The sequence below is a fragment of the Diospyros lotus genome, chromosome 13 (assembly GCF_014633365.1).
Source record: "Diospyros lotus cultivar Yz01 chromosome 13, ASM1463336v1, whole genome shotgun sequence".
Classification (NCBI taxonomy): domain Eukaryota; kingdom Viridiplantae; phylum Streptophyta; class Magnoliopsida; order Ericales; family Ebenaceae; genus Diospyros; species Diospyros lotus.
In genome coordinates this window covers 39216324-39286761 of record NC_068350.1, presented here as the reverse complement: position 1 = coordinate 39286761, position 70438 = coordinate 39216324, and the positions used below count along the sequence as shown (strand labels likewise).

Here is a 70438-nt window from a genome sequence, read left to right as displayed (position 1 = left end):
TGTATGCAATGTCTTTTATTGTAGGTGTCAACTGCACCCCTCATGCTACCTACCATTTTAGCAACCACCTCATTTGAAGCCGGGGTGTATGGGTGCACCCTTGGTAAAGCAGCGGTGCCAGTTCGCACTCCCTACGGCCTCAAATACGTGTGATCAATGATATCAACGTGCATTTATGCATTTCATAATCATGTCATGGATATAGTCTACGTGATGGGTACATTTCATAGTATGTCAATATGATGTAAGCATTCTCGAAGATAAACATTTATAACCGTACTAAGCTTGAAATGGTACACTTACAACTAAGTTGTCTCGAAAGGCGTGTTGGCCTCGAAAATCGTGTCAAGCGACTATTTCTCAAGTTTCTTGCCCTCAAGGACTCCTAAAACATTAAATTTATTTTAAAATATCATTTTACTATTTTTCATAATTTCTACAATTTTCCTTTTATTTCTAAGCCTTATCTCTTCAAAATTACAGAATAATTATCTAGACCTTCATATAATCTAATTTATCTTTACTAATATTCTTTAAATAATATTTCTAGTATTCTGGAATTTTTCAAATTAAATTCCTATTTTTTCTTATTTCCATAATAACATTTTTTTTAAATAAATGACTAATTTAGCATTTCCAGAATATTTTTCACAAAATAAGACATAAACTAAATTCTAGATTTAATTTTTTTTTCTTTTATTTTTATTTTTTCTTTATTTCTTTTCTTTTCTTATTTTCTTTTTATTTTCTGTCGGGCACGTGGAAGGCACGCACTTTCTTCCTACTCACGGGCGCGTGTAGCCACGCGCCCGACTGGTCTTCTTCTCTGGCGGCCTCTTCACCGCCGGCGACGTTGCCGATCTTCTAAGCTTCGAAAGAAGCTCCCTATCCCCCTATTTCCGACCTCCCGAACCCGATTATAGCCTTAAAATCAAGAAAAAATAACATGAAGTATTTCGATTTATGCGATGAAGTCTCGGGTCCGGCGAGGCATGATTTTTCCGACGAGTGCTCGGATCTCCTTCCTCGCTACTCCGTTGGCCACCAAATGCTCCAGAAACATTGCCCACGAAGTAAGGACTAAAACCCCACTCTTAAATCTCTCAAACACTACCCAAATCAAGTGATCTTTGAAGAAAATTTTTTGGATGAATGGCCTTGCGCGAATTCGGCTATTTATAGCCAAAGCTCAGCGTGACTTGTCCCATCACAAATGCCACGCATCCAGGAAGCCTCTCCGACGGCCACTCCTCATTAATTGCCCTCTTCTCCCTGATTGCTCGTTGCAGGACGGCCGTGCGCCTGCTTCGATTTTTTCTAGATTTCTGGATTTTTTTTTTATATATATACATATACATATACATTTGTACTTATTTACATTTACATTCTTATTTTTACATATTTATACATACTTATATTTACATACATATAACAATACATATTGTAATTTCTGGCATAAGCATATTTTAATTAAACTAAATAAATTAATTACATATCACTAAAATAAATTTAATAAACATTTTAAACTCTAATAATTTCTTTAGGGCAACATACCTTATATCATTAAATAAATTTCGCTACTAATTATACATACTCACTAAATCCAGATATTTACGGCATCCCAGGGTATTACAGGGTGTGTATTATAGCTAAAATCCATTTAACTTTAAGTGTGTGAGTGCCCATTATATATAATTATGTCTGGTTGAATAATTAAAATTGTGTGGTTTGTATTGCATCTTGTAGGCTATAAATAGCTCACTTGATTGCATTTGTAAGGGTGATTATTATTTTTGAATAAAAGTTTAGTTATTTTCTTAGAATTCTCTTTTTGAGAATTGCTTTTGTTCTCTCTTATTTTTTCTATTATTTTCTCTTGTGATCTTATTTTCTTTCTTTCTTCTCTTAAATTCTCATGTCATTTATTGTTACTTTATTATTCACCGCCTAAATGGCCGATTAATTTATGCCTTTAAATTTCTGCAATTTTAATTCATATCATTTAATTATTCACCGCCTAAATGGCCGGTTAATTTCTGCTATTTTAATTCCTGTCATTTAAATTCTGTTATTTAAATTACGCCATTTAAATTCCTGTCAATTAACTTTTAAATGGAGATGAGTAGCTAAATCCAATCTTGGGTTAAGGCAATGTCCAACGCCAATGATTCCCAAAGAAAGCTGCGCTTAAAATGAGTAACATTAATTTAAATTTCAGTATGAGTGTGCATTAATTATTGAGAAATCACTAGGTTTGAATTGGAGCGTAAGCCTAAGTTAGAGCTTTCATGTCATGTATGAGAGTTATCAGAATTGGAAACGCTATCATACCCAAACCCGGATGATTAATTTAGTTATTTTTTATATTAATTGCAATCGGATTTATGGTAGTTGCTTAAACTATAATCCCGTATATTATGTATGGGGATTGCTTAAATTAGAACTATCATTATCCCTAATTGCATTTAATAACAAACCCCCATATCTTAAATTAAATTAATGTTACTAATCTTTTCTACTAAAATTTGGGAATCAACGGGTTGGTGCTGAAATTGTCTTAACTCAAGTGTTATCCAATTTCATATCCTCACATTAAGCGTATATTTCAACTTCTGCCTTGCTTTATTTCCTAGTATCTATTATCTAAAAAAATCATAAAAAAAAATCTTGTTATCAATTCATCAAAATGCGTGTGTGTGTGACATTCTTTTTTTTTTTTGCCATAAATAAATCTCTCAGTGGACGATCTGGACTCATCCAGAAAATATAAATTTAAATTTGGACTACAATTGCACTCGTACACTGACGAGTATAAACTGCTCACCTAAATAAAAAAAAAATTATTGTGTTTTAATTACAGGGTGAGAGTTAGAGATGGAAAAATGGGCCCGGCCCGGGACCAGGCTAGGGCCAGCATTTTGCTGGCCCATTTAAGGTCGGGCTGGCCCGCTAATCGGCCACAAACCCCCCTCAGCCTCGCCCTCACCCTCACCCTCACCCTCTGCCTCGCCCTCACCCTATGTCGCCCTCGCCCTCGCCCTCTGTCTCACCCTCGCCCTCGCCCGCGCTCCTTGCCCTCGCCCTCACTCTCGCCCTCTGTCTCGCCCACGCCCCTCGCTCTCGCCCTCGCCCTCGCTCTCGCCCCTCGCCCTCGCTCTCGCCCTCTATCTCGCCCTCGCCCACGCCCCTTGCTTTCGCCCTCGCTCGCCGCCCTCGCCCCTCAGTCGCCCTCGCTCGCCCTCTATTGCCCGCGCCCCTCGCCCTCTCTCGCTCACGCCGCCTGCCTTTCAGCCAAAAATGGTATCAAAAAAAAAAATTGGGCGGGCCCGTTTGGCCCGCGAGCCTGTGTAGGGCCGGGCTAGGGCTAGCAATCTATAACACCCTATATTTTTGTGAAATTGCCACGTATTTTAAGTGAGTTAAAATACCGAAAATTATGTTTGAAATGGCAACAAGTGACCGAATCAGTCGCAGGGAGTGCCCTAGAGCTTAGATACCTAAGGACAAAGGTATAATTTTAACGAGCGTCTCGAGGTGAGACTTATTGCACTGAAAGAAATCAAATCAGAAATGGTTTTCGGTTAAGCTAAGTTATAACCTAAAAATACCGAATGATGGTAAGGGGCTTCCGAAAAATCGTACATATTGAGTAATTTTGAGTTAATAATTTTGGAATTTTAAATATCTCGATAAATTTGATGTTTGAGGGTATAATTCTAATTAGAGAAATTATGCAAATGAAAGAATGATGAAAGTATGAGCTTAGGTGGTGAAATGTTAAAGTTGAAAACTTGAAATATGGGCCAAAGTGTTATTTGAAAGAAGTTTAGGATTTTAGCTTGGATTTCAAAAGATGGATTAATTCTAGTTTTGGATTTCAAAAGCCACTCAATTATGGCTTTGAGTCTTTGGAGTCCATGGCTAAGATTGTGACAAGTGGCATAACACCATTGGTTGAAGGATTCTATAAATAGGCACCTTGAGTTGCTCTCAAACCATTCCAAACAAATTTGAGGAGTAAAGAACTCTAAGAGGAGGAGCTTACTCTAGAGAGAGAGAAGGAGGTTCGGCAAGAAGGCGGGAAGAAAGCGGCGAAGAAGCGGCGGAGAACGAGCCTCGTCGGAGTTGCGGGTCTTCGTCGGAATTCGCCAAAATCAGTCAGCAAAAAAGCGAGGTAAGTCCAATTTTTTTTTATAATCTTGTAGAGGGGGAAGAGAGGGTCGCGTAGGTTCAAACAGGGGTCGAATCGGAGTTAAAACAAGAGAGATATGGCCGAAATACCAAACCGACACGTTGCTGTTCGGAATCTGGTGCCTGCGCGTGAGTTACACGCGCCGGATAATGGCTGGACGTGGAGGCGCGTGGCCAGCCTTCTTGGGGCGCGTGATGGCGCGTTAGGGGTCCTTTTTACATGTAATTTTCCAGTTATGCCCCTACTTTAATACACTTCAACTCTATGTAAAAATATTTGAGGTTAGATTTACCAAAACACATATTTTCTGCAGAAACCTAGGCCGTTTGCTGTAAAATTATATCGTCGAAAAGATAACTCAGCAAGGTGAGACTCCGTGAGACTCCTATACTCCAAATCCTATTTTCTTTATTCTCTTATGAAAGACTTCTATTGCATGACTCGTATTTCGTGAAGTTCTTATACGTAAACTCTTATTATTCGCTTACGTGAAATCATGTTGCATTTATGAACTAAATTTTCCTAAAAATATATGTTGATGGCTTTTTAATTGTTGCATTTATAAATTCCGTGTGGTCATACTGTTGTACCTATTTATTGTTGGCCGAGGGCAAAAGTCGGAGATCTCCCGAGAGGCGCTATGCGTGAGCCATCGAGAAAGCTCTCGTGGGGAAAATCGTGAGTCTAAGGCACAACGGATGTGGTGCTTGCATGAGTTCTATGAAGTTGGGCCGAAGTGACATGATTAGGGACCTCCCGAGAAGTGCTATGCGTGCGCCATTGAGAAAGCTCTCATTGGAGGAGGCTGACATGTTCACGAGGCACTTCAGAGTAGTTCTCGTTGTTTTCTCATACATTTTATACCTGATCATGCATCGATATAAACTGTTTTTGGAGTTTCTCACTAGAAGATTCATCTTCTAATTGGACTATGTCCCTGTAATATTCAAACGTTCCAGGTTCGACGAGCGGCTCTAAGGGAAAGGAGGTAGCTGAAGAATAAGTTTAATTTGCTGTCTATAGCATGTTTGGAATATTTTCATTTATATGCGAACCTATGTATGTCTTGGATATGTTTAAGACGTTCAGTTATATCTTGCGAGAGATGATGTCCATGTAATTCATTTTGTAAACGTCTTGAACAATTTTATGATAAATAAAGTATTATGGTTGTGAACCATATCAGGTTCGATCTAGCTTCCGCATTCAAGATTTTAACGCCTGTCTTAGCTATTCGATTATTGGGTTTTGTTAAGCTGAGAAGGTGTAAATTTGGATTTTTGGGATATTGTGTGATGTATGACAGCTATTGTTATATGAAAAAATTTTATATTCCTGAAATCCCAAGTTATAACACGCTCAAGAAATTTGGGGTGTTACACAATCTGCTAGCCCGTTTTTAAGCGGGCCGATTTGGCCCGGCCCGCAGGCCACTTGGTTGCGGGCCAGGTTGGCTCGGCCCGGCCCGTTTGCCATCTCTATTGAGAGTGCAACCAGTTATACATCATCATTAACTATAAATGAGACTATACATCATCATTCCTCAAAATGTTCAGAATTCAAAATAGCAGAACTTAAATACATGTGCTACATAACATACATTCAGCTCATCATACAACTCACCATGTACTTTGATAAGTGTCATTTCATGCCTCATTCATCTTCATTTTTGCTACAATCTCTATCTGAAACGTTTGAATATTCCAGGGGCAAAGCCCAAGTTAGATGATGAATCATCTAAGTAAGGGAACAAAACATTTAATACCCATGTATGTATGCAATGCACATAACATCATAACTCTCATGTTTGGGTCAACTGCACCTTAAGATTATCCACCATTTTTTCAGTCTCCCTGCCAGACCGGGGTGTATGGGTGCACCCTTGGCGAAGCAACGGAGCCAGTACCTAGTTCCAAACCCATGCAACGTATGACCATGAATCTCATTATGCTCATATGTATGTTTCATAAATCAAACATGTAAATGCAATCTAAATAACATACTCACAACAAGGCATGACAACATGATAAGATCATAAAACTAAATCCAGTTGGAAAGTACCACTTACCTTCTCAAACTTATTGAGCTACATCGATATTCGCGCATTGTCTCGATTTGCATGCCAACCTTAAAATTCGCACAAGTCACTTCAACTTAAGCCTTAAAATATCCTAATCATCATATTTATTTAAATAAATATTAAAACCTATTTTTTCATAATTTCTTACATTTTCTTTATTTTTCTCTCTATTTCTTCCTATTTTTCCTCAATAAATTCAAACTAAATATTTCTCAATATTTTCTCAAATATTTCACTATAATAATTTATAAAATAACATTCTTGATTTTATGAAATTTTCTAGAAAATTTTACTCAGCTTGACTTAGCCTATCTGATTTTCTCGGTATGAATGCCCTGACCTCAAAATGCATGCCTGAACAGTTTTTTTCTCGCCATAATCTCGGAATATTAATACAAGACTATTTCCTATTTTTCAGAATTTTCAAGCATTTTTTCTTTTCCTTTTCTTTTCTTTTTCTTCTCATCTTTCCTTTATTTTTCTTCTTCCTTCCTCCTTTGCTCCCTGCTACGCCTGAATACCTGCAACACATGACTTGTGTGCTGCCTCCTCGCGGTCGCCATCCGCGGCCAGCGCTTCCCTTCCGGTCATCCTCAGTTGCCACCTGTAAGCACCCCCGCCCGGATATCCCCAACCATCCGGACTACCCGAACGGGAGCGCCTACGGGAGGAGAAATGAGATAAACACAAGACAAAGACCACCCCGGCATGCATACACAAAAATGAGAACAGCGGAAGCAAAGCTCAAGACATGCATGCACCATGGGTACCCCGCTAACACAGCGATCACAAGATAAATAAAAGAATACGAACTCCTGTGCCGACATACACAAAACTCGAGAAAACACCTGGCACAGTACGAAATAATAGAGCAAATTCTACTTAAACATCAGAGTGGATAGGGATTGAGGAGACTGCCTGTACACCACACCGACTCTGCCGTTAAAGCTGACTCCCTTGCCATAGCCCACGCCGCCACTACCTGGAATGATGGAAAGCAAGGTGAGTCGAGAGACTCAGCAAGCATAAGGACGAAAAGGCTGAAGGCTACACAAAACCAGAAATCTCACCCTAGAATAAACCCCCAGGTACACACAAGCCATGAGACGCTACAATATAACAGCTCAATAGCATAATAAAATAAAAGCACATACCGGTCCTTGGGGCCCACATAAGACACTTGGCACCCAAGTCCCATACCAACCTGCCGCTGCCCTGAAAGGCAACAAATATCTCCACAAACCTGTGCCCGCAATCCCGGGTCGGTACTCTCGTCACCCGTATCCGTCGGTACTCCCGACAACCGAGCCATAGGCTCCCTCGGAACGGTACTCCCGTCCGAGAACTAAATACTACTAGTATCCATGCAATGCACATAGAAATGCAATGGCGTAGTGAGCATCAACGTGATACAAGGCGCCCATACATCCAGGCATCAGGCCATGCTCCGCCCACATAGTAAACCACACGCCATGCATATGCCGCGCTGGATGCAACCTAACCAATCTAGAATGTCCGTGTCCAAGCATACCCAATAAATGAATATCCCAACATGCATCCCGTACCCATGTGCATATCAAATCATGAACAGTAATATAAGGTATTTAATCATGCAGTAAATCACATACCGGCAGAGCTAGTCAGCAGTGCCCGGCACCGGTCAACGGCCAGTGACTAGGGGTGTCCACCCGACGGTCCACTTCAGGGCCGTACAATAGTCTACCCCACCGTCACCAACAACCGACCCCTGCCCTACTGCTCGATAGCTCTAACCGAACCATAAATAAATCCGAGAAAAACTGTAAATAAGCTCGATAAAATCATAAATAAACTCGCCCGTCTAGGAACCTAGTTCCCAAGCTGGGTCTGGCATCATTCCCAAAAGGAGTGGGGGCGGTACAAACCCCCATAGGCTCACAACAAATAAAATGCTAGAAGTCTCGGATTTAATTTAAATTAAAACAAATGAATAATAATTCAACAGATAAGGCTAAGTGCCAAGACAAAGTAAGGGAGAAGATAAAATACAGGAAATCAATGGGTCTTTCACGGGAATTGAAGAACACGAAGAGAAGGTGAAGAGCTTGCCTTTACACGGCCGTTTCTTCTCTTTCTTGCACTCCCGCTGCGAAGTAAAACGTTTAATAGCGATTAATAAATCAATGGCTCGCATTAATTAAATCTAACCGCGTAATATACATAATTTAACAGCCTAAAATCCCACGTAGGCGCACCACAATTAAAATCCCAACGAGTCTCGCATTTATTTTAAATTAATTCACACTAATAAAATTCTCGAAGCCACCTTAATAAATTAAATTTAAATCAAACGACTCAAAATTCTATAATTAATAAACGAGCCGAAACAGACGAAGGGAGGTCAAATAATTTGACAACGAAAGTAACGATGAGGTGGGTGAAAAGAACTTGCCTTAACAGAGATATCCTTAGGCTCGTTTCGACTCAACACGGTAAAATTTATACAAACTGCAATATCCCAATTAATTGCCAAAATTAACAAAATTGGACGTAAAATGAAATTCTGACAGTACAAAATATTAATTACTAGCTGCTCTACATACCTGGGTAATTAAAACTTAAATTAAACTTGAATTAATCTGGATTTAAGCACCAAAATCATCCATTTTCACGTTCACGCGAGCACTGGAATTTCTGTAATTGCTCACTGTTCGAACCAGCATGAAAAACGCCCAATTTGGGCTTTAAAAAGAGGCAAAAAGCAACGGCTGAGGTGCGACCACGTGGCAGCGCGCGGGTGGCCGCTGGAGGCCACCGCCATAGACGAAACGGCGTCGTTTTTGGACACCTGGGCTGAATTAAAATCGGCCGAATTTCACTGCCTTGCGCGCATGCTCGCCCGCGGATTCGATTCCGCGCCTCGCCCACGGCTGCCCTCGCGCGCGACCGCTCGCGCCCGTGCCCGCCTTTACCCCTATGGGGCCCCCCATTAAATTTAAAGGGGTCTTCGGCCCCTTTTGCGGAAAATGCGCCAGCCCCCCTCCAACTTCCTTTAATTGCACTAACGCCCATTTAATTAATTACATTAACTCCCGAAATTTCTGAAAATCCCACTATTGAATTTATTTTAATTTTCCTGTAATTCCAGATATTCCTAATACAAATTAATTAATTATTTTAATTTCTTATTTCCTTAAAATCACATAATTAAATTTTATTAAATCACAACAAATTATTTTAATATTTTCTTTAATTTATATTATCACACTGCATCAATAATTAATTTAATTCTTAATCACGGGTCACTACACCACCAGCCGCCCATCTCTCACGCATGCACAACAGTGCGCTGCTGCCCTGCTCGAGCGCCTACTGTTGCAGCTTCCATGGCCGCATCTAGACGCTGCACGGCTGCTGGCTGCAGCCTCGCCTTGGCCTCCAACTGCTTCCGACAGTCATCGCACCTCCAGCAGCCTCGCACCTCGCTTTCAGCCATTCTCAACCATCAACGAGCTGCCATAGCTGCTTGGAGCTTGCGGCCATGGCTACTTGCGGTTGCTTCCCTCGGCCATTGCTCTCAAGCTCTCTCTCTCTCTCTCGATCTTGCCCTTTCTCCCTCCTAGCTCTCGGCCATTGCTCTCAAGCTCCCTCTCTCTCTCTCTACTTCTCTCACAGCTCTAGGCCCTCTGCCTCTTCACACCCACACGCACACAGAGAGCATATAAATGTGTGTATATATATATATATTTACATTTCTACATCACATAATCCGACAAACCTCCTCAAATCACTCCAAACTTTATTGCTAAATTAGCTCAATCTTGTTTGCAATTAGTTTTCCAGCTTGCAGCAACTTCGCAACTTTCGGCAACCTCGCTCACACACGCGCACAGCTGTATAATATATATATATCACTTTATATTATCCCATAATAATAAAAAAGTTACACATTTAAATATCAAGATTCATCTCTATTTCACTTAGATAATTCTCTAATTGCATTTATATCTTCAAATGTTAAATTAATTTGCATTACGATAACGAAAATCTAAAATTAATAATTTATAGCTTACTCAATAAGGACAATTTCGTCCTTGCACCCTTATAGACCTTTGTTTCGTCTCAAAACTATCACAGGGTTGATTGTTATGAAAAATCGAAGCCCTCTCAAGGTTTCGTTGACTTCCTGTGAGTCTTATACGACGATTTGATTTTTCAGCCTGAATCGAAGTTATATTTTAGTTATACCAAAAACCGTCTCAATTTCGATTTCTTTGAACACCATAAATCCTACTTCTTGACGCTCATCAAGACCATATCCTACTTCTTGTTTGGAGGCAGGCATGTGAAGAGTTCCCACATAGTTGTTTTGTTTATTTGTTTTTGCTTGTCTCGCTTGTTTGAAGTATTTTTTTTTATAGCATTATAGCTCTTTATTGTTTCCTGGTTAGCTTTATTTTTCGATTTGTGTAGTTTTCATATTTGTGGGGGTATGTGTGTGTTTTTTTTTGTAGATATTTTGCGTATTTTTGTTTTTAATGAATTTTATTTACACAAAAAAAAAAATTCAAGCATCACATGGGACAACAAATGGACTTATTATTAAGGGGTGAGCATTTGGTTAGTTCAGCTATCCAATTAACTGAATTGCTCAAATCAAATAGATTGATTTTTTTTTTTTTTTCAAAAATTGAATTGAACCAATTCAGATACTCAAATCAAACAAGTCAAAAAAATTGGAAAAAAAATTTGAATCAATCGAAAAAACAAGAAAAAAAATAAATATTTGGTAAAAAATGACATCGTTTTAATATTTCAGTTGATTCAGTTATTTTAGTTTTTTTCAATAATGGAGATCAAAATGAATCGAATTTAGCGAAACACTCAAAATTGAAAATCGAACTCCTAATTTTGGCCGATTCAATTTGGTTATTTCTATTTAATCAAGCTTACCCCAACTTATTCTAAGAGAATAAGTAGCAATTGTTTCCATTTAATTACTTACTAATTTTTGTAGGTATAAATTACAATTACTATTCCAGATATTTGCTCTAACTACAAAAGCTACCTCCCTATATTTTGGAGATAATAAAGACATCTTCATCGAAAATGTTAAAAAAAATGAAATAAAATGGTTTGACTTTCTCTCTATATCTCTTTTTATGTTTTCGTATCTTCTTTTATCTCTTTCTCCCTAGAACTAGATTAGAGGGTTCAACAAAAGTTAAGTTTAACCATTGTTGGACTCAACCGTCCACCTCTATTGTCAAACCCAACCATCAACCTCTAAATTTTAACAATAATTAAGTTAATCATAAAATTTACGTGATCAACCGAAGCAACAAACTCTTTTGTTTAGGCAAACCTAAAACTGTTCTCGAGATAGCCACGTGAAAGAGGACTCATGAATTGGTTGGATCATTTGAAGTTCCCTAATCTTTAGGTCACTTTTATCTCTAGGACTTCAACACTACTTATCTCTCCTTAGTTTAAACCGTAGCAGTGCCCCGCGTATGTTATTTTACTTTTTTACCCTTATTGGATTCATTCATTCCCACCAAAGGCAAGGGTATAAGGGTGTATTGGAGGGAGCAGGTGTTTCACACGCTCTGATTCATCGACTGGGAATCAAAATCAAACCATTTGTTGCTGCTATTACAATTAACGCACAAATCGTTTTCTTGCCTTCTCTCTCGAACGCGATCGCCATAGCCATAGCCATAGCCATAGCCATTGAGCTCTCTCTCTCTCTCTCTCTCTCTCTCTCCAGTTCCTCTCTTGACTCTCCATACCGCTCTGCGTCTCTCTCTCGCACTCAATGTCGAGAGAGAACTGCACAATCGAGACAAGCGATGGAGTCCACCTCGACGCTCGGGTGTACAAGCCGACCACAACAGCAACATCGAGCTGGGAGAGCAATTGCGCAATAGTGACCGTACATCCATATTCAATATTGGGAGGCTGTCAAGGATTGATGAGAGGCATTGCTCGTGGACTCGCCGACAGAGGTTTTCTAGCTCTCACCTTCGACATGAGAGGCGTCGGTAGATCCACCGGCCGCCCTTCGCTCACCGGATCTTCCGAAGTCCGCGACATCGTTTCCGTCTGCAAATTTGCTTCCCAAAATCTCTCTGTCAATCGCATTCTCTTGGTCGGTTCCTCTGCAGGTATTGTATTCTCGGATAGTGACCTTTCTCACTTGATCATATATGTATGTACGTATGCATAACTTGGAAGTAGACGTTGTCTGCCAATTGGATTTTACTGGTGTTGGTTCTAGTAATTTGGGATTATGTTTGTGGTTGATTTGATTTCAATTGACGATTCACGAATTCTATACACGTACTGTGATGCGCAAATTGGTGTCTGGATCTGTGGGTGTATAGATTCTGCAAGTTTGACAAGAAGAACTTTTCAACAAATGGAATTTTATTGGTGGTTTATTTTCAAGGGTGATTTACATTGTCATCATATTGTGCTTCAATTGACATTGATCGTTGATCCACAAAATCCACATGTAGAGATTAAATATGGGTGTATGTTGTACTATATCTAATGTGAATATACTCGCTACTCAGTACGTGCCACTGGATGTTATCTCACTTTCTTGTTTCTAGTTGCTGACCTTTGAAACTTACCTATATATTTAATCTGATTTGCCTAAAAGAACTTGTTTTCCCAATAGGCTTCTATTGGTGGATTATTGAACTTCTTTTTTTGAGGCTAATTTCCTTCTTTCCACGGTGTTAAGGAAGCTATTACCTATTTTAGTTTCTCCATAATTGTAGCATCAATAGGGTAGATTGGAGAAACTGTATCAACTAGCTGACCTAGCAAGGCAAAGGTTATTGTAGTTGACTTGATAAGTATTTGGGAGTGCTTTGTGATCATATTGATGGTTTAGTTCATTTTTTTTTTTTTTTTGTTGCTCATTGATAGCTTTGTTCATTTTGATTGATGGTACAAGAATTTTACACTCATAAACACGTGTGCTTGCCTATAGTATACATATGCCTGTGATGCAGATTTTGGTATGTGGAACTCACTACTGGATCTCTACCGGCAGGTTCTTATATATGCTGTTAATTTTTGAGTTAGATTGGGGAACACAGTAAGGATACGCCATTTTGCCTGGATTTGATTGATCACCATTGATTTATGGTCATATTGAAGCTATTGGGTCTTAAATTGATTGATGTGATTGGATACAATATATTGGACCTGGTTGATGTGATTTGTGTAATATGTTTGTATGCATTTGTTGGAACATTTGTATAGATATGATCTTCATGAAACTGCCTCTTTCTGGCTCAGTCATCCGCCAGTTGGATTACTAAATATTAGAAGACAAGCAAAAGACTGAAAACCTCTCATGCAGAATAAAGACTAAAGTAAATTAGAGGAGTTAGTGCTTGTATTGAAGGAAAATTGCTTGCCTGTGTTTGATTGTTGATACTTCCAACTAAGCTCCAAGTTGTTGTGACGTTGGAAGTAAATGTAACTTTTACCAGAAGCAAGGATTTTATTTTGTTTTATAATTTTGATAGGCAAGATATAGCCAACCTCACATAGTGGGATAAAGGTTTTCTATATTGTTGTTGTTGCATTTTGATAGGTAAGATATGAATCAAAAGTACCAGCATAAAGGAGCTAACCCTTTACAATCAAGCAAACTCACAACATCGAACTAAAACAACTCATCTAAAACATAAGCAAAAGATGAAGCAGAAAGGGGAACAGAACCAAAAAGGCAACAAAAACAAAGAGACCGAGAATAGAATCCACAAGGAAATGGATGTAATGCTTTTCCTTAGATTGCTCTATGACGCAACGTGTAGCATGAGTGTGAAGAAAACACACCAAAATAAGCCCTTGAAAGAACAAACTTCAATGACCGAAGCTTGACTTTCAAGAAGACACAAAAACAAGACTGTTTTGCTAAGAAAACCCAAATAGGTTGCTGAAATTGTATTGAGAAAAACTTGATTACAAACTCTAAATCCTAGGCATATTATAGTATTTGGCTAATCCAAATCCATCTAATATTTGTAAACAAAATCCAACTAAAATCCTAATTGAAATAAATTCTAAGTAAAAGTCAACTAAAATCCTAATAAAAATAAAACCCTAATCAAACATGAAGTAGAATCCTAAATTAAGTAGAAACATGAAGTAGAATCCTAAATTAAGCAGAATCATGAAGTAGAATTCTAAATCAAGTAGAAACATGAAGTAAAATCGTAAATCAAGTAGAATTCTAAAACCTAAGAAGTATTAAAATATTGTTTCGGCGCTACTATTCTGGTGATACTATTTCAGTTTGGTCGGGTCGGCCTTAGGCCAAGTCTTGATTGGTGACCGCATCACTCTACTATTCCCGTCTGACCTCAAATGTTACATTTATGAAAATGGAAGAAAAAACAAAATTGTCTCTGCTCCAACATTGGGAACCAGAGACCCAAGCAAACAAAACATCCATCACTGAAGCTGACATGAATCACTAAAAACCAAAAAGGTGAAAAGAAAAACTTTAAAACTCTTCAACCACTAAGCAGCGAAGCAAGAAATAATAAGAAGAAATAATAAGTTGACTGTACCTTGCTCATAAATCACCAGGCAGACCTTCAAAATAACTTGCCAATCCATCAAATATATACTTCTTTTTGCTGGTTAACAATAATCAAAATTGCTGTTTGAGCCGCCAGTCAAACAACAATTCAAAGGAAGCAACCTTTGGGGTGCCCTTGTCTCCAAATAGCTTTATCAGGGAGGGTTAACAGAGAACACCAGAAAATGAACTCCAAGAAATAGAACCTCTTCATTGAATGCCATCAATAATAATTGTCCTCAAAATTTACCAGACGAAGCATAATTATCAAGAAGACTCAAAACTGCTGTTAGAGACTCCAACTCCCATTTGTGAAAATTTCTCCTTAAAGGAGAGCAAACACAACCTAAAGGGGAATCCTGAAAGTAATCGCTTTCAAGAACATTCTCATCCTAACTAAGTGAAAAAGATTCAATAATATAGAACACAATTGTCTATCACCACACTAGTACTCCCACCTAAACCTGCTCCTTGTACCATTACCAACCTTAATGTAAACAAACCAATAAAAACCACCCAAATTGACACAATAGCTCTCCATACTCATCCCATGAGCCACCAAATGGCTTTTGACACCCACTCATCCCAGGAACAGGCAACTTATAAGCTACTGTGTTTCTCCACTATATAGTTACTTGCAAGAGCAAATCTGTAAAGCCGCTTTCCAAGAAGGGATTTGTGACGCCCGGAACTAAAATTGAGAATCAAACTTTCATAAACTTAAATAAAATTTCAAAACATGATTTATAGCATTCATATAAAATCTAGAGTTTATTATTGAAAAAAACTTGGATTGGTTTATCTAATAGACATCCTAAAAAAGCTGGAATTAAATTCTTGAAATCCCTTTGAAAATGCCACCACGTGCCATGTCCATGATCCAACCTCCTTATTCATAGCCACCTAAAGGGGGGAAAACATAAGGGGGGTGAGATAAATCTCAATAAGCACAAATGAATTATTAATCGTATTTAAACATGGGGTAACTTGAACTTGCAATATGAGGAGACACGATAGATTCTACCAACTTGTGGAGGTAAGAATCTTTGTGCGTAGCTATTAAACTCCAGTCCCGAAACTTGCTTGTAATCACGACATGAGGGACCATAAAACTTAATTTCATGAATTTTTAAACACGAAGATAGTTCATAATGCACTTACCTTCAACTTGATTGGAATAAAAAAAAAAAAAAAAGATCTTTAACTCTTTTCTCCTAATCAAAACCTTCACACCTTGTTGTCTTGCTTGTATAAGAAAGGAATAAGGGAGTAACAAAGAAAAGAGAGGGAGGGGTCGACCAACTATGGAGAGGGGAAGTGAAGAATTTTGAAGGGGGAAAGCCATATTTATAGTGCCAGAGTCTTGTTTTCCAAGAATTCTATTTAGTAAGGATCCTAATCAAATATCCTCCTTTCCATAAGATGAATTCAGATCTTACCTTATCTCTTATCAATTAAAAAGATTTTAAATCATATCATATCAATTTATTCATATCCATAAAATCAAAGAATTCCCAAGAATATTCTAAGGTGAATTCAAATCTTATCTTATCTCTTATCAATTAGAAATATTTTAAATCATATCATATCATATCAATTTATTCATATAAAATCAAAGAATTCCCAAGAATATTCTAGAAATTCGTGTGTCATGGTAGGGCTAAAATCTGGACTATCTAAACTTTTCATTTTGGTCCCCAAATTATAGAAAAAGTGACGTTTGGGTCCCTAAACTATTATAACTCAAATTTTTTTTTTTTGCCCCTATAATTATGTTTAACAATCACTAATGATGGTTTCAGGTATTACATGATTTGTTAAAGAATTTAAGTTCTTAATTCCTACTGTTAGAGTAGAAACACAATACTCTCTAGGACACTCACACTCACTAAGGATAGAGACTCACAACCACTCACGGCAACAAGAATTACAAAACAAAAAAGTAAAGAACATAAATTAGCATCAAGAACACCACAAGATTATCCTGGTTCAGTCTCAAATTGAGACCTACATCCAGATTGGCTTGGCCTTCACTTTTCCACTATCTTGTATAGGTTGATTACATGTGCCTTTGACAGAACTCTCTCATAGCCCATATATCCTGAAAACTATAGAGTTCCCAACCCAGAGTACCCATAGCAATACTCACCTCACTCTTAAGCACACAACCAAAACAAACCCACTCGCTCACAAGATAGATTTCCCGCATTAAGCACAAAATGAAGTACCGCACAACAGCCCCCTCCTGACTCCTATTTATAAGCCATAGGGCAGGAGTTACAATAACAGAAAATAACGCCCCCAACTGACCGTTACCCCTAACAATCGACTAGCTATCCTTTTAGAAACAATCATTCTAAAAGACTTTTCCTAACCAACTAAAATAGGACATAAACAACACTATTTTACATAAACTTTCTGATATCTATTCCACTAATCTAGTACAAATGTTCTAACAAAATCTCCACCCATTTGCACTAGATTAGGCCTTCCTCAGGATCCTGCACCCTTCACACTGACCTACATCTTCATTGTTCGAGCTGCAGTAGCTTTATATAGTGTTTCAATTTAGCTGTAGGTACAGGTTTTGTAAAAATGTCCGCTGCATTGTCTTCCCCTACCACTTTGGTTAGAATCACAGTTTTATTTTCAATAACTTGTTTGATAAAGTGGTGTCTTATGTCTATATGCTTAGTCCTTTCATGGTGTGCTTGGTTTTTAGACAAATGAATTGCACTTTGACTATCACACATCTAAGTGGTCTTAACCTCTACACCTAGAAGCTCACTCACTAATCCCTTTAGCCACATAGCCTCCTTAATAGCATTTGAAATTGCTATGTACTCAGCCTCAGTAGTTGATAATGCTACCACGTGTTGGAGACTTGATTTCTAACTAATAGTAGAGTTCCATAACCTAAAGACATAACCTGTTGTGGACCTACGTTTGTTAATCTCAGCAACATAATCAACATCCTAATATCCCTATGATTATAGGTTGATCTTCTAGATTTGCACCACTATAAGTCAAAGCATAATCTATAAAACCTTTCAAATATTTGCACATCCACTTAACTACCAACCTGTGAGGCTTACCTGGGTTGGCCTTAAATCGACTTATGACACTCATTCCATATGCCAAGTCGGGTTTGGTGCATACCATACCACACATTAGGCTGCTTACCGCACTTGAGTATGGTATATGGGCCATCTCTTTTCTCTCTTCCTCATCCTTAGGGGACTAATCTAAGGATAGTTTAAAGTGGGATGCAAAAGGCACATTAATTGCCTTTGCATTAGACATCCCAAATCTGGACAACAACTTAGCTAAGTATGATTTTTGTGAAAGGTAGATTTTTCTATGTTGCTTATCCCTAGAAATCTCCATTCCTAGAATTTTCTCTGTCTCACCTAATTCCTTCATCTCAAACTCAGCCTTCAACCTTTGTTTAAGAAGCTGAATTTCTCTAGTGGACTTTCTTGCAATGAGCATGTCATCCATGTATAATAATAGATAGATAGAAATATTAGGTGTGACATGTTTGAAATATATGCAACAGTCATAGGAACTCCTTAGGTATCCTTGTTTTATCATAACCGAATCAAATTTTCGGTACCACTCTCTTGGGGATTGTTTAAGTCCATACAATGACTTCTTAAGAAGACATACTTTCTCCACCTTTCTCTTAGCTTCAAAACCCTCTGGTTGATCCATAAAAATCCTCTCTTCAAGGTCCCCATTAAGGAAGGCAGTTGTGACATCCATTTACTCCAATTTTAAGTCTAATTGGGCAGTGATAGCTAATAAAATCCTTATAGAGAAAATACCTCGTTAATGTCTATGCCTGGCACTTGAGCGAACCCTCTAGCTACCAATCTAGCCTTGAACCTAGGTTTAACATTATTTCCAGCCCCTTCTTTAATCTTGAAGAGCCATTTGCAGCCTACTATTCGCTGCCCTCTTGGCCTTTGAACCAATTCCTAGGTATTCTTCTTCTTTAAGGGATGCTATTTCTGATCTCACGGCTTCCAACCATTTATCAACATCCTTAGAGGACACTGCTTCTTCATAGGTGAGGGGTTCTTCGCCTATGGTTTATGCTGCACTGGTTAGGGCATATGCAACTAGTCAGAATAACCGTATCTTTGTGGTGGCCTAAGGTTTCTAGGCTGCCGGTCTCGAGCTACATTATATCTGTTTGGATTAGGTTGATCCTCTAAGCTAGAGTCTACATCACTGTCATCCTCATCCCTTCAAATTGGGAGGATTCTATGCCCTGGTCTTCATCTTGCCTAGGTTTAGAGATATCATGTTCCACATCAAATGGATCTTGGGAGTTATAAGGCGTGATTCTAGTGATCTCCACCTAAACCAACTCTCTATTTTGTTCATTCTTATGCTGTGATTCATCATTTGCTAATTTTATGGTAGACTCCTCATCAAATGTCACATCTCTTGTGACTATGATTCTCGGTCCTTCTGGTTCTAAATTCCATAGTCTGTAGCCTTGACACCAGATGGGTAACCTATAAACAAGCATTTCTTGGCCCTATGCTCTAATTTGCCTTGTTTCACATGAGCGTAAGCAAGGCATCCGAACACTCTAAGGTGGTCTAGGCTTGGTTTATGCCTTGTCCACCTTTCATAAGGGGTTAGGAAGTTTATTGTTGTGGAGGGAGACCTATTTATTACATGGGCTGCTGTTGTAACTGCTTCCCCCCAAAAGGTTTTGGGCAAATGAGCATAGAACAACATGCATCTAACCCATTCTAAGAGGGTTCTATTCATCCTTTCTGCAACACCATTTTGCCTAGGATTTTTGAGTGCAATTAGGTGTCTCATAATCCCACCATCTTTACACATTTGGTTGAAATACTTATTACAAAATTTTAACCCGTTATCAGTTCTTATTGTCTTGATTTTCTTGCCTTTCTGGTTCTCTACCATAGTCTTCTATGCCCTAAAGGTTTCAAATGTGTTATCCTTAGACTTTAGGACATATACCCACAGCATTCTAGAGAAATCATCTATTATAGATAGAAAATATCGAGAGCCTCTATGAGATACAGTTTGGGCTGAATCCCATAAGTCTGAATGAATGTAGTCCAGAAGTTCTTTTGATGAGTGTATTGCTATTTTACTAAATTTTACCTTTGGTGCCTTACCATATATGCAAGATTCACACTTGCACCTATGGCTTGTCCTAAATCCAATATACCTTGTTTTGTGAGCTCCTTAAGGACCTGCTCACTAATATGTGACATTCTTAAATGCCACACAGTTACCTTAGATATAGCTGCAGCTTCACCACATAATGTGGTAGCCTGCAAAAGGTAAATACCATTTCTTAATACGGCTTTCATACACATTAATGACCCCTTAGATATTTTAACAACTCCACCCTCACCCTTAAACTTTAAGCTGTTTCTGTCCAGCTCCTCAAGAGAGATTAAATTCCTCTTTAATTCTGGAACATACCTTATGGTTGTGAGGGTTCTATAGGGGCCATCATGCAATTTTAGCCTAATGTCTCCTATCCCTTTTACCTCACATTCATGGTCATTTTCAAGCAAGGCCTTTCCTTCATTGATTTCCTTAAGATTTTGTAACCAATGTTTCTTTGGGGTCATGTGAAAGGAGCAGCTAGAGTTCAGGACCCACTCTTGGCTTTCTGCACTTTCACTAACAATTAAAACCTCAAAACTATCATAACCTGAATCACATAAATTTACCCCTCCTCCTGAATTATCCTTCTCAGCTAAGTCTTTCTTTCTTTTCGGACACTGCTGCTTAATGTGACATTTTTGTTGACAGTAATAGCATTTTATTAGGCCTTTTCCAGTCCTAGACTTAGACCTTGATTTACCCCCTATTCTTTTGATCTCTTTTAGAGCTTCTTGATCTTGCTATTAAAGCATCACCAGGAGTAGATTTATTGTCCATTTTAATTCTTAATTCTTTAGGGTTTAATGTCTCTATTATATCATCTAAGGAAAGCTTATCTCTACCATGCTGGAGAATATCTACAAAATTCTCATAGGACTTAGGTAATGAATAGAGAAGAACTAAGGCTTTGTCTTCATTCTTATATTTTACGTCTATATTTTCTAAATCTAAACATAGTTTGTTAAAGTCGTCTATATGATCATGAAGTTTTTGTTGTTCATGCATTTTAAAAATTAAAAAACCTGGCCTTGAGGAATAAACGGCTGGAAAGTGTCTTCTTAAGGCATAAGTCTTCCAATCTTTTCCTGATTTCTGCCACAGACTTCAACTTTGATACCTCCCTGAGTACTTTGTCTCCAAGACTCAAAATCAGAAGGCTGTAAGCCTTTTTCTTGATTTCTGCTTGAGTCTCCTTCTGTTCCGCCATTAAAACTGGTGTTTCTTTCTCGGTTGATGTCCCTATTGCCTTGTCCTCTTGTTCCAGCGCCCCTTCTAGGCCTTGACTACGGAGGAGAGCTTCCATCTTGATCCTCCATAGGCTGAAGTCATTGGTCCCATCGAATTTATCGATGTCAATACCTTGATGCAGTTGGCGCCATACCGATTTGAGACTCAGATTCTTTCTCCTTGAGTTTCTTGAAGAATCTTGAATGCCTTAGAGATTATAGGCTCTGATACCAAGTTGTTAGAGTAGAAACACAATACTCTCTAGGACACTCACACTCATTAAGTCAAGGATAGAGACTCACAACCACTCACGACAACAAGAATTACAAAACACAAAAGTAAAGAACAGAAATTAGCATCAAGAACACCACAAGATTATTCTGGTTCAGTTTCAAATTGAGACCTACGTCTAGATTGGCTTGGCCTTCACTTTTCCACTATCTTGTATAGGTTGATTACATGTGCTTTTGACAGAACTCTCTCATAGTCCATATATCCTGAAAACTATAGGGTTCCCAATCTCGAGTATACACAACAATACCCGCCTCACTCTTAAGCACACAGCCAAAACAAACCCACTTGCTTACAGGATAGAATTCCCGCATTAAGCACAAAATGAAGTACCGCACAACAGCCCCCTCCCGACTCCTATTTATAAGCCATAGGGCGGGAGTTACAATAACAGAAAATAACGCCCCCAACTGTCTGTTACCCCTAACAATCGGCCAGCTGTCCTTTTAGAAACAATCCTTCTAGAAGACTTTTCCTAACCAACTAAAACAGGACATAAACAACACTATTTTACATAAACTTTCTGATATCTATTCCACTAATCTAGTACAAATGTTCTAACACCTACTGTCCATCTTCTGAAGAAAGGCAAACTTTCTTAATTCCTGGCGACTAGGTTATATGCTAAAACACATCCTTTATCTCCACCTCCCCCTAAAAGAACCCTTTGAAGCATGTCTAGTTTGTTAGCATTGTTACCAGTTTTACAATCAAGAGACGCAACTAGAATATCCAAATTATCCATTTGGCCCATAGGAACAATTTCACTTTTGGCAAGATTTATCAGGAAGCCAATGCAGTCTCAAAGCAAAGAAGGCGCACCTTAACAATCTCAACTACCTAACTAGCACCACAGAAATATGGGCATTATCTACAAAAAGGAGAATAATGGAGGATAGACTCCTCTATCCCCAAATACAAGCCAAGAAGCAAGAGTTCGATCTCTCCGCTTCTAACTGTGGAATCATCAGATTTAGAGCCTCCATAAGAAGAATGAATAGGAAAGGACAAAGAGGATAACTCTCCCTTAGACCCCACAAGTTATCAACAAATCATTTGGAGCACCATTAACCAAAACTGAGAACTTAATAGAAGAAATACAGACATGAATCCTATTAAGCCACTTATGACTAAACACAATTAGCAGAAATTCCAACTTACATGGTCATAAGCTTTTTCTAAATAAAACTTACTTATCAAACCTGGCAGTGAATGATTAATCCTGAAGTACCGCAATCATAGCAATCAAGGCTGCATTCAAAATCATACAATCATGGAACACCAGAAAAAGCATTTAGGAGGTTGATGCTACACTACCAAAGACATCCTTAAATCTAAGTAGAAAGCTTTTGGATGATTATATATACCCTTCCGATCAAGTTAGCAGGCTGAAAATTTTAAATCTCAATTGGCCCTCCCAGGTTAGGGAAAGGTAATAGACAATTGGTTAAGATTTTTATCAAAACAACATGGCTCAAAAAAATCATTAATAGACTCCTAAACATCACCTCTAATCTCATTGTCACTCTTGAAAGACCCCCCCCCCCCCCCAAAAAAAAAAAAAAAAAAAAAAAAAAAAATTGACCCTAGCCCCAGGCTTTGTCACCCCTGAAGCTATTAACCATTTTCAAAACTCTGTTTGGATTTTTAGTGTTGGAAAATTTCATGACTAAAACTTGAGAATTGCCAAATCTTGTATATAAAGGTAAAAAGTATGTTGGAGCATGGGATTCAATGAAGAAAACTTCAGATTGAAGATCCAGTTTTCTATTGTGAGCTAATGCCTCAAAGGAATTTTAGCAGATTCAGAGATAGTTTGAATGCATATGTTCAGGATATTTGTATGGAGTCTAAGATATTGAGAGCTATTATTTTAGTTTGCTACAGGCCATTCAAATGCCTCTATAGCTTGTTCAAACAGTAGTCTAGAATTGAGAATTGCAAGTTCTATTTTGCATTGAAAAATAGGTGTTTAATCTCAATCCTCTCAAGATTCCTGAGACTATATAAGTGATGATGTGTAGCAGCCAGGGTTATAGATTTCAGAGACCAATAGAGAAATATATAGAATTTCTAAAGAAAAAGGCTTGACTCTGAGATAGCTCCAAGAAGATCAAAGAGTGCCCTCCATCATTCAAGGTTGTAATCACATGAATGTCTGCTTGTGCTTCGAGGGTTCTAGCAAAATTGATGACATGTTCATCAAGCACAAGTTGTGGCATATTCTGTGTTATAGTGAGAGAGAAAGTTTTCACCTTAGATTGTGGCTTCTAGCATTTGGTGAAGGGTTGGAACTTTGATCGCTCTTATTAACTTTGTTTTAATGGTGTTTAATTGATCTGTTTGCAAGTTATCCATGATATTTCTACAGGGACTTGGGCTTCCATGTACATTGCTATGTGGTATATATATATATATTCCCCAATTTATATTGCATATGTGGTGCTTAGATTAGGCTATATTTTTTACTTATGTTTGGTTAAGGCATATTCATAACACCCATAGAAAGAGTTTAATCTCGTTTCTTTTTCTCAACTTCTTCAAAAAAGGCCTTTCATTCTAGTTTATATGATCCATAGATAAATAATTAAAACTCAAACCCTCCCTTGAAGGTCTCCAACTCTCCTACTTTGTATAAATATTTTTGTAAAGCTCAAACATTCCATTGCATTATTTTTGAATCCCTAGAGCCTGCTACACCAGTAATAATCAAATTGCCAATATGATTATTCTCCTACAAGCATTAGTCAATTTGTGAAAATAACTAGTGTTCTTATCCCCGTTGTTGATAAAAGTTTCTCTCAACTATTGTTTCCAACTAATTTCTTACACAACAATAAGCCTTTGAACTTCTCATTTGAAAAGAAACTTAAGGATCCTTTCATCAAAGGGCAAAGATGTTCTTATAGCTTTCTCATCAAGCTTTTTAATTTCCTCCAAAAGTCTCTCAATCCTGAGATTAATCTTACCAAACACCCATCTATTCCATTTTCTAATTTCAAATGTTAAAAACTCAAGTTTGCTATCCAAGAGAAAACTTGCTCAAGCCTCTTAACTTGATACTTACCATTCTAAGCTCTTACAAATTTGTAGAACCTTCCTCTCTAAGCCAATATTTTTGGCACATCTTTCTTTCACACAGGAAATGAATAACATTAGAGTCCCTTCTAAATACAAGGATATTTGCAAGAAGACTTAGCCTACCTAAATCTTTTGCTAAATCTTCCAATGCCTCTTCAAGGATGGTAAATACATGAAATTCAAAACCATCAAATATATGAATGAATTTACAAGAAATAGAAGAAGGTCCGAGGAAGATTCCCAATTTGTTCAAATCCCTCAAAATTTGCAATTGGGTGGTTTTCATTGGGACTCCATTAACAAATAATAAAATAATACCGGCCAACCAATCACATTTACGGGCACCCAACCAACCCAATAAATACCCCAAATGCTATTATAGTATCCAGAGAAATAGACTCAAGCTTAGTTTCTTGAAGACAAATTACTTCTCCCTCTTCATCTCAAAGAAAACAATTTTACCAAAGATTTTTAACTGCATCATTTAGAGCCCTAACATTCCATAATATAATATGTAATAATGAGATCTTAATATATACTTTCCTTTTTTTGGGATAAGCCTTGTAGAAATATAACTAGTTCTTAATAATGTCACACTCACCTAGGTTGTTAGACCTCTATTTCCTAATCATCTAACAATTGACATTGAATATCACACTCACGGTGGTTATTTGTTTTTTAAGCCTATCCAATCACATTTCTTAGATGAACTACAACATTCTCCAAGTTTTCACCTAAGCTCAATTTTCTCAAGGGGGCCTATAAGTAGGCACTATAGATGTAATCGAAAATCAGATTATTGAATTGAAATGCAATTAATTGAGATTTCTCTCCTCCTCCTCTTCTTCTACAGCAAGGAGTCATAACCCCTTCCCTGGTAATTGCCCATTGCTAGAGAAAAAAAAAGGAAGAAAGAATTCTCCTTGAACCTATAAATCTCCCAAGCCTTCTATTACACTCTTTATTCCTATTCTAGCAAAATTAGAGTCCTTCCCCAACTAGACTGGCAAGGACAGGAAAGGTACTCTCTCAATGATAGCATGGGAAAAAAAAAAAAAGATATCCCAGCACGCACCACCTTATTCTACTGAAGCCTAGAAAAGTACACTTGTCATGACCTCAAGGATCCCCAAGGATATGGTAGTAATTATGTATTATATGTAATTCTTTTGGTTGTTGTACTTTGCTGTTGTAAGTTGTATTGTAATTGAAAGGATAAAACAGTCTATAAATAGGTTAAATAGGTTAGATTAGTTAGAGAATGGGATAGTTGAATGATAATTGAATTCTGTTTCTCTCTCAACTTTTCTGATCTCTCTCCCGATTTCCTCTGATTCTCTTTGTCTCTGTTCTGTCTAAATCCTCCCTCATTCTGTTTGTTTCCTCCTCCCTTTTTGTTCTAATTCTCCGTCAGATTCTTCTCATTTCCTATCAAAACCCTAGCTTAACCCTAGGTGCATGACAAATGGTATCGGAGCCAACGATTCTCGACCGAGAATTTGGAAATTTTTAGCAGTTGATTAAGGTCCAGATTGTGAAACAAATCCAGATTATTTTCAGTTATTGATTCAAAGCAGTTGGATCTCAGATGTTGAATTAGATATAGGCTATTCAGGAAGCTAGTTAATTCTCTATTGTAATTCTAGCGATCGGAGCATCAATTGATTGGCGACTCCTAAAAGCAATTACTAAGGCAGACTTAGGTTTGCTAAATCGAGTAATGGAAGGCTGTCCTTGGAAGCTGATAGTAGGCAATTCTCTTGGAAGTGGCAACGAGAGTCAATCGATTCTCAGAAAGTTCAACAGAGCTGATTGGGTCACAGAAATTTGTGGATTCATGCGATTCAGAGGCGATTATAATCCAGATGAAATACCTATAGGCCATTTCTCGGCTGAACTTGAAGCAGTGATTCAGGCGGATTAGGTTTGCTGAATTTTAGTACTAGAATAAGTTCCGAGGAGGTCCTTAGAAGCTGATCAAGAGGTTGTTACAGAGGTGAATTTTTAAGGATTTGAACTGTGGAGATGGCTAGAGGAATCAAGAAAGAATGCACTAAAATTCATCAAAAACTAGACCAATTTTTTATTCTGATTTCAAAGAGATTTCAGATTAGTATACCAGTGGAATGTTTTTCAAGATCCACTGTAGAAACAATTTGAGCAAGCACCGGAAGCCTACCTAATGTTTATAGTTTGTAGAAAGTAGATGAGTTAGCATTGGATCAGGTCAGAGATGAGAGTTGCAATGAAGAGTTCAATAAACTTAAACAAATAGGCTTTGTTCTGGATTGCCAGGTTAGGTTTGAGGAATTGAAATCACTGATGCTCAATTCCCATCTGACCTTGAAAAAGTCTTACTTTGTATCGAGATTCTTCAGTGGTCTAAGCGATGACCTAAGGGCTACTGTGGAAATGATGTATCCTACGTCAGTAAAACAAGCAATTGAGAAGGCTAGGCTACAGGAAGCGGCATTGGAAGCCATTTACAGAAAGCATAAACCGCAGCCTAAAAGTTATACCATGCGCAACCAGCAGATGGAGGTACTTCTAAGGTTGCGAAGGTCCTAAGATTAGGAATGGTAGTTGTAGGAAGTGAGGAAAGACCTGAATTGGATCAAACAATTCAAGATGACAAGAAAGGAATGTTAGTTACCAGAGAAGTTATGGAGGCTCCATTGGAGGAGAAATCTGTTGAAATGAATATGATTACAATTGTCAAGAACTAGAAGAAGAGCTAATAAATCAAGATGTGTCTATTGAGAGGTTGCAGGAGAAAAATGAGAAATTAGTTGATGGATTGACAGAGGAAGCAAAGTCCGTTGCATTACCCCTTGTGCCTAGTCCAATGTCAGAAGAACCGGTTAATGTCCAGAAATAGAATCTTGGGAGGAATGGTTATGAGAAATAAGGTTCTAAGAATACTGCTTCTTTGCCTTTGGCTCCGGAGAAGGCTGAGTCCATAGCTTTGGTTAAAGCAAGCATCAAACAGGTTTAGATAATTCCAGCAGGAGAATATCTTATTGATGTTTTGAATAATTTTGATCTTGAACAAAAATGATCTTCTTGCTGTCATTTCAGATGGTGTAGACCAATTTCTGGTGCTGGTTTTGGCAGAAAAGGAACAATTGAAGCAGGTTGAATAGAAGAACTGCCATATGGTTTGGAAGAGAAGGTTGCTGCCGGACTACTTATTGTTACAACTCGTTGGCCTAATTTTTGCATGAAGGTTAAGGAAATTACTGGAATTTACAAATCAATGGGAGAAGACGGCCTTGACATGGAGATCTTTGAGGAATACATTTTATATTTGCCGAAAAAGAAAAAGAAAGAGAACATAAGAGAAAAGAGGGAAAGGTTTAGAAGGAGAAAGCAAGAAAGGCAAAAAGAAAAAGGATGAACCAGATAGTGAAGGCAGAAATTAGATGAAGAAAACAGTGGTGGTTATAATTTCTTGGGGACAAGAAATCTCTCAAAGAGGGGGGAATTGTCACGACCCCTAGGATCCCCAAGGATATGGTAGTAATTATGTATTATATGTAATGCTTTTGGTGGTTGTACTTTGCTGTTGTAGTAGTTGTATCTTTTAGTTGTATTGTAATTGAAAGGATAGAACAGTCTATAAATAGGTTAGATTAGTAAGAGAATGAGATAGTTGAATGATAATTAAATGTTGTTTCTCTCTCAACTTCTTCGATCTCTCTCCCGATTCCCTCTGATTCTCTCATATCTCTGTTCTGTTTGAATCCTCCCTCAGTTCTGTCTGTTTCCCCCTCCCTTTCTGTTCTAATTCTCCCTCGGATTCTTCTCATTTCCCATCAAAACGCTAGCTCAACCCTAGGTGCATGACAACACTTAGTACCTGTCTGCCCATCAATTGAGGCAGAGGATATCATATTCTTGCTTGAAAGAGTTTCCTTTGACGAATTCTCACTAATCACTTCACTTCACTAATGAACAAAGTGGACACCCTTACACATTGTTGGAGAAAACTACCTTCGAGCCCCTTTTCTGATTGACCATGCTAAGAAGCACTTGAAACGGTAGCAAGAACCTAGCAAGACAAAGAAGCCCCTAAAGCAGCTCTTTAACACCCAATAGCCTGCAAGAGCATAGGTTTAAGTTGTGCTAGACTCTCTAAATGGGCGTTGGATGTTCGGTTGCAAATAGGAGAGAGTTCAATGGTTGAATGGGTTAAAGGATAAATCGGCCTAATAAAAGAGCCAATTTGATCAACAAAATGAGTAACTGATCCAAGCCCAAGGATAGATAATATGCACCCTTGAACTAAGAAGCTTGGCTCAAATTAATCATAGGGCCATCCTAACCCAACATGAGTGATCACCAAACAACATGGGAGACAGGGTGGTAGTGACAAGGCCACTAAAAACCAATGTGGTACAATGTAGTCATGTGAGAAAGGCAGTGCTACTTCCTCAGCTTATGGGGCAGTGCTACTTCCTCATCCTTAGTCCATCGTGTACTTAGTCCATATACCCTCATGCGTCTTCTTCTGGAACTGCAATTGCCCCTAGCATTGTTCTCTGGCACCTCTAATTCCAACAATTGAGAAATATTTTGGTTAAAGATTCTGCAAGGTCTAATTCAATCCAAATAGGAAATTCACAGATGGAGGAACCTATTTTGATCTTCACCAGTGTCAAGATAGCACTTTCGTTGCCTAAAACACAAATATGAATCAAATTAGAATGCTCACTAGCTTCTTGTCAGGTCCTAAGATCTGACAATGGAATTTTGTTAGAAACAGAGAGAAATTGGAGAAGAACTAGACTGAGAGGGGGGAAGAACAGTAAGAATTAGAGAGATAGAAGGTTTGGGGGAGAGAGAGAGAGTTCAAAAAGAGGGAAAGGATTCCATTCATAGCATCAAAATTATCCCCATCCTCTTACTATCAGCCTTTTATAGAGACTTCCATGACTGTAACAGCCGTATCAGACATATGTACGACTAACCAATTCATAACAGAATGCACTATTACAAATATACTCTCCTAGTTCCCTAGGGTTGTGACAATTTCCCTCTGCTTAAAAAATTTCTTGTCCCCAAGAAATTACAACAGTTGCGCCACCCATGGGAATTGTTTAAGGAGATCAGGGAGATACTCCCAAGTGGTGTGGTCAGGATGCACAAGAGCTTGAGTCAAAGGTATCAATCCTTGGTAGATGACTCATTTTTCTAGCACTGCCAGTGGTTCAACCTCTTCTACCAAGTCTTCAGCTGGTGGGGGTAAATGAGGGCTTGTGGTCTCCGTTGGGCCAGCAGATTTCTTTAGGAGGGAGACATGAAAAATCGGATGGACTAGCACATCAGGAGGTAGTAGCTTCAGGCGATAGGCCACTGTCTCTATTTTAGCTTCCACTTCGAAAGGCCCATAATACTTGGGACTCAACTTGGATATAGGGGAAGGTGAGAAGGCATGTTGCTGAAATTGTTTCACCCTTAAATACACCATATCTTCTACCTCAAACTCCCTTTCGCTTCTTCTACGGTCTGCAATCTGTTTCATCTGGTTCTGAGCCACTGCTAGCTCCTTCTTAATCAATTGCAACACCTCATGTTGTTGTTGTAAATAATAATCTACCGCCTTTTCAGTGCTAAGAGAGGGTATTACCGCAGGTGGTACTGGGGGTTTGTATCCGAACAGGGCTTCAAAGGGAGCTCTCTTGAGTGAACTGTGAAAGCTTGAGTTATACCACCATTGGGCAAGAGACAACCACTTGTTCCAGTTCTTAGGCTTGGAGAAACAAATACACCGGAGGTAATTTTCCAATCACTATTTACCCTTTCGGTCTGCCCATCAATTTTGGGATGATAGGCAGTCGACATTTGCAGCTTCACCCCCAAATTTCAGAATAATTCCTGCCAGAAGGTGCTGATAAAGATCTTGTCCCTATCTGAAATTATGGATAGTGGCAGCCCATGGGTTTTTATAACCGAATCTAGCAATAAACGTGCCACTTCTTGAGCTGTAGAGGGGTGAGCCAAGTTCAAAAAATGTGCGTACTTAGTCAATCTGTCCACTACTACCAAGATGACATTCTTCCCTTCAGATTTGGGTAACCCCTATATGAAATCTATCGAAATTTGCTTCCAAGCTTGTTCGAGAATAGCCAAGGGTTGCAGCAGCCCAAGGTAGGCAACCTGTTCGTGCTTGCAGCATTGGCATATCTCACAAGCCAAGACAAATGTGGTCACATCCTTCTTGAGTCCCTTCCAATAAAACAGCTGCTTGACCTTGTGATAGGTGACCCTTAGCCCCGAGTGTCCCCCCAACGGAGAACTATGCAAGGACTGCAAGATCTGCTCCTCCAAATGGTCATCATCCCCTACCGGCAACCTTCCTTTAAACCTCAATAATCCTGCTGATAGATTATACCCCAGTTTACTATTAGGTTGGACAGCCAACTGTGTTGCAAGAGTCTTGGCCCATTCTGATTTTTCATAGCTATCTAAAATCTCCTTCACCTAATCCAGAACTATGGCAGAAATGGCTTGGCAGCTACCTTCCTCTTCTCTTCGTGACAAAGCATCTGCCACTATATTCTCCTTACCTTTTATGTATTGAATCACGTAATCTAATCCCAACAACTTGGTGACCCCTTTCTTCTGCAGTTGGGTATGTAAGTGTTGCTGTAGCAAGAACTTAAGGCTCTTGTGATCCATCCTTATCACAAATGGGTGTCCTTCCAAGTAATACCTTCACTTTTCTACTGCAATGAGCACTGCAAGTAGCTCCTTATCGTATATACTTGGCCCCAAATGCTTAGGAGCTAATGCCTGACTAAGGTAAGCCAATGGCCTTCCTTCTTGGACCAGCACCGCCCCTACCCCCACGTCACATGCATTGGTTTCTAGGATAAATGACTTTGAAAAATCAGGTAAAACCAATATAGGTGCATCCGTCATGGCTCTCTTCAATGCTTGGAAAGCCCCCTTCGCCTTAGGATTCCATTGAAAACTGTGTTTTTTAAGCAACTTTGTTAGAGGCTTGCTCATGATTCCGTAATTTCTAACAAACCTCCTGTAATAACCCGTAAGGCCCAAAAAACCACACAACTCCTTCACTTTTTTTGGCCTTGGCCTTTCCACCATAGCAACAATCTTTTTAGGATCTATTTGAACTCCTTCCCCGTTATTATGTAGCCAAGAGACTCTACCTCTGAAATAGTGAGTGCTGCAGATCCACCTCTAGGTTCAAGGTGTTCATCGGCCCTTCCCCTTTGACTGCCATTCTCCAGCTCAACTGCATATACCGAGTATAATTGAGCCTCCATACCTTCCTCTTGTTGGAGCATCTTCCTCATTCTCTTTCCTGTAATTTGTTTGCATTCTCCGAACTCCAAACTCCCTGTCAATGTCACTTTCTTTCCTGCCATTTCAAATGTCACCTCTAGGTTGTTGAAATCAAACACGAGAGAGCTAACCGTTTTCATCCAATCCACTCCAAGAACTATATCACACCCTCCCAATTTCAACAGCCTAAGGTCAGCTTGCCCTTGCATCATGACCTGCTAAGCATTTTGCTGCCATTGGCCACTGTAACTGATAAGGGAAATGTGGTTGATGTTGGACATTGTAGTTCTATGGCAGTAGCTTCATCCAAGAAGCTCTGAGTATCATCAATCTCCTCTTCCCATGACTCCCTTTTACCTTGATTGTCTTACCTGATAGGCAGCCTTGCAAAGCATGCAGGTAGATTTCTCCACCTTCCTCCCTTGCTATTTCTTCTTTTCCTTCTCATCTTCTTCTACTGCCACTTCCTCTACTTCTTCCACTTTTTCTTCTAAGCCTTCCATTTGTAGTAGTTGTCTCCAGCATTGTTGACCGGGAACATAATTCTCCCCACACCAGTTGCATAGCCCAAGCTGTCTTTTTTGTTCCATATAGAGATGTTTCACCAGCGCCGGGTTAAATGGGGCCTTAGGAATCGAGTTTCCCTTCTGTACAGCCTGGTTAACAGCCTTATAAATTCCTCTGCCACCAATCTGCGAACTGTTCACCCCATAGTTCTTAGGTGACATCTTGTGCTTCTTAAAAATCGCTTCTAGAGTTAACTCCTAAAGCCGAGCCTTCTATGCAGCCTGTTTGATGGTGGTTGGTTGCATCACGTTAACTAACGGTCTTAGTTCATCAGTCAAGCCACTGATGAAACTAGACACAAAATAAGGTTCATCTAAGGTTGGACAAGTGAGAACTAATAACGATCTCAACTCTTCAAACCTGATCTATTAATCATCCACAACACCCTCCTGTTTTAATTTGTTAAATTCTTATATCACATTCGCCATTGATCTTCCCCAAATTGAGTACAGAATTCTTCTGTAAATTCATGCCAATTCAGTTCTATTCTTCTACTACTCCACCCTTGGTACCAGCTGTCTGCCACATCATTAAGATATGCGGCTGTCAGGTTTACCTTCTGGCCTTCAACCACTCGGTAGAAGTGGAAGAACCGCTTGCAACGCCGTATCCACCAGCTCGGTTTGTCTCCTTCAAATGTTGGAATTTCCTACCTAGGCATTGGGGTGTTGTTCCGATTGGCTTGAACTCCCCTAATTGATGTCCATGGGCTGAATTCTGATCGCTCCTCTACTTCCCGAGGCTCAAAAGCATGAGGTCAAATTCCCCCTCCAGCTAAAATCGGCTTCATAGTTGACCTCGAGGGAAAATCGACAGGCAAACTTGCGTTAGGCATCCTTGAAAACATGTTCAGGATAATGCTCAGTTGCTGGTCAAACTCAAAAAATTCCTCCCTAAAGCCAAAGACGTCTTCTCGCATGCCAATCATCTCGGCCCTAACGTTTCTCTCCATCATCAACATCATATCTCAGGCGGTCGAATTCTTGGCTGTACCACGACTCACCTCATGAGTTTGGCGAAGCCCGAGTTCCATCTTCTCAAGTCTGCCTTCCAACTGCTCCTGCATTTGACGAAGCCCACTCTCCATTGTCTCTAATCGGGCCTCCAGCTCTTTCAATCTCATTCCTTCCACCATGCCTCATCTCGAATCCTTCCTCTATTTTCGCCGTTAACCTCTAACCGCAATGTGTGGGATTGCGACACCGAATCCTTCCTCTGTTTCGGTCATTAATCTTTGGCTTGGGTACAACTGCGACACCACTTTCAATCCAATTTGATTTCACTTCGGATTCCAAAATCACAAGAACGCACTTCTACTCCAAATTGCGACACCCACTCCCGAGTCCAATCGCTAGAAGTCCATTGAACTGTGCTCACTTCGGATCCCAAATGCGATTGCCTTGATTCAACAATTGCTTCCTGACCCACTTCCTTCCTCGTCAGAATCTCAGCTTAGCCACCCAAAAACAACTTGGCTCTGATACCAAATTGTCAGGTTCTAAGATCTGACAATGGAATTTTGGTAGAAATACGTCACGACCCTAGGGTTTAGCTAGGGTCTAGGAAGGAAATGAGAGGAATTTGGAAGAGGAACGGAGAAGAAATTGGAGGGAGATATATTGCAGAAATCAGAGAAATGAGGGAGAGCAAGGAAAGAATCATAGAGAGAAAATAGGGAGGGAAAACATGAATTCATTCTATTCTTTCAGCATACCTTTCTCTACATATTATGGCCTATTTATAGGCTGTTCAACTAGAAGTAGAGTCTAGGAACAGCACCATGTGCACTACAACAGAACTAATAGCATTTCCTAACCAACAATGTAACCAATTACAGCTTTAACCCTAAAATAACCCAAGGGTCGTGACAATTCCCCCTCCTTGAAAGGTTTCTTGTCCCCAAGAACTTATTACAACCTAGCTGGTGTTACTTCATCCAATGCCTCTCTTTACCAATTGGTTCCTTCTTCGTCTTTTCTTGTTCTTCTCTAGTATTTCTCTTTGCTGTTGCTTTCTCTTTTCCTCTTTCTCAACAATAACAGTATTATGACTTGCTGCAACACCAATCTCAGCCATTGACTTCTTCCTTGTTGCTATTAAAAATGGTTTTGAATGAGCTGTCAGTCCTGCAACCCTATCTTTTCCAATCATGGAGATAATTGCAAACCTCTCTATGTGCAAAAATCTGTACAATACTTCCAATTCTTCTGGCTACAATGTCACCTTTGTCTTGTCTTGTGTGCCCATGCCAATGACATTTGTATGAGATGTTCCAAGCAAGTTGCCCGGTACAATCCTCTCTTCTTCCACCTCCTCTTCTTCCTCCAGATCACCCCAACGTTTGGTCTTATTAACTGATTTTTCCTCATAGTTGGGCTGGTCTTGTTGCAGAACCCTAGAAACATCACTATCGAGTAGACTACCATATTCATCAGCAAGAGGTTTGCCCCAACCTCCTACTTGCTGATTGCTGAAGTATACCCTAGGCACACTTTCAGCAAGTATTTCCTCCTGTAGAACCTCAGTTGAATGTACATCATCTTCCTTTTCCACTGCTACTTTATCAGCTTCTTGCACTACTTGATTAGCAGTCTTAGAAGCTCCATTAATAACATAGGTTTTGGTCCTTTCTCCAAACCTGTTACACAAGTCAATTACAAACCATGGCCAGCTCCATTCTACCCTTCCCCAGCTCCAATTCTGAAACCAAACGCTTGGAATTCCACTCAAATTAGTTGCAGCCATTTTTACCTTCTCCTTTTTAGCTACTCGGTGTTGGTAGAACACCCGTTCACATTGCCGGATCCACCATTTTGGCCTATCCCTGTCAAACACCGGAATAGCCAATGGAGCAAGAGTGGGCAAATCGGCACTTGGAACTGAAGTCGACAAAGTCCGATTAGCAGTCTAAAATTTATGTGAACACATGATCAAAAAATCGTCTAGCTGCCTACGAAGGTCCTTAACTTCCTTTGTTGCAGCAATTAGTCCTTCGGCCATCGCCTTAATTCAATTCTTTGAAATTGCACCCTATAACAGCCTTTAAGGATCAGCCTCTAAGGATCCTTTCAGTAACTCCTCCTTGTATTAAAATTCAGCAATCCTTAATCCCCGATGCAGGAGCAGCCTCCAAAGTCCAGCTGTTGCTGAACAGCCTCCAATAATCGCCTGATCCGAAATGCAGCTGTGACAATCACTCGGCTCCCTGAGTCTCCTTCAAAATCAGATAGGAATCGCTGTAGATCAGCAATCGCCCGCCTCTGTAATAACTTCCAAAGACCACAAGCTGCTTCGGGAAAATATCAATTCCCTTCTTACCACTTCCAACCGCAGCTTCCTACTTTCCTCAACCTCAATTCAGTTATGGTTGATCTCCAGGTTGCCCAATCGAATTTGCCTAACCGTTTGGTGTTAGGACAAATCAATGCGGCAGCCACCGCATGGTTAGGACAAATCAATGCGGCAGCCATAGCATGCACCTAAAGCTGGATTTCTCTTTCTGGATCCTGCGCTGCTTGGCCTTGCTGTCTTCTGATCACAAACAGCAACACAACATGCGTACTGGTCTGTTACTTAACCATTCAGAATCAAATCACCTTCAGATCAAGTGAGCAGCCGAAAGTTGATCGCAATAGCCAATAGTGACTTCCCCTCCAGCTGGAATCGGTGTCTTTGTCTCTCAATTCAGTTAATTCGACCGATCTCAAGCAATAAATTGGAGCAGCTCACTAAGCGATGACTCCCGACTGACAAAGAGGCTTTCGAATCGATTGCTAGCTTCCTTCGGTCAATCAGATTCAATAATCGCCCCAACCCATGCCCAATCACCGTCCAATTTGCTCCAGAATTTCCCAGAGTTTGCTGCTTCTTGAATCTCCTTTCGTAACTTGTTCGATTCCACACCCAATCACCGACCAAGCTCCGTAACCACCGAAATTCCTTGTCCCTACCTTGGCTCAAATCGCAGAACTCCACTTCCAGATTACAGCTAAGATCAAGGTCGGTTGCGTTAGATTCCTCTCTGAGGAACGTCACCTCCAATTTCCAGTCAGATTAGATTACGGAACCAGCTCCGCCTACGCAATTCAAATCGAAGTTTGCGGCCGAACGTCCTCCTCTTGCTTCGCCTCCCAAGATTGACCGATAGTTGCTTGCTCGCCTGGTTACAATCGGCCCTTGGTTCCTTCGGAATCGGATCGGAAATGTTGGTCGGTGTGATCCGTTGAAGCTCTTCGAGAGTTCGACTGTATCACTGGAAATTCACGGCTAAGGATTGATCGACCTTCTTCGCCTTCAGTTCCGAGCCCACACTCACCTCCTCGTGCGTCGGAATTGCCTAGCCAAGTCGCCTTCAAATCCCGAACTAGAATTACAGCCAATAGTCGATCGGAATTCACCAGCGGATCTCGGATCAATCCTTGTTTCCTTCCTACTTAGATCTGAAATGCAGACAAAATCGCTGCTCGAACTCGCCTGAACTATCTGTTTCCGTAATCGCTCAAGCCTGCATCCACTTCCAACCACACCACCCTGAACTACCTTCAGATTCTCTCGGAGTCACTGTCGAAACTCACCTAGCTGCTTTGCTTCGTCTCCAATTCCGAGCCAAAATTGCTTTGCTCGGCCTCGCCACTTGCAACTGATCTATAATCAACCACCTTCCTTATTCACTGTAATCTCAATCGAAATCATTGGGGTTCCGCGCCTTCAAATCCACCAAAAGTTACTCGAAGGACTCGCCTGGTCTGCTTCCACGCCTTGTCTCTTCCAGTCACGTTCCTTGTTGTCAAGAGTCCTTCCAGTACGCTTTCAATTTCCGTATCGTTCGAACAGCAACATTCGTTTCAATTTCTGAATCATTGGAACAACAACGTTCAATTTCAAATCATCACTGGACTCGAAGTGATTCATCGATCGCCTTCTGCCATTCCGAACACCTTCTAGCGCGCTTCAATTAAACAGATCAACACGCGGCCTGACGTCGGAATCACAGCCGAGGACGACCGGCTCTGATACCAAATGTCACGACCCTAGGGTTTAGCTAGGGTCTAGGAAGGAAATGAGAGGAATTTGGAAGAGGAACGGAGAAGAAATTGGAGGGAGATATATTGCAGAAATCAGAGAAATGAGGGAGAGCAAGGAAAGAATCATAGAGAGAAAATAGGGAGGGAAAACATGAATTCATTCTATTCTTTCAGCATACCTTTCTCTACATATTATGGCCTATTTATAGGCTGTTCAACTAGAAGTAGAGTCTAGGAACAGCACCATGTGCACTACAACAGAACTAATAGCATTTCCTAACCAACAATGTAACCAATTATAGCTTTAACCCTAAAATAACCCAAGGGTCAATAGAGAGAAATTGGGGAAGAATCAAACTGAGAGGGGGGAAGAACGACAAGAATTAGAGAGAGAGAAGGTTCGGGGGAGAGAGAGAGTTCAGAAAGAGGGAAAGGATTCCATTTATAGCATCAAAATTATCCCCATCCTCCCTCAAGAATAGTGGGAAGCAAGTTCTGACACTTGGGTTATAAAAAAAAAAAAAAATTATCCCCATCCTCTTACTATCAGCGTTTTATAGGCAATTCCATGGCTGTAACAGCTGTATCAGCCATATGTATGACTAACCAATTCATAACAGAATGCACTATTACAAATATACCCTCCTAGTACTAATTACAATTATGCCCTCGTGGTTCCCTAGGGTCGTGACACTTCTAGATGATTATCAATTTGAAAACCACCAAACTATCATCTATCTCCTTAAATATGACTAAATCCCAGGTCATCCCTGTAGTCTCCATTCAAATCTATCCAGGCTTCAAACAAAAGAAAAGTAGCTTATAAAAGGGTTCTAACAACCAAGATTCAGCTTATGATTTTTGGGACTGCCAGCGTGAGTTAGGACACCAGAGGCTTTTTTATCAGAAGGGATAAAAATGAAGGGAATGAACGAGAATGGAAGAGTAAAGGGGGAAGATAATGGTACCATTCCATTAAGCTCAATTCCTTCTATATGATGATGTAACCATATTTATAGAATTTTAAAGATAACGATATGTTTATCTGTTACTTTTAGATATATCACTTTTTTTTTTTTGTTATTTGTTTTTATCTTTTTCATCCCTGATCTCTATGTCTCTTAATTTAAATTCTAACACTTTCCATCAAGAAGAACATGGGTCATGTGCAAATATTCATCACATATATATTTCAAGACCCCCCCTTTCTTCCTCCACCACACACACAACAACCATCAGCCAGCCTTAAGGTGGGGTTGTCTACATGGCTTCTAGTTTTCCAATTATCTCTATCTATGATCATATATTCCGTAAAGCCATTATATCTCATGTCATGCTTAAAAGTTTTTCACTATTTTTTTGGTGTTTACTTTTTTTGTTGCAAACTTTTCTCTCCATAATAAAAATTAAATCTTGGTAGCAATGGTAAGGCTGCTCTTTTGTAACTGAAAGGTTGTAGGTTTGAGTAGCAAAAATAGCCTCTTTGCAAAGGAAGGATAAGGTTTCATACAAAAGGACCCTTTGATGGCCCTCACAAATGCCATGTGCACTAGGAAGGCCCCTTTATTTCGATTGAGATATTGAAAGAGAAATACAAATCCATAACTAATTTTTCTTGAATCTCAACAATATAACAAATGAGCATTATCAGATGCATTGTGCCACTTGACAAGTAGTCGAATTAGCTTAAAACGATCTAAAATGCCAAAGGCCATAATATACGCTTATAACACAAACAAATAACTTTATTATGAATGGCAAGAGTTAATGATGTATCCCAAACTTGTGGTTATAGTTTATAAATGATAAAACTTGCCATCCAATGCTAGAATGTTCTTTACTAACACAAATAAGTGATTCATCCATGGCCATTGTATCACCACCAGAGGATCTCAGCATTGACTCTTTAGCCTCTAATACCAAGTAAATGTATGAGGATGTCATGTCCCCGATGCACAAGCTTTTGCTAGGGTTCTGAAAGGGTTGTTCTTCTATGCAACCTTACTTAACTTTGCAAAGAGGCTATTTCTACTACTCAAACTTGTGACCATCTAGTCACAAAAGAATAACCTTATTGTTGCTACCAAGACTTGCTATCTAATAGCATTTAAATACAAAAATAAAGAAAAAATTTATAAGGGGGGGATAGTACTCTACTCCATTTAGCTCAACTCACTGTATATAGAGATACAACCATATTAATAGAGATAAACCCTAAACCATATAATATATAACTAAAGATAAAGATAAGTTTATCTCCATCTGTTAAACCTTAGGGATTTGAACTAAAGCTAGAGTTTATCCATTATTTTTAAATCTATCACTTATCTCTTTCATTTTCAACAACACATCAAGCCTAAATCCCACTATGTGGTATCAACTACATGAATTCTAACTTGTTAACTATTTCTATCTATGGCCTTTTGTAAGGTCTTTATAACTCATGTCTCATATCATACCTAAAAGTCTCCCACCCAAGTTTTTCTTGGTCTTTTCCCACCTCTTTTGCAAAATATTTATTCCATTTCATCCTTTCTCTTCATAGGAATCTCTACCAAACTATTTTATTGTTTTTCAAGCATCTTTTCCTCAATAAGAGCCACTTTGACCTTACTATAATATCTACATTTCTAATTTTATATTTTTTTGTATAGTTGCACATTCACCTTAATCTCCTCATCTCTGTAACGCTCATATTTTGCACATGTTGGTGCTTAGCTTTAAGAAATCTAACTACACATAAAACTTTGGATGCACTTTTCCATTTTAACCATTCTACCTTACTTCTTGTGTAACATCCACATTAATCTCTCCATCCTTTTGGATGATTGATCTAAGATATCTAAACTGATATTTTCTTGGTTATTTTCTTGGTATGACTTGATCGTCAAGTTTTACTATAATATCATCCAAACTTACATTTTTAATGAACTTTCCTATAATATATTCAGCTCTTTATTTACTTAAGATAAAATTTCTAGATTCCAAAGCGTTCCTCCATATCTTTTGTCTCATCCAACAACAAATTGTCACCAAGGCACTTCTACTTGGATAGCCTAGCAAGTTTATCCATTACTACAACAAAAAGGCAAAGGGTTAATGTAATCCAATTGTAATTGGAAAATCTTTAATATCTCCTTCACATGTTTGCAGTCCATGATACAAGTCTTTAATAACCTTTTGTAAGCAATTTAGATTCATTGATTCTCTAAAACCCTCCACAAGACTTCTCTAGAAATTTTGTGTAAGCTTTTTCTAAATCTATAAACATTGTAAATCCTTTTGTTTATCTCAATACCTTTCCGTTTGGTGCCTCAACAAGTATATTGCTTCCATCATTGACGTACCAGGCATAAAACCAAATTAGTTTTCAGACGCCTTAGTATTAGGATCGCTCTAATACGACTTTGTTCAGAATCTAGGTCAATCACAATCACATACAGAAATCAAGAAAAAATAACACAGAATATTTAATGTGGTTCCACCTCAATGACTACATCCATGATCCCATAACAATGGGGTAATTCACTAAAAATAGTTTTTGTCAGAAAACTAAAAAACTCTCAACAACCCAATTTTGGACAGATAAACTGAAAAATCCTTGCAACCATCACATCTCATATAACCAGTTGGCCCCAAACTTTGACGATACAATTATCTAACTATGAAACACTTGGAACACAACTTCTAGATAATTGGTTGGCCAAACTCTGAAGACTATTAATCTTGAGTTGTGGTCCAATTTACAATTGAATTGGGGATGCTTATTCTAATTGTACTAGGACTCCTGTACATATCCCTATTTCCATTCACAATGAAATTGGGTTTTACTAAGAGATTCTATCTCTATCAAACCAGAATTTGAGTAGTTATGCTAAGGCTTTCTTTCCCTTCTTAATCTTTGCTTACTCATTCTCTCCTAAAGTTAAAACAAAAAAATACCCTCTTCTATCAGGATATAATCAGCCCAATTGTTTTTTTATTCTTCATCTTTTTCAACGGCTGCTTGATTTTGTTTGGACATGCATGTCTATTGAACATGTAATTCTTATTTTTTTCCGAGTTACTAAGATGCCCCAATGTAAAATTTTTTTCTCTACCTTTATTGAATAACTTAGAAAAATACTCCTTTCTTCTCTCCATTCCATCTCTCCTTGATCGCCCCATCATTTACTAGTACTTTTTAGTTTTTGACTTTGCTTCATTAACTGTGTTTTTGTTTGTTATAAAAGATTATCAAATATCTTGGAAACTTTTGTAAAATGTACGACTGGTTAAGGTGATTTATTACTATTACCACTTGTGGAGGTGTACCTTAAGTTCATATGATCTTCTGCCCACCCTTTAGCAGAATTTCCAAGATGGATTGAAATTATCCAATTCATATATAATTTATTGCATATAGCTGTATGAAATTGATAAAGTAAATTTAATCTGAACTTTTGTCACTTTAGCTACCTGCTTAAATGGAATTCTCGTGCTGTTCTTTGTTGATGGGTTTTTTTTTTTTTAATTCGAACCTTGTTCTAGATTCCTAGAGGCTTACTTGATCCAGTTTTGTACAGAGTGCAAGAAGACCTGCACTCCATGTTCCACTTCACTTGTTTGAGAGGGTCAAATGATTACAACATTCAAAGTTGTGAATTTGATTATGACTTGAGATTCTCTTGTGCGGTCGCATTAGCTTTAAGGGATTCTTTTCTTCTTCATCTGAGAAATATAACACAAGGTACCCCATTGTTAAGATGCTATTTGATTTTATAGAACTAGGACATACAAAAATGTGCAAAGGCCAGTCTCATTACATACATGCGTAACTCATGAGTGCATTAGAGGGTCATATTAACCACTTCTATCCCTGTTTCTGAAGAGAGAGCACGCATGACTCTAGTGACAGTTGATTTATATACGAGGTCAAGTGAAGCCACAGTGTCACCGCTGAGCCATTGGAACAACATCACCGTTCTATAACCCATGTTCCAATACTCTAATTATTGGAACAAGGTAGTTTTAATTATCTCAATAATCTTTACCTTTATCCTTTTTGTTTGTTAAACCCTTCATTTTCCAACAGGTGCCCCAATTGCTGGATCTGCTGTTGATCAGGTAGAGGAAGTCATTGGTTATGTCAGTCTGGGCTATCCTTTCGGTCGCCTTGCCTCCATTCTCTTTGGAGGTCACCACAAAGCTATTCTACAATCTCCTAAACCGAAGCTTTTCGTAATGGGGACTCGGGATGGGTTCACAAGCATTAAACAGCTGGAGAACAAATTAAAATCGGCAGCTGGCCGTGTTGAAACTCATCTGATTGAAGGAGTTGGCCACTTCCAGATGGAGGGGCCTGCTTATGATGCTCAGATGGTCAATCTGATTATAGGTTTCATCAGCTCATTATTGGATCCCGGAAGCTGAGAAACTCTGTACGATATGATCTCATCAAGGCCTAGGTATTGTGCGTTGTAGACAACACTTTCTTTGATTCTTGGTGGTGTGTATATAAGGCCAATCAATCCTACAAAATGGGATGGGATAAACGTGAGATGTGGGGCTATCCATCAGTCTCTGCTTTATGCTTATTAGCTTAATTAGGTGCTCTTTCGATTGACAGAGGAATATGATTGGCTTTAATACAAACAAAGCTTCAAGTTAACCATAAGTAGTAATATATTTCTGATACACCATATGGGATGGAAACCAAAGCAACCAAAATTTCTACAACTGACTGAGTGACCATATTTACATACAACTCTCCTTCCCAATGGATAGTAAAAATAAAATGCCATCCAGTTGCCATGTGATTGCAGCTCCAAAACTTTGCCCCACTCACCATCAACTCGACTGGTTGTTACTGCTGGGATCCCTCCATCCACCATTCATTTTTTGACCATTTGGGATTTGCTGTTCTGCATCTGATCCAAAACAATGTGAAAAACGAGTGTCCGGGGGAAGGGAGAAAGAGAAACACACTTTAGAGATCGTAATCCATCAGATAGAACATCTTCAAGCAATGGCATTAATTAATTCCCGCGATGTATCATTGCACGAAGAAAAGACACCTAATAGAAAAACTTTTTGACTACAGCCCGGTGATAATCAATAAACTGTTGCACCAAATCACAACAAAACGTCTGGATCTTTCTACATTATTTCAGTAATTTTATCTGGAACAAGGAAAGAAAATGAGATAAAAGAGGAAGCCATTTTATAGACATTTGGCCGGTTCATAATTTTTCAACAGAGTGGCGTCCCAGTTTATTTCTAGCATCAATTATCCGCAAATGTGCGGACATATTTTAGACATTCTGGCCATCCATCTTTTGTCCAGTCTTCAAATAGTTTCCCCAACAACTAACAAATATATAAACAGCATGAGACTACTTCCACCTATTCGGAGCTCCAAAGAGTACTACAAAACATAGAGAGATTATTTATTTACGCATGTTTTTATTACCACTTTCACTGTCAGATGCATCTGCAAGCTTGTCAATCACATCAATCAATGCTTGCTCATGATCCTGCATGGACAACAACGCGGGTTGTTAGTAGCCCGAACAAGGATTGCCAAGCGAACCCTGCTGGGATGCTTTGTTCAGTTCAAACCTTGAGCATTTTCTTTGCCTTCTGAATTTCAAGAAGATCAGGTTGACCTGCATCAAAAACCCTCTCCACCTGTGAAAGTTGAAAGGTGAGGACAAAAAGGTGTACAAAGTATGAAACAAGTACTTCAGGATAAGTTCGCCAAAGGTTATATGAAATATACCTCTTTTATTAAGGTTTCCGTATGAAGTATTTCAATTTCATTTGGAACCTTTCCTACTCCATTCTGTAACCGAGGCAATTCTTTTCTCAATTGATCCTCTGCTGATCCCCTCTCTCTTCTAGCAATCCCATGGCTCACAGAACTATCAATTTCATGGCCTCCTCGCTGAGATATTCCTGGATCCTCACCCACCCAACGGATATCGTCTGGTGAAATCTGCAATTGAACAAAACAACACTCCAGTCACTAGGAAGAAACATGCCATCTTATGGAGTCGGAATTTAACTGAAATTTATATGAAGCAACCACTACCAGAAAGGGAAAAAAAAAATGTGCTAGCACTACAGTCCAAGAATTGACACAGCTGCCAAATATAAGTCACCCCAAAAGAATGTGGCACAGGCAAAAAGTCTTTCCTGCTTCATTTTTACCTCAGAATCACACAACATTCCTCACTTAGGAATCAGATGAACCACTTACGTAAAACATCTATGGAAAATCTAGTACTACTTTCACCAATCAGAACAGAAACTTTCATGCCTGTGACCCTTTTTGAAATTTATCCTTTTGAACAGGCACGCCATCCTCACTTTTACTTTGTATTGCTCTTACTAATTTTCCCTGCTCAAAATGGCAGGACAGAACTTTTTCAGACAATCGAATTGAATAGGCAACAGTTCAGTTTCTGCTCATTCTTTATTTGCTTTATAAAATATCATATATTTTTTTAATTGATTTCATTAAGTGAAAGTGGGAAAACACAATCCAACCTAGAAGTATAATTTTTGTTTGTTTTAACATTATCCGATTTTTGCAAGATCCCATATTTATTTGTTTGAACACTATTAAAATAATTTATATTTGAAAGTATTTTCAAAGTCATATCTACATTTATCTTATTATCTATTTCATGTTAAATATGTTTATTAATTTTTTTGTCAAATTAGTGCCTTGTTTCGCTCAGGCATTATTGGGGACCTAGTGCTGGAAGAAATATAATGTCATGGCAATACCCATTGCCTCGGCAACAGTCTATAGCAAGCATCATTAATTGTACTGGAATAGTGATTTACTGTTTCCAACCTGAACTGAATATCCAAACTGGAATCCTATAATAAAAGACCTGATCATAAAATGTGAATCACCTGAGTTCAGCCAAAGGGATTTTCCCCTCAGGTGATTGCAGTTCAGCTTCATTCAATATCAATGCTTTATTGCAGGTTAAGATTCCCCCACCTGAGGATGGATGATCCCTCCATTTTGGACTGGCAGTAGCCCTAGAATGAATGCCTCGTTCTCATTGTTTGCTTAATGGAATTCTAACTCATAGCTTTTGGGTGATATCAGAGCCATTATTGCTCCACCACCTTCTGTGCTGGCTAAACAATCAAGTTGAGAAATCATTGACCAGTTTTTGCTGCTGTAGTTTGCAGATCCTCGTTTGGGAGCTTCTTTGAAGGCAGTTTATAGGCTCCAATTAGGATGGAAGCCATCAAATCAGCCAAGGCATGACTCTTCATCATCTTTGGGATTATACAATAGATTTCATATTCTGACAATAGCCATCAAGCTATTTGTTTGAAAAGTGTAGGCTTCAATAGAAGGTGTTTTATAGGATCACGTGGTCACTAAGTGCAAAATTTGTAACTTGAAGCAAGTCTCAAATTTTGCGTGATGAATACCAATGCATTGACATCAGACTAGAAATTGATTCCATGACAGCTTTACATTTTTATACTTGATGATCACATTATGACTTGGAAGGCGAGAGGCATGTCACCCAATGGGAGAAAGATTTTCTATTAGCTTGTTTTGTGTCGTCCTTTGTGACCAAGGGATTGCAGCTTCTTTTAAAAAAAAAATAAAATCTGGGAAGGCTTTATAGACATCTGAGAGTTACCCAGGGTGTCCTTTCATATCTGAACATTGTTGCTTAAGTCTATTCTCAGCAGCTTAAGATAACGTGTGGATGCAAAAGCTACTACAATCTGTCAATCAACTTCTGGCCACTCCCAAAGGGCTCAAGAGATTTGGAATAGCATTTATTCAGCTATTTGAGTTGCAAGTATTTTGCGCTTTAACTGGGTTATTTTTTTCTTGTAGATACAAGGTTTCAGTTTTTCACTGCGAGCATCTTTTGGATATCACTTGCTAAATCTATGGGGGTTCCTCTAGTAGTCATGAAAAAAATATTGCAAAGCAAGCAAAGGACCATCAAACTAGTCAAAAATTCCAAGTACAAGGGTAAGAAGAATTTAGCCTTTTTAATGAACAAAATACAGTACAGTGACCAATTTGGTATGAAGTGCAAAGTTCAGGGACTAATGGTGTAATTTACCCGAAGATTAAACATATACACAATACCTGTTGCAAAGAACTAGCTGCAAGAAAATAGGAAATAATTGTGCTAACTATTCCAAATAATGCTGGAGATACCTCTTTCAAGTTAACCCACTCCCAGGTCTCCTTTGCTGTGTGTATGTCATAGACCAGAGCATGTCTACCCTGGAAATAATAATAAAATGAAAAATTATGACTACAACATTGTCAGATAAGAAGCAGAGATCTCAGAACATGTCTTATCATGGTGCAAATTGATGCATGTCTTATCATGTCTTATTTTTCAATGTTTTTTTTTTTTTTTTCCCACCATCAGACACTTTACTAACATTTGAGAGATACTTGTGTCCATTATAGATTCTAGTTGACTATTGTTTAAACAAATTAGAACCACATTATAAGTTTGAAAAAATCAATTGAAAATTTAAATGAAATAGAAAGGAGGCAAATTTATATTTATTAGTCCTCCCTCTTTAAACTGTTTGGTATGACAAAATTTCGGCAACATAAACATTAACAACTATTAACCACTCTTGTTTTCTATTGTAAAGGTGAATTATCTTCATGTTTACATATATGACATACAATTTGTTACTTGACATGTCTCTGAGATATTGTGTTTGATTATTTTTTTTTTAATTACCATGTCTTTGTGTGTGTGGCTTGCATGTAGTGTTTGTGTGCCTTAACCACATCCATACTTCTTAGATTGTCATACAAAAGGAAACAAGTGCAGTTATGACTAAGCAGACAGCATATCAAGTCAAAATTGTAAGCCAAATATTTTTTTCCCTAGTTTTTATGATGCAAGCTTAAACTTCAATAAGGCCTTCCATCTTGTGGCTTGTGTGCAGAGGACGGGATAATTACTAAATGTGAAGTTATCCTTAAATATTTCATAGCATTTAAAGCAAGTAGCCAAAGTTGACAATACCGTTCCTTAACTATATTGACTAAAAATGGTAAAAGGGGGGGGGGGGGGGGGGGGGGGGGCAGTAGGGATAATTACTAAATGTGTAGTTATCCTTAAATATTTAATGCGAGCAAACCAACGTTGACAATACCGTTCTTTAACCATATTGACAATTCTGTTCCGTAACCACTCATTTCATAATAATGATAATACACAAAACTACTGATAAAATACCACTACTCTAACATAAAATACCATTAAATCTATATCACTAAAAATATAAACATCATTAAACAGAGAAAAGGAAAAAAGAGAATAACATTTTTTGTTGAAGCTGTGATTAGGATATAATAGCATATGATATAATGGCCTTACAAAGGATACGAGGATACAACCTGCTGGAGGTTTAGAATTCATGTGCCTGAAGGATGAAGTTTTACAATTGTTCTAACCAAAAATTTATTGTATTTATAACTTTTATCCTAAAAAGAAGTTCTAAAAAGACATATTGCATCCTTAGGTGTGTCTAACCCATGAACATGTACAACTACTGAATGTCTTAAACATATCCAAGAATAAACAAGTAATGAAAAGTTATGAAAAGCCATTTTTTCATGTCCAACATGTATCCCAAAGTGTCCATGAGTGTACATGTTCAAATGACTGAACACCCCAAATGACGAGTCCATATTTTCCTAGTTCCTTTTGCAAACATGGTTCACCTTTCACCCACTTGAGATGTTAAATAACTGTTTGCTTGAAAACAACTGGTAAGGCAAGCCCCAACTTCTCAATCAAGACCCTGAACATACCTCCAAAGGATTGTAGTCAGTTATGACAGCCTCATAAAAGGTGTTGTCTTCTGGCCATCGAGTCATCACTTTCCTTCCAATTAATGGATCACGCGTTGCTGCTTCAGCAGGTTCTTTTGCAACAGCAGCACCAGAAGAACCACGATTTGCAAAATGTCCCATGCCAGTAGTCCCTGTAGAAGTATACTGCATAGACTTCAATGACGATAAACCAAATACTGGCTGCCCCTGTTGATGAAAAGAGAGGTCAAACTATATATTTATTCGCAACTCAAACAGCAAATAATCAACATACAGGTCTATTAACCCTTCTGCCTCCATTTCCTACTGTGGGCCCTCGTTTTTCTGCAGAATGTGAAGGCTGCACAGATGCAGCAACAGCCTGAGAGTGTAATGATCGCAGTGGTACACCAAATGACGGGTTTACTGATTGGGACATTTTCTGCTTCTTGCGGGATGCTGATGTTGGGCTGGGTACCAGATCATGAACAGGATGGGGTGTGCTGAGCATGGTGCCATGGTGTCCACTGGCTTGTCTCCACTCCCTATTAATTAGTAACCATAATATCCAATTCATTTCAGGATTGATAAAAATTGTTGCAGACCAAACTAACTATTAGCAGCAAACAGACACAATTTCCATACCTTATCCTACAGATGATATCATCAGCATTGACCCTGGTCAAAAGCTCCCTATGTTCATCATCTGACACTCTCAGCTCTTTCCTAAGTTCAGTTATTAAGCCTTCCTTCTCCTGCCAATTGAAGACATCATGAATAATTACTACCTGAACAGAAGAAATTTAAAGATCCAAAGCATATTCAAATAGGCAAAGAAGGGAGAAGTAATGTACCCATGTAAGGGCATCAGACTGTGCTTTAAAAGCCCGCAAGACTGCACTGTATGCTTCCTGTTCGAGTTGGTGAATTTTGGATTCCATTTCGCTATGCACCCTAGAAATCGGGATGGAGCTTACAACGGATCTTCCATTCCCTGCAACCCAGCCACCTCTTGAAACTCTATTATTGTACGATGGTGGAAGATCATCATCTGTTCCTGCACTTAGTTTGAATGCAACAATGAATGTCTCCAGAACACAAAGTCCATGAATAGATCATAAATTTATAGAAAATACAGCAATATTGTCTGATTTGGAATCTTATCTCAGTGCAGCTTAAGAAACCAGCACTCCCCCCCCCCCCCCCAACCCCACCTCAAAGAAAAAACTAGGGTTAGCTATATAAATCCGAATTTAATATTCAGCTATCTTAATGATCGTACTCTACGTCACCATGTCAATTACCTTATACTATACTACTAAGTGGTCGAGTGGCACAACACTATTGCTCCAATAACTCAAAATTCAATCAGGAACTAGAATTTAGAATATGAAACGTTGCTTATTGCAGAGAAGAGGGCTTTGAATGTTGATAACCTTCGTACAGCTGCGGCTAACGTCATCTCCAATTGCGCAGCTCATCATTAGAGGTCGAAGGGATAATATTTGAGTTCTTAATAGAAGTCAACAAAAATACACAACCAAACCTCATTATGGAACTGCATCTTTTCCCCAAAAACGCAACTCAACTGAACGCGAAAAGAAAAAAAAAAAAACCCTAAATCACAATAAGAAACCCCGCTGCACGCATCAAGCTACAAATACATCTACACGAACAAACAAACAGACACCCGTAACGCAACGATCTATTTTCTCACCGCTGGTGTCGACATGCGGCCCATAGTCCATAACACGCAGCTCCACCGGATCCTTTGCAGAAAACAGCAAACCCTAGAAGTCGAATACGGTTGATTCTGAGCGTGAAGCTTGTTTGAACGGCTACGAGTCTTCGAATGGGAGGAGAATTCGATGCGGCAGATTGTCAATGGACTCTTTGCCCATTGCTTCGTCTCTGTCTGGGCGAGAGGTTCAGCATTGGAGCTCAGACAAAGAGGGAGAATTTGAAGCTGCAAATCAATTTCCAGACGGAGGCATCGAAGACGTAAGCATGTGGTGCCATATATATACACAAGAGAAGTGATACAAGGCCCGAAAATTGTGACCCGAACCGACCCGACCCTACCTAAATTCTTTGCTCATTCCTAAGGGGACGTTTGGACTTTCCTAATTGAATTTCAGGTTTTAAAGTTTAAAATTTTTAAAGATTTTTAACATTGTGAAATATGAAAATCTTATAGATGGACTGTTAGCGATTTCTCATTTGAAGTTGTCAAATATTCAAAACATTACCCTTGATTTCTTATTTCAAATGACTCGATCGACGATAATATTTCTATCATCCTAAAAAATCGTCGAACAATCAATATATCATTTTCAATTTATTATTATAAGACTAACATTATAAAAACACTATTCTCAATTTCTCATTTCAAATGATTTAGTCAATGTTGGTATTCATATCTTTCTAATAATATCAATTGATCAAAACTCTATGAAGAAATATAAAGAACGAGATATTAAAATTAGTATATTACAATATCAATAGACCAAAATAAGCGTTAGTGACTATGATAGTATACGTTTTTTGATTTATTATTTCAAATAACTTAATCAATATTAATTTTCCTATTCTATTAAAAAATTACCGAACAATCAAAACATCATTCTCGATTTTTTATTACAAGACATGTTACCAAAATTGATTTCTTATTGCTTCTTATTTCAAATGACTAGTCAACGTTAACATTTTTGTCCTTCTAAAAAACTATAGAATAGTGAAAATGCCACTCTCAAATTTTTATTACATGATTAATATGGTCAAAATGTCACTCTTAATTTTTTATTTTAATCGACTTGATCGGTGTTAATATTTTCATTCTTCCAAAAATGTGAATTGGTCAAAAACACTATTCTCAATTTCTTCCACCACTATAATTTTTCACAAATTTTGACAATTTGTACATTACTCTAAAAGATTTTAGATTTTCAATGGGCCTGGGCCTGGGCCATGCAGTACTAAGTGGGGATTGAGATAGACTTCTCAGGCCCATATTGACAAAAGGTCAAGATGGCCGAAGCTTGGCCCAAAGGCCCAATCAGGCCCATAGAAATCCTTATAAAAGATTGTAGGAAAAAAAATTGATGAAATGAAAATATCAGAGCAATTTTGATTTGACTGTCAGTTTTGTTTATTTATTTTATTTGTTTAATGTGTTATTGTTTTCATTTTCTGAAAAAATAAATGATAATAAAAAATAAGGGCTTGTTTGACTACAACTTTGTTTTCAATCTTTTATTTTTGTTTTTAAAATTTTATAAACAAAAATTTCTTTTTTTGTTTACAAAATTTAAAAAAATTAAAAATTTAAAAAAATTTATTAAGCATACACATACTAAACAGTAGATGCAAAGGTTGACTCTTGATATTATAAGCACTAAATGGGTGATGACTTAGTCGATGATGGGGGATATTTTGGTTTTGGTAAAATTATGAAAATACTTATTTATTCAAAGGTGACACGTGTTTTAAGATATTCAAATTAATTACGAGTAAGGGACGTGACCTATTTAACTAGACCTGCCATAACTTGATCTCCACTCTTCTAGATTGTCTCACGAGTTACGATTTAACTATCTATATAGCACAATTGTAACCCTTTTCTACCTCACGATATGCGTATATAAGAACATGAATTTCAAGAAATATGTATATTAGTAATTACATATTGATTACTTAATTTCATCTTTAATATTGAAATTGATTTAATTATCGAATGATATATCAAATGATTAAGTCCCATTTTTACAAGTTAGATTGCACAAAAATGGAAACAATATATTTAGAAATAAAAATGAGAGAATGCATAAATAAATAAATATGAGGGACTTTTATAAATATAATTTTTAATATAAAAATTATAATAAATAATTATTTAATCTAAAAAAACATAAATTCCCTAATAAATGACTTACTAATTAAAAATAAACAATAATTTTTTTAAAAAATCATAAATAATATAATTTATAAAAGTTCGTCCACTTCATCATTCTCTTTTTTCTTTAGCATTTTCATCAAAGAGTATGGTCTCCAACTCTTAAAAATTTTTAATTATTTTTTAAAAAATTTTAACATAAAAAATTATATCTTAAAAATTTTGAGTTAGAAACGAAAAAAATCCGTCCTAACATTTTTATAATTGAAATGTGTTTATGATATTTTTCTAATATTACGAAGCGGTCTCCAAATGTTTGTAAAATTATAAAAATGGTCTAGAAAAGTTTTTTTAGTGTTTTGGTAGAGAAAATATTTTAAAAATATCGAAATGACATTCCTAAAACGTTTTCGAATATTATAATTTAGAAGATAAATAAATTTTGAAGACACTCAAAACAAGAACCTGATGCACTTGATTTTGTATAAACTCAATGATGATTAACTCTAATCATCATCATCAGTGGATCTGGAAGTGGCGTTAAAAGAAGAACTTTGATTGGATTCACGTGCAGGGCCACGTGATGCGATAGTAGTTTAATGTGGTGGGGCGGATATCATGGAAGCCGAGCCGGGAAACGCAGTAATAGTCAATTGAGCCTCACATGACATGAGCGGCTTCCACCTTCCAAAGCCGTAAAACTAGGCCTATGTAGGTCTCACTTTTTAAAAATATTTATATATTAATATATTATATATATATTTTGTAATGGGAGAAACTCGAGAGGTCTCTCGATAATTATCTAGGTTGGACCCATATCACATTATATAAAATCCATAATTTACTTACCCTACAACTCTAGGTTAATAGATAGATTCGTCGTAAGTCAAAATTCAAAAATATACATTCTTATATAAATATAGACGATTATATAATTTTAGACAAGGGTAGATTTAGACCCTTGATCTTGGAGTATTCTAAGTTTCAGAGTGCGTATAATAATTTATCTATAAAATTATAAAAAAATTACAAAAATATATTAAAATTAAATGTCAAAATAGAATCCCCATTTTCTCGAGCTTGTGGAAGGTTTTAAGAAAAAAAAATTGAAAAATCACCCATAAAATCGAAAAACAAAAACTTTCGTAAAAAACAACATCGTTTTTGACATTTCATTTAGTTTAATTATTTTGATTTTTTTCAGTACGAAGATCGAATCGAACTAAAATAATCAAAAGAGACAAATTTAAAACTAAACCGAATCAAAATACAAATTAAACTAGACTACCTATTTCAACCGATCGGTTTGTTAAATATTTCTCACCCTTAATACCAGTCTTATCATTTCATTTAAAACTTTATCTAAAAAAAAAGGTAATATGTTATGATCAAATGTCAATGAATGAACTTTCATGTAAAACTCTTTATTCTTTTAAGTAGTATTAGTTAATCAAGATATAGACTAAAAAATATAAGATATAAAAATTATTTTAAACTTTTATCTTTTCCAATGTATTTGTTAAACTTATCTGATGACGCTTGAAAAGGAAATCATATAACTTCTTATATGACATTTTCTAGATATATTTATCTATTTTTTCTCCAGATAAACATATCTTGGACTTTACAGATAATAAAAAATAACGCATATGTCATCTAGTGCATTTCAAAAAATTTAATAAACAGTTTGATAAAAATCTTAAAATACTTTCATTTTAACTATTTCATATTTTGATTCAAAAAGTATTTCAATCTTATCTTATACAAATTTATTTTATTGATTTTAACAAATACTAATATCACCTACAGACCACTGCTCTAGTATATATAAATATATATATATATATATAAGTACATATATTCATGCATATATTTTATGAAGAAAAGGTTATGCAAACCATGTGTAGGCAAGCCAGCAAACAAGCATGGAAGCAGCCCATATATATAAAACCTACTCCAACTCCCGCTGTCTTCTTCTTCCCCAATATAATCAGCCCTACCACTCTCACTTCACACGCTTGCTTCTCTTCGTCTCTACCACCAAACCCAAACGCCATGAAGACGATGATCAGTTGCAGAGCTTTGGCTGCTCATATCCTCGCCTTCTTCCTAATCCTTCTCCCCATTCTCCTGATCTTCTTCCAGTGCCCTCCATCATGGAAGAGTACTCTAACTCCCGGAGACACCATCCATGATCAGTCCAGGAAGCTGTTGTCTTCTCAGAGATCCATTATTAATGGAGCTGCAGAAGATCATAAGCGCAAGCAAGCTGTGGACGAGAGCCTGAGGAAGATGCCGCCAAGCTCTCCCAACCCTTCACAGAACAAGTAGCTAGCTAGCTGTCAGGGAGAGAAGAATTAACTCTTTCTTTGATCCAGCTGCTGGTTTTGCTTCATATTCAATCTGTGTTTTTGCTCAATGTAATAGTCATCTTACTCATCTCAGCTATATATATATATATATAGTCTTTATTTTCCTCTGATTTCTACTTTAAATCGACTCGGGATAGTGGGTGGTAGAGATATTCAAATTTTAATCTAGACCCAAAAATCAGTTCGGATCAATTGTATAGACCTCGGTTTATTTATAGAGTTTAACCAACTTTCAGTCTGGTCTGATCTAGTTCAAGATCGGTCTAAGATTGAAAATCAGTTATAATTAATATAATAATATTAGTTATTAATAATATACATATAATATATAGCATATTAAATTTTAAAATTTAAATATATATTATATGCATTTTTTTAAAAAAAAAATTATATTAAAAAAATAACAAAAAAATTGTTGGTTAGTAATGGGGTATTCATTAGATCTAGATAAGAGCCGATCGCATAGTCTGATTTTGTTCGATCGATCTTAACTTGTTTTGATTTTTATTTTTTCTTAACACATTTTTTTTAAAATGCATATATATAAATATCATCCAAACAATAAAACAAAATATAAACAAGACTCAACCAATTTATACTTTAATAATATGTTGTATATTATATAATATTTATTATTAATAAATAATATTATTTATTTTCAACTTATTTTTATTTGTGAACTAATCTCTGACTAGATTGAACCAAAAATTGATTGAAGTTAAAATTATAGATCGAGTACCAAATGGAAAGTTGAATACCTTAATTAATAAGAAGGGTATCACCAACCAAATATGTACCAACATAGAAAAACTATTTTTAAGATTTCAAATTCTTCAAAGAATGGAATTTGCATTCATATTTATTTTTATTTTTTTAATAAAAATAAAAATAAACAAATAAAAAACGACTAAACCTATATTTTTACTCTTATACGTTCACGTTTTTTTAGTGTGATCACTCTAATTTTTTGTTATTTTGATTATATTTCTAAATCTGTATTTTTTAGTAAATTTAACTCTTGTACTTTAATTTTTTTTTTGTTAATCAAAATAATAAAAAGTTTAGTTTGTCACAAAAAAAAAGTTAAAGTATAAGAGTTAAATTAATTCTAAAATCAAGTTTAAATATGTAATTGAAATAATAAAAAATTCAAACAATTACAAAAAAAAATGTAAAAATACTAGACAAAAATATAAAGTTGGCCAATAAAAAATACAACAATGCCAAACAGTCCCAAACAATGAATTCAACAGATCATGAGATCCAAATGGTGGGTTACAATCTTGCAGTGAACAAATCCAACTGTACATCTCTTGACTAAGTGGGAGAAGTTTTGTCAGCTAGAAGCCACATGAAGCATCCCATTAGGGAGCTCATCAGCTTATTAATGTTGAATAAATTTCTTGGCTTGCAGCAATTGTCAGATGCCACCACGGCCCTAATTTAATCAATTGTTGGGGAGCTCAAGATCAACTGTGGCATGTGCAGACAGAGCCCCATATGCCCAAACAAGAAGAAAGCCACCAAGTTTTGCCCATCTATCTTCATTGGTTGCTCCTCATCTATATATACCCACCTTTTAGCATTCAAGTTTGCTCTATAAAAGCCCCAAAAGTTGTTGGGGTTTTGGGGCCCTAGCATCTTTCCTGGCGCCTATGGGACTACTCACCCGGGGCTTAATATCTCGACCTGTTGGCACCCATGTTGGTGCAGTCTTTCATGTCCGCTCGCAGCTTAGTGTGAGGCTCAATGATATAAGAAAATAAAATTGTGCCTCTGCTAACAATTGCAGTTTTTGTCACAGTAGCAAGCGTTTGATCATCTCAGAAATATGTTTAAATATGATACATAATTGAAAGAGAATTAAAGAAATATCAAAATCTATAACTATTAGAATCTTACTGTAAACGAACTTTAAGTGGGTATTCGATAGATAAAATCAACACAAGAAGATTTATGTGTTTTAAATTGGTGCTCCTTCTCCCTAGCTCTCTAGTATCTGTGTGATAGTTCTTAATGAGACAAATGATCACATTTTTTTATTTATATAAAAAACTATATTTTGTTATGTAATATTCAAAATATGACGTACAATTAATAGAGAGTTAAAAAAAAAATCAAAATTTGTAACAAACACATGGACAAAGCAAACAGTTTTGATTGAGTACGTAGTAATACTTTTTTTTTTTATTGAACTTTAAGCTGGTGCCAACTTAGGTGCTCATTATAGGGGCTTAGTTAATGGGCCTTCAGTTCATTGTTAATTAGTCAAACTAACAGCGGTCAAGGTTTGTTTGGCGATCAACAAAAAGGTGCGAAATTGACTTATTTTTAAAATTATAAGTATTTAATTGGTCCAAAAAAAAAAAAATCGCAAAGGGAATTCGCCGTCACCATTGTTTAATTGGTCGTTTGAGTAAAATTTTTGTACATGTTTAGCGGTGACTAACATTTTTATTAAATCAAAATAATAGTACTAAATTAGTTGAAATTGTCAATTGAAATAAGTTGAATTTAGTTTCTAAGTTTAACAATTTTAATTATTTCAGTTTGATTCGATCTCTATATTGAAAAAAACTTAAATAACAAAATCGATCAAAATGTCAAAAATATTTTTTTTTAATTTGTTTAATTTGAACATTTGTTCAATCGATTTAGTTTGATTTTTGACGTAGATTTAATCTATTTGATTGGTTAGAATACTACTCACCCCTAGTATATGTAGTAACCCGCAACTAAGTATACTGTGTAATTTCTATAACTAGAGTTTAAATTTAATACTCATTTACAAAGATTTTGATTGAATTATTTAACACAAAACTATTAGCAACTTGAGAATTACTTATATTTGCTGGAATTATTTTAATTGATTTGAAAATAATTATTTTATTTTATTTTTTATTTTTCCTAACCGGCAAAACCTATAAACACTTTTTTTTTTTTTTTTTTTGTTTAAGATACATTTGTGCCCCTCAATTTAGAAATTTTAACCATTTGTGCCTCTAAACTTTGAGGAAGACCCATTGTGCCCCGCAAGTTATATTTTGGAACCTATTACACACATCAATTTTGAATTTTGGACTTATCATGCACCTCATTGCCCAATCAATACTGTGCTTGTAAGGCAACACCATTATCTTCTTCTTCCTTTTTTCTAGTGCTAGTGACCTCTCGTCTTCCTTGTTGCTAGCAACCTCTCGCATTTCTCGTGCTAGTGGCGACGACTATCTTCCTTAATAGCGGCCACTAGGGTTGTTGATTGAAATGAAGAAGAAATAATAAGCCCAATTGCCATGGCTAAGAAGAAACAAATCGATTGGCCATGGCAGTGAAAAGGCAACCTGATCAGCCATGGCAGGAAAGACCATCGATCTCGATCGATGGCGACATAAACCCATAAGGTTGTGATCGATTAGACTATCCTATCGACCATCAACGACGCGGGAACAGTGTCGGTCACAAAGACCCATGGCAACGAACCTTTATAATGGCGACGACAATACGAGAAAGGTAAGCAAGTAATTGATTGTTTGCCTTCCACGCCTCTAGTGACTAGATCTACTGCTCACACAATTGTTGTAAATGTGTAAAGAAGAAGAAGAAGAAATGAATAAGAGATGAGAATGGCGAGGTGTTGATGGCGGCAACGAACAATGATTGAGGCTTTGATTGTGTTGATGTTGGTTGCATTGAAAGTGAACGACGATGGAGGCATTGGCGACAGTGGCGATAACAGCTGCAATGGTGATGACAATGTAGAAAGAGAGAGAGAGAGAGAAAAGGCATGGTTTGCACTAACATGTGATAACATTCCATTGGTTTTAGAAGAAAATAGAAGCGTGCGTATGTGACTTATACAATTTTGAGATTTGTAATAGGTTCAAATTTGAAAGTTGAGGGATACAATAGATCTCTTTTCAAATTCAGGAGTACAATTGGTTAAACGCCCCAAATTAAGGGATAGGTTTATGCCTCAAGTCTTTCTTTTTTCATAGCTTTCTAATGGGAACATGTCGAGTATAAATTATAAAAGTGTAATTAATCTTAAATCACGAGTTATTCTTAAACGAAACCAAAATTAAAGGGTTTTTCATATTAAAAAACACCCACATAGACCTTAACACAACATAAAAACCTTCTCAAACATATTTTATTAGTTAATAATAAATGTATTGTATTTTATAGATAAAATTAAATAATAAATATATTTTATTTAACAGCAGAGGGCACGTATTGCTCCCAAACCATTATCCATTACCAATAACTAAATTAAAGAGGATTCGATAGTCTAATCATGTTATCAAGTGTTGTTTGGTAAGAGCTTTTTACTTTGATTTTTGTTGCTAGAGAGCTATTAGTACGTTTAAATGTCTCACTATAAAGTTATAAATAACTTTTCGAGTAAGAAATTTAATTTTTTTTTGAATTTCTAACGACCCATAAAAAGGGATTTTTGAGAAGCCGAAAACTTACTAATAAACAAAATTTGATTTTTTTGTATCAAACACTTTATAAAATTTTCATTAAAAAAACTTCACAAATACATTTTAAGTTTAAACTTAAATTTTATCTTAAGTCACGCCAAACAAGCCCTAATATTAGGACGGTAGAATTTATAATGTTTTCCACTTAACTATAGTGATTGTACTGGATTATCCTTGTTGAAAGGCCCAACCATATGGCCTAGATATATGAAATGGAAATGTTATTTGAATATTTAAGTTTGTTATATTTATTGATATTTTATATTAATATATTATATATTTACATTAATATGACATATAATATAAGACATTAATATGAGACATTTTTATAAATATTAAATTTAAGTATTTAAATAATAATTTTAATATAAAATTTAGGGTTAATTATGAAAAAAGTCTAATCCTTGTTGTGAATTTGTAATTTTATTTAATTCTTTTAATTTTAGCAACTAGATTTAAATTGGCTTAATTGGGATCAATTTTATCCATCGATTTAGAGAATGTGTTCATACCAACATGGTATGATAAGTGTCATATAATAATAATATTTGTAGAACCCACATGTACATATAAATAAAAAAAAAAGAAAAAAATGTAACTTGTTATACATAATTTGTTTACTTTTTTTTTTTTTTACTTAAGTATATATGTGAATCTTATAAATATTATTATTATATGACACTTGACATGCCAAGTCAACATGAACACATTTTTTTTGAATTAATTTTATGTGTTTGATAAAATTATACTTAATTGAGTCAATTTAGACTTAATTGTTAAAATTAAAAGAATTAAATATAAAATTACAAATTTATAAAATAAAATAAAATTATTTTCATGATTAACCCTAAAATTTAAATAAAAAAATAGACACAATGATCCGTGCATATATATCTTTGGCTTAGGGGAATAAAATCCCAAGAAACTTCACTGGCAGTCACTTTTGTTTAAAGTCAGTCCCAAAAATCAAACACTATGGGGAGACCAAAAGAACCAAATATGAACCCTCCCCCCCCTCCTCTTGTGAAAAAGTAAAAGAAGCTTGGAATAAAGAAGCTTGCATAGAGATAAACAAAGACCCATTGATTCCTCAGAACCAATGTTCAAATTGGCTAAAATAAAAAAGATGGTGAGTAATGGGGAATTGGTATTATAAATGTTAATTTTTGAGTTTAAAGTTAAAATAATTAAGGCTTAGAGAAGTGAGTGAATATTGACAAATTCGAGCAATGAATCTGTTTGTAATTTTTCTCTGATATTTATATTTAGATTCTCGTTGTTCGGAGGAATGTAAATATACGATAGTAGTTTAGATTTTTTTTTACATGTTTTTATTTTTAGTTGTGCTGCTCGAGATATGCCCTATCTTAAAATTATAGACATTTTGAGATTTTTTTTAATACCATTCTTACTTACAAAAAAAAAAAAAGGGCTTAAATAATAATTGAAATCATAGTATTAACAATAGTAGTACTATAAATATAAATATATTAAAAAGTTGTAAAATTGGCTAATAACTAATAAGATAATGTTAATTATTGTCTTATAGGTCATGGTTAAGATGTAATAAAATATATTTTATTTTTAGATAATATTTATTTACTGTATTTTATTTTCAATTAAAAAACATTATTATAATTGGTTGAGGTTAAATGTATGGCAATTTATAATATTTTATCAACTAATATGAGTGTTTTGTAAAAGAAACAAGATTTAATAAATGTGCATTGTTTTAAAATAAAATATATTTATTACATCTAATGCTAACCATTAACCTAATTATTTTATATATATTTTTATTAACTTAAATATCAAAGGGTCTTCTTGAGATAACTTTTTTTTGTGGTAGTTGTGAGCTATCCAACCCGAAATTCAACTAGATAATGCGCTAGATAATTCCTTCAATGGTCAAAGTTAGTTACATTATTTATCAAGAGTAAATTACACTCAATACTCTCGAGGTGAGGTACGTAATTTGACACTGTCGTCTCCCCAAAAAATGGAAACGACACCGACAAAGTTGGCAAAACCAAACCAACCATCGACGACCAATCAACGACGGACGGACTCACAAGAAGAAGAAGAAAAAAGAGAAGAAAGTCACAGCAAACTTACCAAACACTGAAGCCTGTCGTCTGTACGGAGACTCGTATCGAGCATTGGGCGGAAACAGTCGACGTCTGAGAGAACGGCAGCAATGGAAAGCTCAAGAGAAGAAGACAAAAAGCTTAAAGAGGTTTTAAAAATAGCGTGAAAGAGGGAAATGGGGTACATCCCCTACTATTTATACTAATGGAACAATCGATCCAAGCCATCAGATCAATGAGCAACTTATCACATGCTCCACATCCAGCTTGTGGGTCCCACGGGCATAATTATGCGCAGAAATGGGGGGAAGTGCGCATTAAATGCGCTGCCGACAAGACGTGCTACGTGAAACGATGAGATTTAAAGCAATTGGGCAGGAGCCGGAGGGTTAACAGCTAGCACGCGTCAGCCCCCAGTACGAAGATTGCACCGCGAGCTGGGGGGCTTATGTTATACATTATTTCAGCATCACCTCTTTATGGGCCAAGCTCAGTCCAATGGGCCGGCCCAATCACCCAGAGCTCGGAAGATCCCAGCGACCTCGTCAAATGAAATCCATACACCACCGAAGCCCGTAAAGCAAGCACCTTACGAGCTCCTGATAAAACTTCTGGCGAGCTCTCGATGATCGACTAACGGGCTCGCTATAAAACCCTCAGTTCGCTGTACCACCCAAGTCACTAGCCTAGAACCATCAGCTAGCATAGGTGGTAAAACTGCTGAGAAGTCAGAGGTATGGACGATTCACTTTACCTGCAACAGCCCATGCCCCTCGTAATGAGGATCTCACTCCCGATTTTGTGTAGATGATAAAGGTTGTTTGTCCCCCATTATACACTCATTGTATTTCTTTATGTTATCTAAATTGTAAAAGCCCCTCGGTATAAATAAGAATGATAGATATCATAAGGGACATGGACAGAGAGAATAATCAAATACCGCCATTCTGAAGGAATAATCAGAGTGCGGTCGTGGAGTAGGTATCTGTTATATGTATTTCCCGCATCTCCCCGCATGGGCCAGACTCGGTCCGATAGACCGGCCCAATCACCCAAGGCCGAGAAGGCCCGGACGACCTCGTCAAGGAAGGTCCAGCCTCCATCAAAGACCCGGAACTCGTAAAGCGAGCGTATGGCGAGCTCCCGGTAATCCCCCAACGAGCTCGGAGCAATCGACTAACGAGCTCCTGAAATATCCTCCAGATCGCTGGGCCATCCAGGTCGCTCGCCTAAAATCTCCAGCTCGCATGAGCGGCAAAGCTGCTGAGAAGTCAGAGGTAGGGTCCGATCACTTTATCTGTAACAGCCCATGCCCCTCGTAATGAGGATCCCACTCCCGGTCTTGCGAAGGCGGTAAGAACTATTTGTCCCCCATTATACAAACACTGTATTTTTATATATTATCTAGATTGTAAAAGTCCCTCAAGAAAAATGGAAATAAAGGGGGCCATGAGGGGCAAAGAGGAGGGACACAGAAAAAAGAATAATCAGATACCGCCACTCTGGGAGAATGATCAGAGGGCGGCCGTGGACTAGGCATCGTTCTGGCCGAACCACGTAAAAGATTCTGGTGTACACGCTTGGAACTTTGGGGGAGGGGGGGGTTTTCTTCCTTCCTTCTCGGTATTTTTTTGGATTGACTCACCGCGGCCCAAAACGAATCACGGTCGGCCGAAATCAAACGTCGACATTTTGGCGCTAGAGGAAGGGGCCGCTCTGATCAATAGCCATGGCTAGAGGAAGGAATACTAGAAGTTCCGAGGCGGCGGTCGACCCGCCTGAAAATCACCACGACCGACCACGAGACTTACCACCAAATGGAGGACCCATTGCCCCGACAGCCGATACTCCTTTGCCGCCGCCCGCCGGAGACGCTCCCGGCATACCACCACGGATCCCTGTCCAGCCTACTGTCCAAATCACCGGGACAGGGACGATCCGGGACTGGCAACAGCGCCAGGAAGCATTGGAGAATACGGTAATGCAACTCGCTGACGCGGTCAGAATTCTGGCCCAAGCTCAAGCACGGGCTGTCCGCGACCCACCGGCGTCGCCTCGCAGGGTCCGCCAACCGCGGGAGGAGAGACACCCACCCGCGGAAGAAGATATCGGGGATAACTACCCGTCCCCAATTCACCGCTCCCCAGTCCGAGAAAGAAGCAGGCGATCGCAAGCCCAGCAATCAGTAGGACCGGACTCAACTGTGGAAGAGCTGTATCAGAGGGTGCGACAGCTGGAGGAACGACAAGGAGTCCGCAGCCAGAATAATGGCCGTGGGGATAGGACGCCGTTCGCCAGAGAAATTGAGCTCGAACCCCTGCCCCGGAGGTTTAAGGTCCCGAGCATGCCGCAATATAATGGGGACAGCGACCCCTATGATTACCTGGATGCGTACAACGTGCAAATGGATCTACAGACAACCAGCTCGCTGGCTAAATGTCGCGCCTTCCCAGCAATCTTAGGAGACATCCCCCGAGCTTGGTTCAGAAGCCTTCCGCCTCGTAGCATCAACAGCTGGGAGGAGTGCCAACAGAGGTTCCTTAACCAATACAGGGCTCTAAGGAGGCAGCTCGCGCCACCTTGCCACCTCGCCACCGTATTCCAGAAAGCAAACGAACCATTAAGGGATTACATCGCCAGGTTCAGGCGCGAGGTGAGCAACGTCGAGGATCCCTCGGATGAAAGTATCCTAACGGCGATCTCCGCCGGCCTCCGAAAAGACGGAAAGCTCTACGAGAGCATCTACCGAACCCCGGTCAAAGACCTGGGGGAATTCTATGAACGAGCTTCCAAGGAAATCCGATGGGAAGACGCCTTCGGGACGAAGAAGCCCGTCGGGTCGAGAGAAGAAGTTGGGGGCTCCAGCCAGAGTAAGAAAAGGCACAACGGAGACGCCGGAAGAGAAGCTCGGGGGGAGCGCTCGAGCAATGAAGTGTTCAAGCGAGCTCGGAAGGCAGAGGGAGATGAGCGACCTCATAGATCACAGCGCTTTGACAGCTACTGTGCCCTGTCAGACCCCCAAGAAAGGATCTTCGCCATCGAAAGGAACAAAGAGGAATTCGGGAAGCCCAACCCGTTAAGAACCCCAAACAAATTCCGAAACAAAGAAAAATTTTGCGCATACCACAACGAGGCGGGTCACAACACCTCGGAATGCTGGGCCCTAAGGGACGCCATCGAAGATCTGATAAGAAGAGGTCGCTTGAAAGATTACGTGGTGCGGCCGACTAATCAACCAAGCCAGCCGCCGGTACAGCAGCAGCCTCCCACCGACGACGACCAAGCACCGGCTGTACGAACCATCTACACGATCCATGGCGGGCCCCACCTCGCTGGTTCCTCCCACAAATCCCGCGACAAATACATACGAGAGGCCAACCATGTCTTGCTAGCGAGATCGGGCGAACAGCCGGTTCCCGCGAAGCGGCCTAGGGGTAACCCAATCCCGGAGAAGATGTTTTTCTCGGAAGAAGACGCCAGAGACGTCCATTGGCCGCACAACGACGCACTCGTTATACGAGCCCAGGTCGGCAACTCCGAAGTGCGGAGGATAATGGTGGACACGGGCAGCTCGGTAAATGTAATGTACAGAGCATGCTTCGATCAGATGGGTTTGGGACCGGAACAGTTGGCTTCGTCCCCAGAGCCACTCTATGGTTTCACGGGAGACGCAGTGATTCCCGTCGGTCGGATCAGCCTTCCCCTTACCATCGGGGATGCGAACCGCCAGGCCACTACTTTGGCAGAATTCCTCATAATTGACTGCCCCTCAGCATACAACGTCGTACTCGGAAGGCCGGCGATGAACGACCTGGATCTAGTGACCTCAACCAGGTCGCTTACGGTGAAATTCCCGACCCCTGACGGTGTAGGGTGTGTACGAGGCGAGCAGCACCTCGCAAGACGTTGCTATGAGGACGCCCTGAAAATGGGAGCAAAGGGAAAGAAAGTAAATATCATCGCAAAAGTCGGCCCGCGATCGACCGGCCGATGGGAGGACCTGGATCCACGCGAGGTCGACTGCGAAAAGCCCACCGGTCCCATGGAAGAGCTCGAAGATATCTCAGTCGGCGAGGCAGACGAGGAAAGGCACCTCAAGCTAGGCAAGAGTCTAGCCCCCGAGGTAAAATCCCAACTTACAGATTTCCTTAAAGCTAACCTTGATGTATTCGCATGGAACCACGAAGATATGGTGGGAATCGCCCCAGAAGTCATGTCACACAGGCTCAACGTAGATCCAGGCTACAGGCCAGTACGCCAGAAGAGGAGGCCAATGACTCCGGAGCGTTATACCGCTCTTAAAGAAGAAGTGGACAAACTCTTGGCGAATAATTTCATCAAGGAAGCCCACTATCCGGTCTGGGTGGCCAACCCGGTCCTAGTAAAAAAGAAAAACGGGAAGTGGAGGACCTGCATCGACTTCACCGACCTGAACAAGGCCTGTCCTAAAGACAGCTTTCCCCTCCCCAGAATCGATCAACTCGTAGATGCAACGGCTGGTCACCGCCTCCTCAGTTTCATGGATGCCTATTCAGGCTACAACCAAATCCCCATGAACCCAACGGACCAAGAGCACACCTCGTTCATAACCGACCGGGGGCTCTATTGTTACAAGGTCATGCCCTTTGGATTGAAGAATGCTGGCGCGACCTACCAGAGGCTGGTCAATACGATGTTCGAAACACTGATCGGAAAAACCATGGAAGTATACGTTGACGACATGCTGGTAAAATCCGAGCAAGTGACGGACCACGTTTCCGATCTAAGAGAAACGTTTGGAGTCCTCAGGAAATATCAGATGAAGCTCAACCCGCTCAAGTGCGCCTTCGGTGTAGCCTCTGGAAAATTTCTTGGGTTTATGGTAAACAACAGAGGCATTGAAGCCAACCCAGACAAAATTAAGGCTCTGCTCGACATGAGGTCGCCTATAAGAAAGAAGGAGGTGCAAAGCCTCAATGGTCAGGTCGCGGCTCTGAGCCGTTTCATTTCAAAGGCAACTGACAAGTGTGCCCCTTTCTTCGAGCTTCTAAAAAAGGAGAAAGACTTCAGATGGACAGAAGAATGCGAGTTCGCATTCCAACAACTAAAGGAGTACATGGGACGGGCCCCGCTGCTCGCCAAACCTAAGGAGGGAGAGAGGTTGACCTTGTACTTAGGAGTATCCCAACAGGCTCTCAGCGCGGCCCTCGTTCGGGGGGAAGAAGGGGTGCAGCACCCCATTTATTACGTCTCCAAAAGCCTAATCGATGCAGAAACAAGGTACGCACCAATCGAAAAATTAGCTTACTGTCTAATAGTGGCGTCGAGGAAGCTGCGACCCTATTTTCAAGCTCATGAGATCGAAGTCCTGACCAAATACCCATTGAAACAAATCCTCCAAAAACCGGATACCTCAGGTCGTTTACTAAAATGGTCTATTGAGCTCGCTCAGTTCGACATAAAGTACAAACCAAGGACGGCGATAAAGGGTCAAGCGTTGGCAGACTTCATTGCCGAGTTTACTGGGCCAATTGACGAAGAGCCGGAAAACCTGAAAGGACCGTCCTGGGAACTATACGTCGATGGATCATCGAACGAACAAGGAGCGGGAGCCGGGCTTATGCTAATAAGCCCCGAAGGTCACAAAATCCTCTGCGCCCTGAGGTTCGGTTTTTTAGCCACCAATAATGAATCCGAGTATGAAGCCTTACTAGCAGGACTCCGCCTGGCAAAGGAAATACGAGCTGAATTCTTGGAGATCTTCAGCGACTCTCAACTAGTTGTCAACCAGGTGCGGGGAGAATACCAGGCCAGAGACACGAAGATGGCAGCATACTTACAGAAGGCACGCGAACTTTTAGCCACTTTCGAAAAATATGAAATGCATCAAATCCCCCGTTCCCAGAACTCTCATGCGGACGCTCTGGCTCGCCTAGCAACTGCCCGGGACGCAGAATTCTTGGGGGACATACCTGTCGATTTTTTGGCCACCCCGAGCACAGAACAACGAGATGAAACGCTACTGATCACGGTGCCCCAAAACTCATGGATGACCCCCATCTTGGAATATCTGCAAGACGGGAAACTACCGGAAGACAAGCTGGAAGCACGTCGCCTGCGAGCTCAAGCCGCCCGATATTGCATCTACGATGAAAGACTGTACAAGAGGGGATTCTCAGCCCCACTCCTGAGGTGCATTGACGGCACCGATTGCCAGTCTGTGCTAGAAGAAATTCATGCAGGCCACTGCGGTAATCATGCAGGGGCACTCTCTCTGGCACAAAAGGCCCTCCGACAAGGGTTTTATTGGCCCACCGTGAAGCAAGATGCCATAGAGACGGTCAAGAAATGCGAGAAGTGCCAAAGGTTCGCCAAGGTTCCGCGAGCTCCGCCGGCCTACCTGCAGCAGATGAGCAGCCCTTGGCCCTTTGCCATTTGGGGCATGGATCTAATCGGGCCGCTGCCCACGGCTCGCGGAGGATGCAAACATGCCATAGTGGCAGTTGACTACTTCACCAAATGGGCAGAGGCCAAAGAGCTCGCACAGATCACCAGTGCGAAGACACAAGCTTTTACATGGGATAACATAATCTGCAGATTTGGAGTGCCACAGCAAATAGTAACGGACAACGGAACCCAATTTACCAGCGAGCAATTCATCCAATTCTGCGAGTCAATGGGGATTCAAAAGAGTTTCACCGCCGTTGATCACCCCCAGGCCAATGGGCAGGTCGAAGCAGTCAACAAAATAATCAAGCAGACCCTGAAGACAAAGCTTGAGGCTAGAAAGGGGGCCTGGGTGGATGAACTGCAAACAGTGCTATGGACCTATCGAACAACAGCCCGAAGCAGCACTGGAGAAACCCCATTCTCAATGGCGTATGGGTCGGAGGCTATGATCCCCGCTGAGAATAAAGTGGCCAGCCACCGAAGGGCCACCTTCAGCTCAGATCGCAATAACGAGCTACTGGCGGCTAATCTGGACCTGCTCGAGGAATCAAGAGATGTAGCTCGCGTGAGGATCGCAATTTATCAACAAAGAGTGGCACGATACTATAACAGGAAGGTCCGAATCCGACGTTACAACGTCGGAGATCCGGTACTACGCCTAGTACTACCAGGAGCACGGGCGGCAAGCGATGGCACCTTAGGGCCTAACTGGGAAGGTCCATTTATCATCAAAGAAAATTTGAATAACGGAGCATACCATCTGGCAAACATGGACGGTCTCCCTCTCCCACGAGCTTGGAACGCAGAACATCTTCGTCCTTACTTCAGATAAATGTAATCGTTCTTGCCTATGCTCCGTCTTTTTCATTACGAATGACTTTCATGATTCTGGTCAGAATTTATGAACTTTCATTACACTTTATTCTTATTGGTATTCGATTGAATGCCCCCGTAACGAGGGGTCGAGAAGCCATGGTTTGCGAGCTGATGCCTAAATAACCTAGCCACGACGCTACGGTCAACGGCTTAACCGAGCATTTACCTCGGTCCCTCCATCAGGTCGTGGTTTGCGAGCTGAGAACCAGTCATCTTGACTTTATGTCATGGTTCGGAACCTACTGAGCAACCACTTCCACAAGTAACCCCGAGCTTGGGTTCGCTAGCCGAGGTCCTTTTATCTTGGCTTAAAGCCATGGTCTGCGACCTACCTGGGTGTTCCCTCTCAGTTCAAATAAAACTTGTAGAAGCCACTGGGTGTTAGCTGAGGACGTAACCCGACCTACCTGGACACATATCCCGGCCGTACAAGTCAAACGAAATAACAAGCCATGGTGTGTTAGCTGGGGTCACTCTATGACCCGCCTGAACATATAACTTGGTGCTACAGGCTGCGCTTTCACTAGCTGGGGTCCTCCTATCTTGGCTTAAAGCCATGGTCTGCGACCTACCTGAGTGTTCGCTCCCAATTTATTGAAAACTTATTAAAGCCTCAACATGCCGGCCGAGGCCATGGCATAAGCTCATACCCTAGCAAACTTTGCGTATTGGACCCTATCAGCTGAGGTCCGTCTTAACTTGGCTAAAAATAAAGCATTCGCGACCTATCAGGCACACGCCCTATAACGAGCTTCTCAGCCACCGCATGTTAGACAAGATCACAAGGCCGTCCGACTTTACATATATCTCGGGAAGGCTCTCGTTATTTCGTCAAAACATGCCGAACGGGGTTTCCTGGAAATTGCCTAGGCATGAGTGTTCGCGCTGATTATTACAACTATCATCAACGAGCTGGTTAAAGAGCGTTAGTTTACGAGCTGATAAAACTCCGGATCTACCTGGGCCTATTTTCGAACAGTTTATTATCAAGTTACATACTCAAAAGTTCCTTATCAGTGGACCTTTCAAAAATACGGGGGCTTTGTTGAAGAAATTTCAAGTTATACCGTGAAGAAGTTACTTTCATGATTCAAGAATCGTCATCAGAGATAACTTGAATTCGCGAAGAAATCTGAGGCAACGTGCACAAAATGCCAATTCTTTATTATGAGATGAAGGTCACATTACAAAAAAAAAAAAAAAAAAAAAAAAAAAAAAAAAAAAAAATACATGTGGGAATCCTAGCTAAGAGGGGCGTTTGGTTCTGCAGAATCAACCTCGACAGGGCGAGCTTCAGTGGGTATGGTCGGCTGGAGATCGACCTCGACAATCCCGGCTGGGGAAACCTCGGCGACCTCCACAGGAGGCTCCTTGGCAGTCTCACCAGGCTGAGCCGCGGCGACCCCGGATAGCTCGGCCCCGACCTGAGGAGCTTGCGCTGCGACCAAAAACGAGTCAAGGGTATTGGCATCATCAGCATCTTCCGCGGCCTCGGCAGCATACCGAGCCACCTCCTCGACAGCCTGCGCACCGAAAAAGGAGAAATCCATCTCAGGATGGTTCACCCAAAGGGTGTACAGAAATGCCGAGCAGGTGTCGGATCTGGTCTCCCTACGAGCCGCGTCCATCCGCTCTCCGACCTCCGCCCTTATATCGTCAATGGTCCTCTTGGCAAGCTCCTCGCATCGGACGGCACGATCATCCGCCCGTGTCCGCTCCTCCTTCGCCTCCCTAAGCTCGGCCTCGGTTGATCTGAGTCGCTCCTCAGCCCTCCGCAACTCCGCCTTCGCTCCATTTAGCTCGCCGGTGAGCCCGGAGTTGGCTTGCTCCCACATGTTCTTCGATCTGCGAAGCTCCTCGTCGAGATCTTTATTCTTCTGGATCTCCATCCTCAGACGCGTCAAGCAACCCTCCACCTCCTTTTGAGTGGCAAGAAGCTCGACCTGG

The 70438-nt window shown here is 39.0% G+C and overlaps 2 protein-coding genes across 9 annotated transcripts; one reads left to right on the top strand and one right to left on the bottom strand.

The window, feature by feature from the left end:
- Positions 1–11917: 11917 nt before the first annotated feature.
- LOC127789300 (uncharacterized) lies at positions 11918–43176 on the top strand. Its single transcript, XM_052318182.1, has 2 exons — positions 11918–12418; positions 42601–43176. Exons 1-2 carry the CDS (start codon positions 12070–12072, stop codon positions 42936–42938), a joined length of 687 nt encoding a protein of 228 aa, XP_052174142.1. The 5' UTR covers positions 11918–12069; the 3' UTR covers positions 42939–43176.
- LOC127789298 (protein EMSY-LIKE 3-like) lies at positions 43128–50344 on the bottom strand. 8 transcript variants are annotated; one of them, XM_052318173.1, is made up of 10 exons: positions 50069–50344; positions 49206–49408; positions 48997–49106; positions 48647–48896; positions 48352–48579; positions 46723–46791; positions 44287–44502; positions 44127–44195; positions 43978–44041; positions 43128–43435 (listed from the first exon to the last, which is right to left on the bottom strand). In XM_052318173.1, exons 1-10 carry the CDS (start codon positions 50097–50099, stop codon positions 43356–43358), a joined length of 1320 nt encoding a protein of 439 aa, XP_052174133.1. In that variant the 5' UTR covers positions 50100–50344; the 3' UTR covers positions 43128–43355. The 8 variants fall into 8 exon arrangements, with proteins under 8 accessions (XP_052174133.1, XP_052174135.1, XP_052174138.1 ...); XM_052318175.1 differs by having other exon boundaries at positions 43128–43429; XM_052318178.1 differs by having other exon boundaries at positions 44127–44173.
- Positions 50345–70438: the final 20094 nt, after the last annotated feature.

Excerpts from the sequence above, each read along its gene's own strand:
- LOC127789300 (XM_052318182.1), top strand. The coding sequence starts at position 12,070 with ATGTCGAGAGAGAACTGCACAATCGAGACAAGCGATGGAGTCCACCTC. Across the intron at positions 12,419-42,600 it reads CTTGGTCGGTTCCTCTGCAG|GTGCCCCAATTGCTGGATCT; the intron begins GTATTGTATTCT and ends ATTTTCCAACAG.
- LOC127789298 (XM_052318173.1), bottom strand. The coding sequence starts at position 50,099 with ATGGACTATGGGCCGCATGTCGACACCAGCG. Across the intron at positions 48,580-48,646 it reads GCAGAAGGGTTAATAGACCT|GGGCAGCCAGTATTTGGTTT; the intron begins GTATGTTGATTA and ends TTTCATCAACAG. Across the intron at positions 44,503-46,722 it reads AGTGGGTTAACTTGAAAGAG|ATTTCACCAGACGATATCCG; the intron begins GTATCTCCAGCA and ends GTTCAATTGCAG.